The following is a 51419-nucleotide window of genomic DNA, read 5'->3' on the forward strand; positions in this document are numbered from 1 at the left end:
TTTTCTCAAAGTATTTTATTTCTGGAACTCAATCTGAACTGAAAAATTACATATACAAAACATTAAGGTACTGAGGTTTTCACAATACATAAAACATAAAAATGTTACCTTTCAAAATCTCAATAACTGGAGTGACATTTAAATCTCTAGCTTCTATAGGCTCAACAGTTGAAGCCATTTCTATCATGTTAATATAAATTTATATACATTTCACAAACATATGCTTGTATATATATATATATATATATAAACCAATAATATTTCATAATGAAAAGGCTCATTTTATAGTCATGATAGATATAGGTAATTATATATATACAAAAGATGTTACCTTGGTAATAAGAAAATTCATAGAAAATCAATAAATTGGAAGACAGGTGCGGTTTTTATAGATAATTTCACAAAAGGTTCAGCTAATGATATACGATATACAGGGTAAACTAAAATTATTGCTGTACTTTCCTGCCAGCCTATATATACAGTGTTCACTTAACCACAAGTCCTACAGCATTGGCTTATAAAATTGCTTTCAGGCTTATAAAATTGCTTTCAGGCTTGTAAAATTTTTCTCTATAAGACAACTGGACCCAACTAAAATTTTCAAAATTGAGTCTCTGGCTTATTAACTCAAAATGCTGTATACATATACATGTAGCTACATGATAGATTTAATCATATTGTACATGTGTGTGGACATTTTTACTTCTATAAGCATTGTTGAACTATAGTCCAGATATTTTTGTCTTGAAAATTTACCAACATCCATGTAGTCTTTTTTAAAATATTAAAAAAAAAATGTACCTACCTACCCTTTTTTCTATCAGGTCTTTAAGAAGACAGCTAGGAAACAATTATATATAAAAAAAAATTATATACATGTAAGTCTTTCCAACAATCAATCTTTAACTGTAGTAATTTTAATTATATATGAAGCAATATTGAAAATTTACATATATGCTTTATTTTTTTTCTTGGTTTAATTTTCTAAAAATTTCCACTTTTAATATATAATAATTTACTTGAACACAGGCCTTTATGGAATGAACCCCACCCACCCACCCCCGGCCCTTTCAAATATACAGTAATAAATCTTACAAATACATATTAAAGTAAAATAAATCAATAGTATTTCAACTGATTTTTCCTCTTTTAATGTATATATACCATTTATCTTTAATAATCTAGCAATGTAATATACATTTAATTAATTGTATATGTGTATGTCCTATATTCTTATGTTCCTTAAACAAGTTGTTCCCTTTTACTGGCATGACTGGGTAATTAATATATTGGTACATGTATATGCTTAGGTAAAATATTTTTTTGACTGACTTAAGGTGGTATGGGAGTCTAAAATAAAAATGATAGCATTTGTTCATACTTTGCCAAAACGTAGTACCTATTGATATATGTTGAAAAATAGAATAAAAATGATAGGTCATCGTGCATTTTTTCGAGCTACAGGACTTGACAAAATGATAAATTTTGTATGGATTATACAGGAAAAAAGACCATTTTGTGATTAAAAATTAAAGAAAATGATAGAATTGTTAAATACTTAAGAAAAAGATAGCTTTTAGACAATGCTTTGAGAATATCAAATGAAAAGATAGGGTCACCGTACGTTTTTTCCGGCTAAAATACAAAATAGAAAAATTCCATGTACATGTAGAATCCTTCAGAAAATGCACTGTTTTAGAGCTACCTCCCCTTAATGCCAATTTTTTTTTTTTTTTTTAAACAACCAAAAATAATCAACATTTGCAAAAATAATAATATTTATAAGTTATATTCTTATAAAATTGGTTCTGTTAAATGAAAATTCACATAAAATATCTGCATTTCTGCATCAAATTTTGCCAACTTAATAGAAAATCTGGACCTTTGGTTCTCTGTTTTTTACAATCCAAGATGGAGGAAGACACCCATACCACCTTAATAACACATATTGTTATAAGAAGATGTGGTATGAATGCTTATGAAACAGCTCTCCATCCAATTCACAGTATGAATGTCTAGAATTTCAGAGAAGAAGAAAAAACAAAAAATAAAATGTGTAAGCATGGTAAGGGTGAACATATTTGTTGGGAGATCAGCAGGAAAACAGATTTTTTTTAACTTAAACTAAACTTTATGTATGGCAGACGAAAAATAATCCTATTTGAAGATACACTGTAATAATATGAGATTAAGTGACTTACTTTTAAAAGGGCAATGATATACATTCGTACATATATGTGACAATTTTTTTACACAAAAACTCACATGGTTGATAATCATCTATTTTTGTTTTTTTCCGAGTTGAACCATCAAAATCAGCCATGTTTTTTTTTTTAAGGTAAATAGTCAATGATAGCTACATGTAGTTATAGATAAAGTAAAATTTACTATCGGTGGTGAAGCACCTTTTATTTTACAATAACTAGATCACATGAACACTTACATATTAAGGACTGTTGTTGTGTCCTATCATAGGATGTGGTCACATGAATATTAATATAGTGAAATAATAGAAGGTTATTTTGATTGATTGATTGTAGGTTGCTTAATGTCCAGTGGCAAGTATTTCATGCATATTCAGGACGAGAATGTTCTTTTGAATTTTATCACTAATACATGTATCATGAATATAATACATGTATATTTGAACATGTAATGAACAGTCAGGGTAAGTGAAATGTTATTGTTTATGTACACTTATATCCTATTTTACAATTTTTCACCATCATTAAAGAAAAAAATATACCACATCAACATGTACAGCATAATCATGGATACATGTACATGTACAATGTATGCATGTTCATCAATGACAAATCTTTGAAATGCATGTATCAGCAAAAAACATTTTGTTTTTGTAATTATTCCTTAAAAGCAACCCTATGATCAATGCTACAACCTGTTTGAACTTTCTTCTATATTTACAATTTTCCTACATGAATGTTGAAATTTAACAAGAGAAATGTAATATGTACTTTATTTCACTCTAAAAATTGTATTTTTTACTTAACATGCTAATAAATATTTTGTAATTCACCACCATAAACATGATAAATAAATTCAAGATAGTTATATATATAAAGGTATCTACATTAAATGCAAAAGTATAAGAACACCATTTTGCTTTTTTACAGATTTACAGGCATGACAAGTCTTGCAGCTACATGTATGTTGGTTGATCAGTGAGATAACCCTCAGATAAATTGCACAAAATATATATATATGGTCTGACTAAATTACTTTTTCATTCGAATTCAGGTACAAACAATGTATATGCAACGTAGATTCTACCGCTCAATGAGAGTGTTATATATTTATCCACAACTGTCAACACAGTTCCATTTTCAAACTTTTAAAGTATACATTGTGTAAATACATGTATACAAGATGATAACATTTTCTTGTTGTTCCTATTTAAAGGGAGATAACCAAAGATTTTAATCAATTCTAAATGATTTTTCTTATCTTTGTTGGTGAAAATAGAATTTTATCGATCATCTCTGTCCATGTTATTATAACTAATTGATGCACTCTCCAATTTGGAATGCAGCCCTCAATACTAAAATATGAAAAATATTTATTGCACCAACTTTGATGTAACATTTAATTTAAATATTCAGGCTGCCAATATTATATACATACATGTACATGTATGTAATTATTAACAATAATCAGCAGTCAGAGTTCCTTTGTTTTAAAACACAAGAGGCTCTCAAGAGCCTGAATCACTCACCTTAATTTTTTTGGGTTAAATCTCTCATCAATGATTATTTTGGCTTTTCAATTTATTTAAATGTTCTTTGAGGCCATAATAAATAATAGGTTTGTTTGCCCAAACGCTACCTACCCAGAAAAAAGCTGCCTACTCAAATTCTTTTATTGTCCTGATTTGAAGAAGTTTTTTTTTAATCAAATTGGCATGAGGACTTATAAACATCTGATACTTCAATTTCATTTTCTGGAGAAAAAAAAAAGAAAATGCCTACCTACCTACCCAAGTGTGGCCTGAATCGTCCTTTTTTCTTAAAAGCAAAAAAAAATCATTTTCTCCTATGTTCTATTTTAGCCATAGGAGCTATGTTTCTTGACATACAAGGAAATAAAATATAAAATGAATACTAGATACTATGAAACTCATTTAGCCTAAGTTTGGCTGAAATTGATACAGCAGTTTCAAAGGAGAAGATATTTTAAAGTAAGTCAACATGATGAACAAATTGTGAAAAAAGTCGTTATAGGGCAATAACTCCTTAAGGGGTCAATTTTACAATTTTGGTCAAATTGACTTATTTGTAGATCTTACTTTGCTTAACATTTTTGCTATTAACAGTTTATCTGTATCTATAATAATATTCAAGATAACAACCAAAAACTGCAAAATTTCTTTAAAATCATCAATTCAGGGGTATTATACCTGAAAAACCAGTTACCAAATTCAGCTGAAAATTTCAGGACAGGTAGACCTCGACCTAATAAATACTTTTAACTTCTTGTCTAATTTGCTCTAAATGCTGGAGTTTTTGAGACATAATTAAGCCAAAAACTGCATTTTACCCTGTGTTCAATTTTTAGCCATGACGGCCATGTTTTTTGACGAAATAGAAAATAAAACACAAACTTTATTTTATACACCCTACTGATCATTCAGTTGAAGTTTGGTTGAATTTGGTTGAGTAGTTGTAGAGGAGATATTTTTATCCCTCTAAAGAAGGTTTATCCCTCTATACAGGTATAATCACCATCCAGGGGGTTTGTTCCCAACCTGTTATAGGACTAGAGTCAAGTACTGGGACAGATTTCCAAAATGCAATAAAGTGTATCCTTATCTAAAAGCCAAAATAATTATGATGTCCTGAAAGACTATAATACATCTGGGAACAGTATATCTAACATATATATGTTCCTGAGTACATGTATCTTTATTTTAAGATGTGCACAGTTCACCTTCTTATGTAGTCTATGCTCTACAAATCTAGACACAAAATCCAAAACGGATTACTCATAAAGCAAGCACATATCCAGGAATTGATATTAATAGGAATGTTATTGTATGTGGGGAGAAAAGGGAAAAAAGGGGGGGCTTCTGAAAATAAAATAGACTGATAGAGGACCTTATTTTGACAAAATTGCACACGATTGTCTATATTTTTTTTAATGTTTGGTAGAAATTAGGGGTGCTAGGCATTTCATACTTAGAAAGCTCTTCTTTTAATTGTCCAATTATGTTTTCATCTCACAGGCACTTGTTTCTGTCAATATGAGGTTTACTATCCATACCAGTACAAAAAAAACACTGGTATGGATAGTAAACCCATATTGAGTAATGACAGAAACAAGTGCCTGTGTTTCATCTACTAATCTATGCTATGGTATAAAAAAATAATAAATCAAACACCAAATGTAGTCAGTAAAAGAGTAAGTCTCGCCTACAACGTTTCAAAATGTATTTTATTTTGCACCTTACCTCCTCCTTCCCCATTTGAAGTGACCAAGTTAAAATTGTCCCCTTTCGTCGACATTATCGTTGGAGAAATCCTTTTCGTAAAACCCGCACAGATTGATTTTTCGATTGTCAAAATAATATTGAGGTGATTTAATTTTCTAGATTCTCTGATTCAATTTTAAAAAACGAAACTAATAAATTATGTTTCAATAACTGCAGATCGCATTTTATTTACGTGATGAGAACAGTTATTTTGCTCTCTGATAACGTTTGAATTAATCAGTCTTCTTATCCGATTTCGGATAAAATGTGTAATTTGATAGCGGCAATTTATTCTTCTATTACAAACTAGGATAATACAATAGTTATAGACTACTGCAGTATTAAAATTAGTTTGATATTTTATGAACTTTTATATGCTAAATATCTTGGTGCGTTTTATTATATGCTATAAAGCTTCATCAGTCATAATTGTTATTTAAAAATTCCTACTTATCGTAATAATACGACACATTTTCTTAAGTACATGTATATGCATGGAAATGCTTTTAAAAATGCAACTGGAAGCTGTTTCAGCTAACTTGCGTCTAAATGCTGAATAAATGATGTCTGTTATAATAACTAGACATTTTAGCCAGCCTATTTCTAGTAAAGTTAAGAAAGCCAATAGTATTTTGGGCTTGATAAACCGCACTTTTAGTTATTTGAATCGCTTCTCTTTTACTAGCATGAGAATATCATACCGCACTTGTCTGTCCATGTTTGGACTATGGAAATACTATCTGGTATCCACATCTGTTTATCCATAAAGATACTGAATACGTTGAAAAGATAGAGATGAGAGCAGCTAACCAATTTAAGATTCTCCCTGAAACTAGACATGCATTATGAAAACAGATTAAAATGAACTTTAAAGTAAGATCTACCTATATGCACTAGCACATAGAAGACAACGTGGCGACATGATAACAAACATTTGAGATTTTAACAGAATTTGAAGATATATTACACTTTTAGGAATTTTGGTCCTCAATGCTCTTCAACTTACAAATGGAAGTTTTTAACGACCTTGACTGGCTACACAGCCCTTGCACGGTCGGGCTCTTCAACTTCGTGCTTTATTTGGCCTTTTAAACTTTTTTCGATTCGAGCTTCACTGATGGGTCTTTTGTAGTAAAACGCGCGTCTGGCGTATATACAAAATTTAGTCCTGGTACATGTATCTATTGTCACAGTGTAATTTTGGTTAAAAAGCTCTACCACAAAGAACAAACAACACACACCCAAAACCTAAGTTTGACACTATGATGAGTTTATTTACAGGAAAGTATAATCGATTGGAACAGCTTAAATTTCTCGAAAATGCTGTATCTGCAAAGTGTGTTAATGACTTTAAAAAAAAAAACTTGATCATCATTGGAAAGAAATAATGTACCATTCCTAGTATTTTTTATTACACATTTTTATTGTTTCTTGATTTGAGTGAATTGGCATTAGGAAGAAATTAAATACCAGTGATGAATTAGGATTTTATTTTTAAAATATTAAAACCATTTAGAATTTGAAGTATTCATCGATAAAGAGTGACCCAGAAAATGCAGGAATGTTATCAGTTAAGATTTTAAAAACAAATACGAATTTGGGTGGGCTAAAAGGATTGCAGTTTCTTACACATTAGCCCTCAAAAGATTCGACAGTTAACCAAGCGTCTGGTGTTTTAATATGGGGACGAAGTCCCCAATTACGGTAGAAAAATCAATAAAAAAAATCAAAAAAAATCGGGAAAATTTCCCGAATTTTTCATTGTACTAATGAACTCAAAATCGTTAACTTTTTTTTTCAGATCTAGTTCCTGTTCCGGTTTTCCCGCATTTGCGCAGAAATCTGTCTTGTTTACATCAGACTTTTTTTTTATATTTATCAGTCAAGTAAAATATAAGATTGGATTCAATACAAATTCAATTTTAATAATTGTTTAATATGAAAAAACGTTACCTGATCAAAGCGTTTCTTTTGTTTACATCGAATATGACGTCATAACTGAAAGAACGTCACAGCTAATTCCCTAACAACAGAACCAAAATCGGGAACGTCACGTACGGTATTTCGGTTTCTTTTATCAACATGATTGAATTTTTAAAAAAAATACATACAGACTTCGTCCCCATTCACAGGTAATGCCTGCCTCATATTATAATAAGACTGGCACCTTTAATAACTATGAGCATGTCGTAACTTTCTATATATGGTTTATTTGTGTATTTCTCTGTCCTGAATGTTTTTCCATTTATTTGTATTGTAGTCCTGTCATGTAATTTTGTCACCATTAAGGGTTATATTTAACATTGCCATGAAAGCAGGAGGTTCGACTAGCCACACAACCATGTTCAACCCACCATTTTCCTAAAATATCCTGTACCAAGTTAGGAAAATGGCAATTGTTATCTTTTAGTTCGTGTCTGTTTGTGTTGCAATGTCGTTTTGGTTTGTTGCTCTTAAGTGTTTTTGTTGTTTCGTTGTTTTCCTTTTATATTTGATGTGTTTTTCTCAGTTTTAGTTTTAATCCGGATTTGTTTTCTCTCGATCTATCTATGACTTTCAAACAGCGGTATACCACTGTTGCCTGTATATATTGTTACGCCCCGGTGATTTGAAATCTAATATAGTTTTTACCGTGTTCTCCGTTCCACACTTGATACACGCAGATGTCCGTTGTTGTTTTCTGATTTGTATTTTGCAGAAGAAATAGCATAATTTGACCTTATATTGTATACTGACTTCTTTAAATCTATATATCTACTTTATTTATATGTGTAATTGTTCTTTTTGTATTTGGTTATACTTAGTTTCAGTATAACGCGCCAAATGTAACGTAACGTGTTCTTGTTTACGAAGAACTTGTGTATTACGTCACACATGGTATAAAATAAGGTACGCATGTTCCTACGTGGAGCTTCTCTCCTAAAACCTCCATGCAGTTAGCAGTTTCTCTTAAGCTATAGTTTGCTGCACCAAGTAAAAGAACTTGGTGATAATGCAGTGCACCAAGTAGATTTGCTGCACCAAGTAAAGTTGCTTGGTGAAAGTATATAAATGCAGTGCACCAAGTAGATTTTCCTGCACCAAGTAATGCAGTGCACCAAGTAGGAGTACTTGGTGATCATATTTATTAATGCACCGAGTATGCAGTGCACCAAGTGAATTTCCTGCACCAAGTAGATTTGCTGCACCGAGTACGCTGAGTGTTTAAATGCCGTGCACCAAGTAAATCTTTTTGCACCGAGCAATTGTTTTATTAATCTTAGTGCAAGTAATGCACCTTGCCGTATTACTTATTGTATATAATTATTAACGCATTTTGTTTTATGAACCACTGTATCTGTTGTGATCATGATTTACTTATGCTGAATTTATATTGATAATAATAATACAATTTATGAACTTCCATTATGATCTGTATTATTACTTCCTTCACCGGAGGCCCACAAAGGTAAATACGGGTGTATCATCCTGACAAGAGAACCCCGGAACGTTACAATATACTAGTCTTTTCCGTATAGTGTTGCTTAATTACTGTGGTATTAATTATTAGGAGATAACTGTATTATATTTTAAGCCACGACGGCATCAATTGGGGATTTGATGGTTGCAAATTAAATTTACTGGCGACGCGTTAGCGGAGACAGTAAACGGGTATTTGCAACCATCATGATCAAATCCCCAATTGATGCCGTCGGAGCTTAAAATACAATATTGTTATCTCCATTCCAATGAAACTGATAGAAAACAACGTTAAAACATGTATTTAAAATCTGCCATATGCCGTCTGCGCTTGCGCGTACGTCCCATAGCATCATGTAAATAAGTGACGTTATCCAATCAAAATGAACGTTACAAACGTTGTTGCATTAGAATGAAAGTTTATGGTGGTAGGTACTGTTGATTATCAGTTTAGGGTATTGTAACCCACGCTTGTTGTAGCTAACAATTATGACTTCATTTCTGTTCATAAAAAGTAAAATAACAGAACAAAGTAAAAAGATTCGCTGAGCGCAGCCTGATACGACCACAGAGGTTGAAACTTGAACAGTTGTGGCAAATTTGGATTGTGATCAAATCTTTTACATAGTATGGCTTTCTGACACGAAAAAATGTCAAGATCTTGCAAATATATTGCACAATACTGTGCAATTAAAGATTCTGACGGAAAATTTGAAAAAAATAATTAAATTTGAAAAACTTCTTGAATCCCCATTTTAGCACTTACCCCAACACTCAAACCCAGCCTTTCCTTTGTAGTATGGAACCCTGTAGTACGATTTCAGTGAGATCCATATTCTTTTAAACACGATTTATTGTCTGGAAACTAGAAAAATGCTTGCTTTTGGCACCTAATTCCCGAATGAATTAAGCAATTACCCCCAAACTCAATCCTAGCGTTCCTTTTGTGGTATTGAACCTAGTGGTACAATATAAGAGAGATCCATACACCAAAACAAAGGTTAATGTAAAGAAACTACAAATATGCTAGTTGTTGGCCCTCAATACCTAAACTGATGGCACCCTAACCCCCAAAATGAATCCAAACCTTCTACTTGTGGTATTAAACATTGTGGTACAATTTCAGAACAATTGAAATACTTATACACAATAGTTATCAAAGAAACCAGGATTGAGGATCCGAAATTCCAAAAAGTTGTGCCAAATACGGTTAAGGTAATCTATGCCTGGGATAAGAAAATCCTTAGTTTTTCGAAAAATTCAAAGTTTGGTAAACAGGAAATTTATAAAAATGACCACATTCTTGATATTCATGTCAACACGGAAGTGTTGACTACTTGGCTGGTGATACCCACGAGGACGAAACGTTCAACAGCAGTGGCATCGAGCCAGTGGTGTAAACAGTTATCAAAGGTACCAGGATTATAATTTAGTACACCAGACGCGCGTTTGGTCTACAAAAGACTCATCTGTTTCAGTGACGCTCATATCAAAATATTTATAAAGCCAAACAGTACAAAGTTGAAGAGCATTGATGATCCAAAATTCCAAATAGTTGTGCCAAATACGGCTTAGGTAATCTATGCCTGGGATAAAAAAAATAATCAAAGCTTGGTAAACAGGAAATTTATAAAAATGACCACATTATTGATATTCATGTCAACACCGAATACACAAGTTCATACCCTAAAAGTAGAAAAATGCTTGTTTTGGGCCCCTTATTCAAAAACGATAAGGACCATCATCCCCAAAATCAATTACAACCTTCCTTTTGTGGTATTGAACCTTCTTATTAAATTCCATAGAGATGCCTTCACTTAAACTAAAGTTATTGTCCGGACATCAAATGTGTCGACGACGACGCAGACCACGACATCATACCATTATACGATCCCCCCAAAAAAATATGCGGTCGTATAAAAACGATCTACAAAGAAAATTCGATACAGAAAGTCTATAATCAAATGGCAAATATAAACGCGCAAACCCATCAAACGAACGAATAACGACTTTCATATTCCTGACTTGGTATAAAATTATTAAGGATTCTCAACATACTGTCATACACCAAAAAATGAAACTTTGAGTAACCTGTTCAAAATTCAGTTCATTTGAATGTTCTTTTTATTAAATATATAATATGATCAGAAAAGTGATCACGGATTCTAAGTGGTGATCAAGTGTTAACTTTAATTAATTATCGTTCCATCAACAAAACAAAACTCATAGCAAGTAAATTAAAACACATTTTACCCTTTGTCTAAACAGAGGCACTTTAACATGAAGTCTAAGATCTTAATTATAAAGAATGTATATATATATCACAGACAAAAGACACACCAGGTGCCATAAAAGCGGGAGGTTTGGCTAGCCACAAAACCATGTTCAACCCACCATTTTTCATCAAAATTTCCGGCACTTAGTCAGGAAAATGGCAATTGTTTTCTTATTGTTCGTTTATGTGTGTGTTGCATTGTCGTATTGTTTTTGTTGCACTTAAGTGTTTCTGTTGTTCCGTTGTTTTCTTCTTATACTTATATTTGTGTTTCCCTCAATGTTAGTTTTTAACCCGGATTTTGTTCTATCGAACGATTTATGACTTTCGACCATCTGTATACTACTGTTGCCTGTATATAATAATCTTTTCCGTATAGTGTTGCTTACCGTGGTATTAATGACAGTTTGTGGTGGTAGTTACTGTAGATTATCAGTTTAGCGTAGTGTAACCCACGTTTATTGTAGCTAACAATAATGAATTTATTTCTGTTAAAAAAAAATAATAACAAAACAAAAAAAAACGAGCTGCAAAGAAAATTCAAAACGAAAAGTCCATAATCAAATGTCAAATACAAAAGCGGCAACATCCCTTACGGGAAGGATTGTGCCTGATATTCATATGACGAAGACATAATCTTTCAATCAGTTGAATTGAAGTCTGGAGCTGGCATGTCAGTTAACTGGTAGTAGTCTGTTGTTATTTATGTATTATTGTCATTTTGTTTATTTTCTTTGATTATATCATCTGACATCAGACTCGGACTTCTCTTGAATGAATTTTAATGTGCGTTTACTTTTCTAGGGGGGGGGGTTCAGATCTCATAAACATGTTTAATCCCGCCACAGTTTTGCGCCTGTCCCAAGTCAGGAGCCTCTGGCCTTTGTTAGTCTTGTATTATTTTTAATTCTGGTTTCTTGTGTACAAATTGGAGTTCAATATGCCGTTCATTATCACTGAACTTGTATATATATTTGTTTAGGGGCCAGCTGAAGGACGCTTCCGGGTGCGGGATTTCTCGCTGCAGTGAAGACCTGTCGGTGACCTTCTACTGTTGTCTGTTCTATGGTCGGGTTGTTGTCTCTTTGACTCATTCCCCATTTCCATTCTTAATTTAACATCAAACGAATGAATAACGACTGTCATATTCCTGACTTGGTATATAAAGGATCCCCAACCTACTGTCATACACCAGAAAATGCAACTTTGAGTAACCTGTTCAAATATCAGTTTATTTGAATGTTTTAATTAAATAATATGATCTGAAAAGTGATCACGGATTCTAAGTGTTGATCGAGTGTAAACTCTGTTTTATCTAACTATTAGTTAGAGTTTACAAAACACAATTCATATAAAGTAAATTAAAACAAGTTAACCATTTGTCTAAACAGAGGCAATATATAACATGAACTATCAGATCCTAACAATTAAGAAAGTATATCGCAGACAAAATGCACACCAATGCAAGTATGGCTCATCATCAGTCTGATTAAAATCAAACCTCTCAGCACTCCCGTTTCTGATGTGTCGAAAAAAGGTTCCAAATAAAGGCAATAGTAGTATACCGCTGTTCAATAGTCATACATCGATTTAACTAAAACAAATCCAGGTAACAAATCAAAACTGCGGAAAACACATCAACTATTAGAGGAAAAACAACCAAATAATCGATATATAAACACACACATTTTGGCATAAGTGAACATAAGGAGGGGCATAGATTATACTATTTTTTGCGAATATGTAGCGATAAGTAGTTATCAGAGGTTGTTGATTCGCCAATTGTCTTCAGTTGTAGAATAAGGAATACTCGTTAAAAATATAGCCACTGGACATGAAGACCTGCTATTGTTCACATTTTCTGCTGTGGCTTTATGGATTGTTGTGAACTTGTCTCACTAACAATCATACTACATTTGTTTTCATGAAGGTTCATGTGCACCCTTTGGCTTACAGTAAAGAAAAGCTGTATAATAGAAAAAGTGTTTAGGCATAGCATGCACTAGAAATAATTTCAAATGCATGTTATGTTTTAGAAAATTAAAAACTTCACTTGATGTTGCAGTCCACTTTTTTCATTCCTTGAAACTAAAACAAAGTTAGGAAAGAAGTTTGAGACCTACCAGACATTTAATAAATGAAGTGAAATGTTTTAATTGTTTTAATTGACAAAGTTAATAGAAGGACAATCGATACCTGACAATAGTTTTAAATTTAAACTGTGTGGCTGAGTGGCCTATACCAAATGCAACTCAACTGTTTGTTAATTTTATATCCTTCTGCAAGGGCGAAAAAGTGTGCAACACAACTTTATTTTCTTATTTTCTTATATATAAAATGCATTTGAATTTTCTTTACCTAGAGCATGATATGCCCTAAAACCTTCCCAGATGACCAGGTTCTTCTGTCCTCAAGAGAAGTTCGTTTCCTAGAATCAGCTAAGCCAATTTTCGATTACAGATAGAACAAATAATTATACTTTAGAAAAAAAACATTTCGTAGGCAATTGGACATTTATAGTGCTTTCGGGTCGATCCGGCCCCACGTCGATCCGGCCCCAATGAAAAATATTTTTATAAGGAACAAAAATATAGATATATTAATTGTAATTCATAAATGTGTATGATTTTATTATAATGTAAATAATATACGGTAAAAAAAAAAAAAAAAAAAAGACCTTTGATTTTGTTTTCTTTAGATGAGTATAAAACAACTAGGTTGATAATGTTTTTATTACAAGTTTTCCAGATTATTGGGAAGAAACGCATATAAAATAGTTCATACAGCAATATTAATCAGCAGTAATTAGCATTATCTTTCAATAATGACTGTGATCCTAACAAGTCTTTTATCTTGTGTAATAACGAATACCGAGTTACATACTCAACGGTACAAGCCGATCCCCAAGCTGATACATACACACTTTATTTTTCTTTTATGCTCTTTTAAAAAATTTCTCCAATTGAGAAATATTGTTCGATTTGCCGAAATCCTTTCTATAAAAGAGAAGACTGAATGCGTGTGATTTTTAATATCACAATGGCTTTTTCTTGTTTAATATGTGACCAAAATGTTAGACCTCGACAACTATAAAGACCTTGTTGATTGCGTAACTTTAATTAATCAAATCAGGATTTGATTGAATTAAGTGATTACAAGAGGCATTACCTTAGTTCACAATCATCAGACAATTGTTGAATAAACAAATGATAGACTATAATGATTTGATTAAACAAGTCATTATAAAGAGTTAAATTTTATAGGTTCCATTGGACTGTAAATATTAATTTAGCTATTCTGTTTGTGAACTAAATAAAATAAAAATCGCAATGACATTTAAAGTTATCATCGAAAAAAACCTTCATATTTTAAAATATGTTGAAGCTGAAATGAAAGAAATTGTATTTTTTTGTGATTTAGGAGTAATAGAGGATGAATTTCATTGTATTCTTCAATGAAGAAAATATACTGATTTGCGAAAAAAATATAAAAAAAAATATTAGTGGTCTAGGCCATCAACTTTTAATTTAATAGAATTATTATCAGGTGAAAACACAAAACAGCTTTGTAACTTGGGAAAGTATATACATTTCTCTTTTAAATTAAGAAACAGTTTATTGTAATAAAAGATTTTTTGTATTGATGAAACTTCTGACGTCACCTATTGTTTATTATGCATATTGTTTATATTGTTTGTTATATGCCATATGTATACACTGTATATGTACTTGATTATACTGATGAGCCGTAACTGGTAAGGCTCAAAGTTAATAAAGAATTTGAACTGGTACTGCAATTCTTCGCTTAACTATTCTCATCCGACACTTTTTGCAATTTCCATTTATACTGTCACCAAATTCCTCCAAAATCAATATATAGTTTATTCATCTCTTACCAACGTAGATACAAGTATCTTGTCTTAGGGAGGCATCGATAAATCCTACTTTGTAAAGAATCATTCTGATTCAAACAAAAAATTCTCTGAAACCGATATTATCAAGATGCTTGATTTCTTGATTGACAACATATTTGTTACGTTCGGAGGACTTGTTTTTCAACAGACTGTCGGCATCCCAATGGGAACTAACTGTGCCCCTCTACTTGCTGACTTGTTTCTTTATTATTATGAGGCTGACTTCATGCAGGAACTTCTTAGGAAGAAAGATAAGGAGTTAGCAATATCCTTTAACTCTACTTTCTGCTATATAGATGACGTTCTTTCACTAAACAATTCAAAATTTGGTGACTATGTGAATCGCATCTATCCCATCATCTTCGCTAGCCAAGGGTTACGATCCACTCCCGCTTTCTTCACCCTTGGCGGATTGAGCCAACATTTGTGAAAACAATGTTGCGCCATCTATCGGAAGATAAAAACCACGCCAATTCCGAATACATTAGTCTTGACCAATGGTAGCACTTGAACTCTTCAGCTTGGAGGTAAAAACACAGTAGCGTCTGGATGCTACACACTTGGTAAAGCCGGAAATGAAAGCATACGTCAACATTCATGCATTTGTGCATGAAACATACACAGGAACTTCCATTTGTTGATTAAAAACATTCAAGTTTTCACTAAATATAGTCGTATGTTTAGGGATGTAAAGGCTTGTTGCACAAAAAACACGTGGCAATTGTTTACAAACACTTTCTACATTAACACGTGATCATGTTACAGGCGCATTTTGATTGGATGCAGCGAGTTTTGACTGCAACCAATAAAAATCCTTACCTTGTGTCTCCGAAATTTTATCTCAATCCGCCAAGGGTGAAGAGAGCGGGAGTGGATCGTTACCCTTGGCTAGCGAAGATGCTATCCCATCGAATTGGCGATAAAGGATACTACAGATACAGTGAAGTCGGCTTCATATCTTGACTTACATCTAGAAATTGACAATGAGGGTCGGTTGAAGACAAAACTTTACGACAAAAGAGATGATTTCAGCTTCCAAATTGTGAACTTTCCATGTCTAAGTAGCAACATTCCAGCAGCACCTGCATACGGGATATATATATCCCAATTGATACGATAGTCTCGTGCTTGCATTTCCTATCATGATTTTCTTGATAGAGGGTTACTGCTCACAAGGAAGCTATTAAACCAAGAGTTCCAAATGGTGAAGTTGAAATCATCCCTTCGTAAATTTTACGGACGCCATCACGAGTTGGTTGACTGTTATGGAATAACCGTTTCACAAATGATATCGGATATGTTCCTTACGTCGTAACTACAATCCCCTTCCCTTTCATGAATTTGACCTACCGAATTAGACTATTTACCGGATTTGTAATCACATAAGCAACACGACGGGTGCCGCATGTGGAGCAGGATCTGCTTACCCTTCCGGAGCACCTGAGATCACCCCTAGTTTTTGGTGGGGTTCGTGTTGTTTATTCTTTAGTTTTCTATGTTGTGTCATGTGTACTATTGTTTTTTCTGTTTGTCTTTTTCATTTTTAGCCATGGCGTTGTCAGTTTGTTTTAGATTTACGAGTTTGACTGTCCCTTTGGTATCTTTCGTCCCTCTTTTATTATGGGGCCGGTTCGACGTGGGACGGATCGACTTGGGCCGGATCGACTTGAGGCGGGATTGACTTAGGTAGCAATACACAGTTAGAAGTTTAGTTTCGCATTATGGCCCCTGTGAATTTTTTAAATATGAAAGTTTTTGTACAATAAAATTGATTTTTAGGTAATTGAAGAATAATATAGCCTTCTTAGTGGGTTTATATGAACATTTAGATTGATTTTAACATGTTTTATAGGCCATTTCAATGATTGACAGTGCGTATTTTCCTACCCGTACCGTTCATAGGTCCATAAATTATTGTAATGTTTATCAACAAAGATTTTGCGCTCGATCTTTTCAATTCAATTTTATGGAAAAACGAGCAGGAAGACATATGATTTTTTTTGGACCACTTGATAGATATAAACCTATGGATTCAGGAAAGGTATCACTGTAATTCATTGAAATTTTCCTTTAGACCAAATTTTGGAGACTTTTGTGACATGTTCACCCCCCTCTTTTGCTATATTTTGTATCTAAGAAATGCAGATTGTTGCCATGGTTACACCCAAAAGGGATTATATTTCACCCTTATGACCATTAGAAATCAAATCTATGGAAGATTCTCTTTCTACAAGTATATACATGCATAACACACATATAAAGCCTTCTTTGTTAGACAGGAGGGGAAAGGGGGTGTTTAAAAATTATGAGTGTCAATTTTAAGTTTTTTTCCTAACTGTGTATTGCTACCTTAGGTAGCAATAAACAGTTAGGGAAAAATACTAAAATTTGTCCTTATGAATTTTACCATTCCCTTTTCATTGCTTTCATGCAATGTCAAGCTTACTGTTTGTGTCATATATGGGCATATGTATGTAATCAGAATCTTCCATAGATTTTATTTCCAGTATATATAATGGTGAAATATAATTTCTTTTTGGTGTATCCATGGCAACAATCTGCATTTATTTGTTATAAAATATTGCAAAAAGGGGGGGAAAGATGTCACATATTTCCCTAAAATTTGGCTAAAAGTAGAATTTCAATCGCTTGAAGTCATACCTTTTCTGAAACTGTGTACATATATCATTCAGCAAATCCAGTGAAAATCATATGTCTTTCGTCTCATTTTTTTGTAAAATTGCGTCAAAAACTTCGTGTAGAAAAAGAGTGTTTGTAAACAGTACACTAATTTCTGGACCGATAGCCGGTCTAGCTATGAAAATACGGACTGTCAAACAGAAAACAGCCCGTAAAACATGTAAAAAATAATCTTAATGCTCTTATAAACCACCTTTGAAGGCTAAATTAGCACTCATCTGTCTAAAAATGATATTTATTACACAATAACTTTCCTATTTCAAAAATCCACAGGGGCCATAATGCGAAACTAAACTCCTAACTGTGTATTGCTACCTTAGGGCCGGATCGGTTTGGGGCCGGAACGACCGGATACCTATATAGTGATATAACTTAAAGACACTTATGTTATTTAGAAGACAGTAGATTTTTTCTAGATTAGTTGCCATTGTCAATAGCAATTACCTTTATCAAGTGATAAATGTGTTATTTACACACACTACAATTTGCTTAATATATACTTTGCCTGTACTACCATATAAATATAGAAACTGTCCCATCTAGGGCATATAAAAACAGATGCTCCGCAGGGTGCAGCTTTATACGACCGCAGAGTTCAAACCCTGAACATTGGGGCAAGTATGGACACAACATTCAAGCTTGATACAGCTCTGAATTTGGATTGTGATTAAATAGTTAATTTAGTGTGTACTTTATTTTCAATATTTATTATGTATTATTATCTATAAAATACAATTTGAAAATATTATTTTTCATACTCTTCACTCGTTCTACACGAAATCCCCATATTATCGATAATTTCTATATTTCTCTTTTCATTCCCAATTGGATGGCACTTATAAATAAAACCAGATGTGGGTAGGCGTAGCCTACGAATGGCAATTTGGCTATTCGTACCCGCATGTGGGTACTAGCAGTCACTGCCCAAGTAATATGCCATATATAAAGAAAAAGACACATTTTGAAGAATGTATTTCTGCTGAAAGTTTTTTGATAACATCAACCTGCATGCATGTGTATACTGTATGTTTGTTTGTTCTGTATTGGCAAGAGGTATAGTGGGGTGGATTGAGTTATAACAATACATATAAAAGCTCTGCCGTAATTTTGCGCCTGTCACAAGTCAGGAACCTCTGGTCTTTATTAGTCTTGTGTGTTTTTTTTTATTTTAGTTCATTTCTATGTTTTTTGAGTTTAGTATGAATTCCATTTTCACTGAACTAGTACACATTTTTATTTAGGGGCCATCAGAGGCCCACCTCAGAGGGCAAGATTTTCTTGCTGCATTGAAGACCCATTGGTGGCCTTCGTCTGTTATCTTCTCTTTGATCAGATTGTTGTCTCTTTGACATATTCCACATTTCCATTTTCAATTTTATTCAATTTAAGATTATAAATTAACAGTTTACAAAATTTTAATTTTTTTGAAATAGTAAGGCTTTTCTACCTTAGGAATATATTACCTCCGCTGTATTTGGCAAAACTTTTAGTAATTTTTGTCATAAATGCTCTTTAACTTCGTACTTGATTGGGTCTATTTAACATTTTTTGGTTTGCAAAGTCACTGATGAGTCTGTTGTAAATATATAATTTCAATCCTGTAATGAGTTTATTTGATGCCAACTTTAAATTACACGGATCAACTAAAAAAGAAAAATGCCAGACATGGACTTGCAGAGGCAGCAAACAAAACTAAACATGAGTCTTACAGATATGATTTTATCTTCATTTCATAGTTATATATGATATAATGTATCAATTTGATATTGCAATTCATTCTTGATTATTTTCTTTTATATAAAATTACATTAAAATAATTGAAATGTACATAATTTAACAATATATAAAGAAACATAAACTCCTCAAAATCATTTTGCATAATGCAGTAAAATATCAAATACAGGTTGCATGACTTGCATATATCAATATCACATTTTCATGTTTGTCATATTTCCCTGGTGTTTTTCTTACAATATCGTATCAGTTTTGGCACTCATAGAATCATATGAAATCATTTGGAATTATTTCTATAGAACTAGAAGTATTATTGAGGAACCAACCTGATTCTATTTAAACAAATTACAACATATTGCAATTTACTGTTTAAATATCTAATGCATTCTGGGTATTTCTTAAAAACATCAATGGATATTCATCAAATGACCTTTTGTACACACAAAAAAATTATCAAAAAATGCCTATCATAATGGCAGAGAAAAAAAGATAATTAGTAGGTTTCAGATTATATTTTTCTGTAAGTATGGCAATTATGTGTTATGGATTTATTTTAGGGATAAGCATCTCTAGCTGAAATGCCCTAGTATTTTCAAATTAGATTTTTTTAAAAGATCATTGTAGTTGCTACATACAAAAGAGGCCAAGTCATGGACAATATGAGCTGAAAACTAGTCCAGGTATACACAATGTTATATAATATTATAATTAAATGAGCATGATTTTGCACACAGCATCAAACAAAATCAATCAAAAAAGAATAAGTGAGCAATATTTGTATAAATCAGTATACAAAAATATAATGGAATAAACGAAGAACAAAGACTGTGCATATATATATATATTTCCCCGTTTAAAGACCTGGTTGCTGCAGGACACACCTGAGAATTAAAAGTTTAGCCTACCAAACTGTTATACCAATTCCAGGTCATTTGATATGCTGGATTCACTTATTTCTTATGGGTATCAATTTTCACGAATTGAGGAAAACTTGCATTAGATTTTTGTGGTTTTGTAAATCTTTGAATACAAAACCTAGAGAACATTTATTATTTGTTGAACAATTGAATTCATGGTTCACATGTATTAACAAAACTGACGAAAATGAGTATCCAACAAATAATAATGAATCCACAGTAAGTTACATACACTGTGATTGCATAAATCATTTTTTTTTAATTGAACTTTTCAAAACTTTATAAATTCCAGGGCTTATTAACAGAAACATTTTGTTAAATCATTAACACATGCCTATACATGAGTAACACAATCAGAAAAAAAAGTTACAAAATACATAATGTTTGAGATCAAAATTAATAACAAAAATCAACACATATAAATGAATGAAAATGACAATGTTCAGTATTAAACAAACCTCAACAAACATGGAAATCACAATGATCATTATCATGATTGTAATTCTTATTAGTACATGTAGAATGGCTGTCATTTTTTTTTTACATATATAGGGAGATACTATTCTACTAAGTATAACCCTCTTTTGACTCTTGGCATTTACAAGTCCTCAGTTTTTCATCCTATACTAATTACTGGAAGACATATTAAACTGGCCTTGTGTTTTGTTTCTATCATGAAACTTTTAAACAAATCATGAAAATATAACAATTTTTTAACAGTTTACAACTGACCACTGACAAATATGCTTAATTTATACATTACTGCATTTGAATCTATATACAATTATAATGGTAAGTTTCAGTTAGTTTTGCTTTAATATGCAACAGAATGATAAAACCTTCAAGCTTGTATATATGTTCATGATGTTTTTAAATAAATATGTTTAAAAGTAACAATGTTTCATTGATCAATAAATCATTATATGCAATGCAATAAGGTATATTAATTACAGATAATATTCAATTCCTACAAATGCTGATATTTTATTTGATGTAAGACAGGTCATTTGATTCTGTCATAATTTTTTCAATTCCCAAAACATAGATTTATCAGCTCTGCCCAATTCATTAATGAACACCTTTTTTTTTTTTTTTTTTTTTTTTTACATATTATCACTGTTACTCAGGCAAAGGACTACATGTGTAATAAATTTTATATAATTTTTATAAATTTTATAAAAGGGAAATTATATTTTACAAGTTACATGTATCTTTTTTTAAATTAACATCCTCATTATGGAAATTTCAACTGTTATCACAAATAACCTTTTTTTACATGGAATGATACAGCCTTACTGGTCAATTAAGACAAAGATTTGTGTATATAGATTAACTTTCAGATTTGACATGTTAATCATGTTTAGAAGATATATATTAATATATAAATAAGCAAATTTATATGAAATTAAGTGCTCTGGGTTTTTTTTTTAACATTTATATGAAATGAAAGCAATTGATGATCACAAATTAAGCAAAACGGCAGTTCCACATGTCATGAAAATGTGATGGTCACTTGCCTTCATTTCCTATAAATTTTCTAAACACAAGCATTCAATTCTAAACAAAATAATTTTCATAAGTAATACAATAAATACATTTTTTAAAAACAAATCAAAATTAAATATAACTATAATGACACTAAATAAACCACCAGGAATAGTATCCACAACAGACAGAGAGAATTTTTTTTTCAAAAACAGAAACGTCCTCATCTTATGCCATAAGTCTATGACAAGTCTATCATCAAAAACTAGACAAAATCATAAAAAAAACAGAAGTAGTTTGAGAGCAGATGGGACAACTATACACCAGAGATCAAATGGATGTGGATATGTAGGTTCCGCCTTCAACAATGAACAAATTCAAACCAAAATAGTATAAATAACCTATAAAAGGCACTGGCATCACATATATGTGAAACAAGAAACAAGAAATTTATAAACAAAATATGTAACCAGAATATAAATGTGAGAGAAAGCAAACAATAACAATCACTGAATAAAATGCAAAGGACATACACATATAGAATGTGGCTTGGTTAAAAATGTTTGTTACGACTATCTACTCATCTTGGATTACATTGAAATAGCACTATTTAAGAACAAACTGTACAATTCTATGAGAAAGGACTGTAAGCACATTTGAAACACAACTTTACACACCTATTAACATAAAGATTGGTTAAAAAACTACATTCATTTATAACATAAATATCCATAAAAATGTTCAAAACTTTGCACAAACATGTCTAGAATTTGTATACTGATGACCATCAAAATGTTTTTCCTTAGAATATAAGGGATAGTGTAAATTCATATAAATATAAATAAATACCCTTTATGAACCTACTCCCTCTGCCTTAATTTACAGCATAATATTTGATCACAGTAATGCTAAATTGTCTTAAGGAAGAGACATTTAAAAGATAATTGAACATAATTAACAAATACACAAGTCTTTGGTTAGGTTGTTATGTACTTTGGATTTTGTCCTGATATTTTAATTTCATATGTTCATCTTCAAAAGCCAAATTGTGAAAAAAACAGGACTGTGCTTTAATTGTTACAGCTCCAATAAACTCTTCCACTCTATCTCTTATCACTTTAATTTCATCATCTAACATGTATATTTCTTGCTCTACATCAACTTTCAAACGTAGCATCTTAAGATCTTCATTTACTTTCAAAAGTTTCAGACCTTCCGTTATTTTTAAAAGCTCAAAATCTCCTGTCGTAGGGTTTTCTTTTACTTTCAAAAGTTTAAGATCTTCCAACTCAATTACTTCTTTAACTTTCAAAAGCTCAATATTTTCATTGCCTTCGAAAAGCTCAATATCTCCCTGCTTGAAATATTCCTTTACTTTCAAAAGTAATTGCTGACTTGTTTCTTCCTGCTTTAATTTTTGGTCTACATTTGTAATTAGAACACTTAAATATGAACTATAGGTCATTCGCCGTATATTTTCATTCGTGTGATTGCTCTTAAGTTTAAGCATATTTTCTTTCCTACTAATTTCCCTATTGATTCCAGTAAGTATATCTGGTATGTAAACAATATCTCCTGGTTTCTGTTGTTTAATCATTGTGGAATGCAATGCTCTAATCATCCAACCTCCACCATCTGTGCTATCATACAATCTACTGTAGGCATATTTCCCTAAAATTAAGCAATAAATAAATGATATAACTCATTCAAAATTTAAAAGATGTGGTATGATTGCCAATGGGACAAACCTCCACCTAAACAAAAACCAAGTGACACGGAAATAAACAACTAAAGGGCAACAATGAGAACAAGCATTCTGTGAGTATTGCATGGCAATAACTAGTTCCCTACCAGTTAAAAAAAACATTGTATTAGAAACCAGGTGCTCCGCAGGGCTCAGCTTTATATGACCTCAAAGGTTGAACCCTGAACAGTTGGGGCAAGTATGGAAACAACATTCAAGCTTGATACTGTTCTGAATTTGGATTGTGATCAAATTTTTGACATAATCTGACACAAACAAATGTCAAGATCTTACAAATCTATTGTGCAATATTGTATAATTAAAGATTTCAAACTTTTCAAAAATTTGGAATTTGAGAATTGGGAAAAAAAATGAAAACTGCTACCACCAACCAGCCCCCATCCCCCCTTTTTTTTTGCAATTAGTCCAAAACCTGACATTTCTTTACACATAATTTAAAAGTAGTGTAAGGAAGGTAAATCAGGAAGCTCCCTTACACTGCTTTTTAATTGTCTGAATTGTCCATTGACCAGAAAAACCTAGTTTTCCCCCTTTTTGGCCATGTTGGCCCTTTTGCCCCTAATTCCAAAAAAAACCAAAGTCAATACAAACCAAACTACTTTTATGGTATGGAAACTTGTGGTATAATTTCAAAGAGATTCATACACTTAAACACAAGTTATTGTTTGAAAACAACAAAAATGCTTACTTTGGGATCTCTTTTTGGCCCCTAATTCCTACATTTTGGGGATTTTTGGGACCATAACCCCCAAAATCAATCCCAACTTTCCTTTAATGCTATTGAACATTCTGGTAAACATTTTCAGAGATTCCTTCCCTTAAACAAAAGTTATTGTTGGAAAACTAAATGCGTCTTCGGACAACGACGCAAACGACATTATGTCATTATACAATGCAAAAAATTCTAACTTGATCTACAAATTGTAGCGATAACTATATAACTTATATCAATTAAATATATTCAAACATTACACAAAACAAGTGTTGAAAACTGATTATTAAAGTGATTTTTCTAAGTCTAAGGACCCTAAGTCTGAACATAACTATCAGACCTGTACGAGAACTTTACCCATTCATGTGATTGACGGACAAGATTGTTGTTTGTTCATAAATCAAGCATCAAAAACTAAAGACTTATTCAGCATGATAGTAAACTAAACAATAAATTATTTTGGTACATTACCTAGGTGGTCAGGGATCATTGACAGGAAATTTTGCCAGCTAGTGAGAAAAGAAGGACTTTGGATTAACGTCCTGTTCTTACTGCATATTTACACAGGCAAAAGTGCCACCCATGATATACACAAGAAGGCTATTACATGTGAAAGTCATGTGTGAATCATGCATAATCATGGGTAAATCGCATTATCTTCATGTGTAGTTTTCGCACATTTTAAACATGCATGCATTGCATAATTTTTTAAACACATGATTTACACATGAAGGCTATTACATGCGTAAATCATGTATGAATTGTGCGAAAATTATGTGTAATCTGAAGTAACACATGATCGACACAAGAGCTTTTGCTCATAATAAATACATGCCTGTATCGAATATATTGTAAACACATGATTCACGCACGAAAATCATGCGTGGCACATTTACTAGTATATAAATTGCTAATAACAAAATAAATATAAGATTCTTGTAGAAGAAAAGGAGAAGTCCATAAGCATATTTCCTTAACTCCTAACCATCCCAATATCTACTTCTAATATTGAAATGCTTACCTGTCATAGAAGCAAAAACTACCACACAATCATCACAATGGGGAATGGCTACTGTTGTAGGAATCTCAACAATCTCTTCAACTTCTGTTTTTACAGCATTAGGTACAGGTATAGTTGTGGAAGTAAGCACTTCACCCGTCCTTTTTTCCCTTATAGTTGACATTGTTTTGATTTCAGATTTTTGAGATGTTGAATCATCTTCTTTCTCTGGAGGAGGCATATAACCTCTAGCATCTTCAACATCTATGCTCTTAGTTTTAGAAAAAGATTGTGCTATTTTACTATCTTCCATAGACATATGGCCTACAGCATCTGGCTGATCATGTCCGGTGTGTTTTTCTTCATCTGTACTGGATAACACTGTCATTGTATGACCAATATCTTGATTCTCAATTTCAGCATTCATGAATCTACTTCTACAAGCCTATGTAAAATACATAAATAAGAAGAATCGTTAATTATATGTCTGTCTCCATGCTCATGTGTTTGAGGCTCATTAGTTTTTGGATGTGAAATCGTGTGAAATAATTTCCCTTATACAAGTTATACATGCTATATATGTCAACTAATCAATAAAGATGAGAAAGTGGTCTTAACGCTCTCCTGATCACAATTGAATTTTCTTGTACATATACATTTCAGCAGTTGCTTCTGGTGGATTTTTTTTAAATATTGTCCAATATATGCCTAGTGTAAATTTTACAAAGAAAAAAACATACTTAGAAAGAAAGTGCTTTATTTATATATAAAGAAAGTGTCGTTTGTTTATGTAATATATATGTGTTTCTCATTTCTCGTTTTGTTTATATAGATTAGACCGTTGGTTTTCCCGTTTGAATGGTTTTACACTAGTAATTTTGGGGCACTTTATAGCTTGTTGTTCGGTGTGAGCCAAGGCTCCGTGTTGAAGGCCGTACTTTAACCTATAATGGTTTACTTTTTAAATTGTTATTTGGATGGAGAGTTGTCTCATTGGCACTCACACCACATCTTCCTATATCTATTTATTGATTGGTTTTCATTGCCTCTATATACTGTAAATTTAGAAATTATTGCATGCATTTATTATTGCCAATTTTGAAGAGCAGACATGATGCGAGATTGATTAATGTAATTCAAGAATATCTGCATAAAGACATATGTACAAGACATCAAAATGCGAGTTCTTATTTTTGTCATACTCACACAGTCGCTAAAATAAAAATCTTGCAATAATTTCTGAATTTACAGTAGTTAATTGTATAGCAAGGACACTTGTCAATCATTGAAGACTGTAGTTGACCTCTGGTTGTCTTTTTTTGTTTTATTGTGTTGCTGAGTTGCTGTCTAATTGTTTAACATCTAGCATATTTCATTAACATGATTAATGTTCATTTACTTTTATGAACTCTTATGCTGATGTTTCTAAATAATTTTTACCAACCTGTATAAAGAACATCTTAAGTTTTCCAACTAATTCTGGTATTTCACCTATGGCATCAATGACATCCTGGGTTCTATAACGGCCATCTCTTGTATAAAAGTAATGGTGATACTGTGGCTTACCTTCCTTAAGGTTGACGTCACGACTTTCATCTCCATGGGTGCTCAAAACGAAAACAAAGTAATCGATTGTGCCCATTTTGTTCAATTTACCTTCAACTAAAAGGAGATAAATATCTTCATTAAACCTCTACCAGCATTGATACTTGAATTAATTTTTATTCTGATTATTCAACATGGAAACTAGTAGTCCAGTCAATCTAGTATAAATTTGACCCTAACCCAAAAGTAATTGCAACAGAAGATTTTTAAGTTCTAATTTTTAGCATTTTAACCCAAATAAACACAGAAAAAAGTCCCATAAAATTTAAATTGAGGAAGACTACAAAAATCACCATTTAAAATCCCTATGGAGATTTGCATTGAAAAGGGAGATAACTCTTGCAAAAAAGGAAGAAATATCAATAAAAATTGATACAAAATTATAACTTTACCGCTTCTATTGATCAGAATGTATTGATTCTTGATTTTTTCACAATCTTTAGAGTATAGCAAACAACTCTATATATCTTTTATCAAGCTATAATTTAGATTTCATAATTCATTAGTTGACTATTTATTGAATTGTTCAACATGTCAAGGTAAAGAATCTCAAATTTAATAAAAATAATTAAGCTTGTATTCTTCTTTTTGTGGTTTAAAGTTTCTTTAGATAAGTAAGTTGTTGAAAAAATATAATATACAGATCTAAACAATACCAAATTTTCACATTATTTTTTCAAAATGGTCAAAAGCTTCAAATTTGCAATTTCTTTAATGAAAAATGAATGAAAAAAATAAAACTATTCATAACACTTAAGTTTTGTACATTTCATGAGCAGAAGATTATATAATTTAGTCAAATACAAACTTATAACCCCATCAAAGTATCAAACTTTACATAAATTTCAAGAAAAAACAACAATATCTGACCAAAAAAGACTCATTTTTGCAAATGTTATCTCCCCTTCCAATGTAAATTTCCATAGGAAATTAAAAATGCTGATTTTGAGTTTTCCTCCAATTAGATTTTATAGGACTTTTTTCTGTGTATATAAAGGGCATAATGCTATAGATTAGAACTTAAACATTTTCTGTTGCAATTAGTATGAGGTTAAATCTTAGTTTGACTGGACTATAGAGGCTCTAAAGAGCCTGTGTCGCTCACCTTGGTCTACATGGTTGATGTGCATATTAAACAAAGGACACAGATGGATTCATGATAAAATCTTGTTTTGATGATGGTGATGTCTTTGTAGATATTACTTTACAGAACATTTTTGATGCTTACAATTATCCCTATCTATAATGAACTTGGCCCAGTAGTTACAGTGGAAAATGCTAGTAAAATTAAATTTTATGAAAATTGTTAAAAATTGACTATAAAGGGCAATAACTCCTTATAGGAGGTCAATTGACCATTTTGGTCATGTGACTTATTGGTCTTACTTTGCTGTACATTTTTGCTGTTTACAGTTTACCTCCATCTATAATAATATTCAAGATAATAATCCAAAACTACAAAATTTCCATAAAATTACCATTTAAGGAGCAGCAACCTAACAACAGGTTGTCCAATTCATCTGAAAATTTAAGAGCAGATAGATCTTCACCTGATAAACAATTTCCATCTATCAGATTTGCTCTAAATGCTTTTGCCTTTGAGATATAAGGTGAGCTAAAAAAGGGAATGTAATGTATGAATTCATGATGAAAGAGTATTCTTACACACATAAATTCAATAGTAAAGAACAGAACTTTATGAATTATCTTTATCTCAAAGTCCAAAATAAATAATTAATAATGCAGGCCTTAGAAACCTGACAACAGCCTTTAAAAACACATAATAAATGCTCCACTTGATACAGCTTATTAAGACCACAGAGGGTGAACCCTGAACAGTTTGAACAAAAATTCAAGTATGGTATGGCTCTGAATTTGAATTGTGGTTGAATAGTTGACCCAGAATATATGTTGTCAAAGAATTGAAAAATTTGAAATTGGGTTTTCAGCTAGTATGGTCCAATATCAAAATTCTAAATACAAGGTTTGATTCAAAATTAAATTAATTTATTCAGCAATGAACAATATTGGCTTAGTTTTTTTTTATATTGTCTAGGTTTCTGAACCAGAATGAAAGTGGTCTAAATGGTCTATAATCTTAAAAATTTGAGTCGCATATTAACATATTATGGTCAAATATCTAAAATCTAAATACATTGCATATATCAAAGGACCAAAAGAAAAAAAAAATTGATCAAGTTTAATTTTGGACCTTCTGCACCTCTATTTTGATTAAATTGATAATGGGGCTGAGAATCCAAAATCTTTGTTGCAGGGCCATAAAAATGGAATTTTTAAATAAGGGAAAAGGGTAAAACTATATCACTACTTTGTTTCAGGGCCATAAAAAGAAGTAACCTTGTGACATAATTAAATAGCACTCCATAGACTTATACTCAAGCTATTGTCCAGAAACCAGATATCTGAGGGTTTTTCTGCCCCTCAATATCAAACATTTGGGCCATGACCCCTAAAATCAATCCAAACCTTTTTTTTGAAGTATGGCCTCTTTTGACCGTAATGAGAACGATTTTGAAAACTATCATCAAAGGTAAATCTGTTTAAAATATTTCATTGCTTACTTTCAGTTACTAACTCCTTCTGATAAAATTCACTCTTTTTCTCCTCAAAGGAGAGAATTTCACATCCATACTGTTCCCATGATTCAGACATTAGATCTTTATCATCTCCAGCATTTTCTCTATTTGACAGGTTGAATTTTTTCTTGTTAAAAGTATAATGAGTACAGATAACTGCTAGTCCTCGAGTTGCACTTTCTTTTGGATGTGCCCCTTCTGTAGGTACCCTGTTAATGAAAAAATAAACAAGTGAAACTGCAAGCTACAGCTCACTGATGATACCTTGCCAAAAAACCTTAGTGTAAATATATGCAAGTGTTGGGAAAACAGGAAGTTGTTGCCAGTGATAAATCTGAAAACACATCACACAGTATACATGACTTTCTTATATGAGTGATTTTCTAAATCACTGATTCAAGTAACATTATGTCCACAAAGGTTGGAAGTAAGACTTGTCTTTCTTAAATGATCACCTTTTTAAGTAGTTCATATAATCACTAGACTAAGTGATTTAATTTTAATTAAGCTTTACATATACTAATGATCCAGAGACAGCTTATGTTGCTAAAATTATCAGAACCAACATCTGTATTGATAGGTTGACGGGTCATGTCAGGTGGTGACACTGTACTAAATTTTAAAATAATGACGTTAAAATAACTTTTTAAGTATCATACATGTACATGTACATACATTACAACTACAAAATCACTATTTGTGACAAAACTTCAATTTTGCTACTAAAATAAAAAATTAAAAAATTACTTGTCCCCGTACTGCTTATATAAATCCTGAAATAAAAATTCAGAAATCCTTTTGATGAAAATCCTAAGAAAGATGAGACGAAAACTACAGTAAAGCGGGTTATTTTTAGGGATGTAAAATTTTGCTATTTTCATTGAATAAAATATACTAAATAATTTTAGGAATTCAAAACTTTATCAATACCTTTGCATGTTCACTTTAAATTTGGCGGAATTTATTTTGTCAATTTTTTCTGTTAGCAAAAATTTACAACCTACTGAAAATAAACTGCTATGTACGGTATTCATTGGGCAGATGAACAGACAGGCAGACGAATTAAAACAGATTACCCAAACTTTTAAAAGTGGAGATATAAATAAATATCCATCTGAGTTTAAACCATTAAAATCAAACAAGAGGCTCTCAAGAGCCAGAATTGCTCACCTGATAATTTTGCTTAAAATCTTTCCACAATGATGATTTTGCTTTCCAATATATATTAGGCCTAAATTAAAATATTGTTTGTTTGCCCTTTTCCGACCCTATGTTTTGAAACAAGGTAGGTAGGTAGGTAAAATATTTTATTTTTTTCCCAAAAAAAATAATTTGGCTCCGTATATTATTTGTCATGGGTAGGCAGGTAGGTATATTTTATTTTATACAATGTAGATACAAAACCTGCATAATGTCATTCTTTTCCGTTTTGTTTTAGCAAATAAGTATTCTGGGACTATTAGTTTAAAAAAAAAATATCATGTAGAATGTGAAGATAATGTATATGGCAGATTTTACAATAAGAAGGAATTATTGTTATTTTGTATCCATCAAAAAAGCAATTGCTGAAACTGTGAAACAGACTGTGTAATGGAGTAATGCATAATGTTATTGAATAAAATGTGTCTTTCTGAGTAAATAAAAATAAAAATTACTCTGTGCTTGTGTTTTTTGTTAGAATTAGAGGGTTTTCAATTTCAAAATATTGGACATGGAATAGACATCATGACCTACTTTACTGACATCCAGCTTATTTGGAGTGGAATTTTGAAGTATTATTTATAAGTTGAGCCTTATCACATGGACTTATATTTTAATAAAAAGTCTTCTTTTGTGTTTTAATCATAACTTTAAGGCAGATTTTTATTGGTAAAGGCTAAAAAAGGTAATTTAATAATATTGTTGCTAACGTCACGTCTTTTCCGTCCATTGTGGTATGTCACGATCGCAATTTTCTTGTTGGTTCTCAGACAGGCAATTGTAGTTATTTTTATCCCGGTTTTATAAATAATTGAAAATAGCAATCATATTAAATTTGGATGACGTAAGGGGGTCAAAGGACTTGAGGAATCAATATCATTGGCTGTTTTATTTTTTGCGAACGTTACTACTTGAGGTTTCCGTCCAAATCAGTGTCACGTGAGCAACATATATTTAGATCTGTAACTCTCCTGTATAGGAGTTACGATATCGCCCTTTGCAGAATTAGATTCGGAGTCAGTTCCTTCACATGATGGGGTAGCAAAGAAGGTTAGTTGTATGTAATATCGTTACAAGAGGACCTTAAATGTATTCCGTCCATCAAAAAGACGTTCGCAACAAAACGTAATGTCATGATAGTAGATGTTGCTAATGTTACTATTACGAATTGGTTTCATGTGTATTCATTTGATATAAAGTACACCTGCAAATGACATTCTGTATATTTAGAAATTCTAAACCAGACTGTACAATTTTATTACTTCAGGCATATATTAAACATCACTGTGTGCATACATTTGAACTTTTAAAGATGTTGTTGCTCATGTTACATGTCCAAATGTCGCTAACGTTACTTATTTTTGTCTCCGTCACGTTAGCAACATGAAAGTAGGAGACAGAACACAATACTGTAAAATCTGCCACATGCACTACTAGTTTGTTTTCAAATATCAAAATATAGAGCTGTGCCGCATATCTTCAACGTTTTATATGCCTGGAACTTTGAAGAGTTTGAACTTGCACTGATATTCTGTACTACGTACCTTGTACGCTTTACTAAAGGTTTTCTGTAAGAGATAGCTTTGTACTGGTAAGATATGTCCAGGCAGACATACATTACTTGTAGAAAAAGTCCCTACAGTTAAAAATTCCTTGTTTGCCTTTCTTTCCAATAAAAATGCTACAAGACTTAAAACTCAATTGTCACGTATTTTACATCGCATTTATTAATGATCTGTATGGAAAACTTGGCGATTTTACTGCCAGATATTCTCCATTTTACCTTTGGTTCATGTCAGATATAAATAATAAAGCGGCATCGTTAACATAATCATCTGGGGATCACAAAAGGCCATCCCTACATAGAATACAACATCCGTTTACAAATTAGTTTGAACACACGTAAATAATTTTGTATTAAACAAACTTTTTGTAACTGAACCCTGCTCTTTTAAGTCTTTAAGTATAAAGGTACAGAGTAACGTACATCATAACATTATTTCAGGAAGCGTTTCAACATCGATTTCAAAAAAAAGCTTTGAAACTTCAAATGCAAGTTCATGTCAAAAGCTCAGGTGATACCAAACGGACTGGACCTATTAATAAATTAAAGATAAAACCTGAGGATTCCGGTAAAAAAGTTTTTGAGTGGGAAATATGAGATTTTTGGTAGGAAAGAAAAAATAAAATAAAATAGAATCTTGCTGGTAAATACAAATAAAAGATTTTCAGGCGGAACGAATTGATAGGGTCGGTCGGTAAAGGGCAAACAGACAATATTTTAATTTAAGCCTTAATGAGTGTCTTAAAAATTCCATTTAAATGTTCTTTGTATCTGTCATATTTTCTTCAAAATCCTATGCGAATCAAGTATGTGAGAAAAAACAATCCATGGAGGAAAGGGTTAAGTACCCCTGACTAAAGTATAAATGGTAATACTGTAAACATTATAAATGTCTGGTCTTCCCACTAAAGAAAGATTTGATCAATTCCACCATCCAAAGAGAGACATGCATCATATTAAGAAGGACAAGCCAGCGCGTAGGGCTGTCTTAAACCTGCAGTGAGGTAAGAGTTTTTATGCTCTGTGCTGAAGGTCTCACTGACACTGTAACTTTGAGATGAAGAACAGCGAAAAGAATTATTCCTTTGCTTTTTTTGTGTGTTTTTTGTTGTTGTGCATAAACTGATTTTATGTTATTGATATCATTCATATGAGGGGGGGGGGGGGCTTGTAAATGAGCAGTGTTCTGAAGATAACAAACAATCAGATACCCCATATTCTTTGTTTTTCTATCATTGTCTATAGCTATCATTTACACAGTACACTTACACATTCTCAATTCTGATAATCAATGGCTCCTTGGTTACTTCATTCTTCTTACTAGTATCCCCTGGAATGATCACAGCATCATCTTCTCTTTTAAAATCATAATGATCATCATTTTCTTTTGGAGGAATTTGTATTACTATAGCTATAGGCTGTGGTTGTTTGCTACTATCAAATTCTACAAAATTTTAAATGAAGTTAGTTTAAAGTTTTCTGAAATTGTCAAAAATCATAATTAAAAATTTGTAAGGGTTCCGCAGAACCCAGTGTCTCGCCTACTTTTGCTGAAAATCACAGGCTCAACAAAATGAGGAAAAAAATCAATAAAAATATTCCTCTTGATACTATACTTTGATTGTAAGAAGCTTCTGTCCAAGTTTAGTAAAAATCCAGGATAGTTTATGAATCTAATAAATGTTTAAAAACTTGAACTGCAGACTGTATGTTATAAGTTAACTGGAAGAAAAAAAGTCCATTTATAAGTAAAATACAGATACACAGGTACAAAATTTCCTTCTAAATACTAGCTCATGATCATAAACAAGCTTCTGTCTAAGTTTGGTACAAATTAAAAGTAGCATAAGAAAGTTATTATTTTTTTTTTTAAATTTAACCACAGAGTGAATGTGTTGTTTCCTGGCAGAAAATCTAAGTCCATTTAAAAGTAAAATAAGGAAAAAATGGATTTATTTTTTTACAATATTTACTTCTGTATATTATCTTTAGATCATAAACAAGGAGTCTGTCCAAGTTTGGTTCAAACCCAGGATAGTTTAAGAAAGCTATCAAAATTTAAAAAACATGAACCATAGAGTGAATGTAATGTTTCCCCGCAGAAAAGCTAAGTCCATTCATAAGTAAAATACAGAAAAAATGGAATTTTATTTTTACAAAATTTACTTCTGGATATAATCTTATGATCATGAACAAGCTTCTGTTCACGTTTGGAAGTAATCCAGTATAGTTTAAGAAAGTTATTAAAATTTCAAAAACTTTAACCACAGAGTGAATATTTGTGGACGCCGCGGCCGGACTGTAGGATCGCTTAGTTTCGCTTTTTCGACAAAAGTCGAAGGCTCGACAAAAAAAGACATGTTTGAGCATCATTACATTTAGCATCATGCACAGTGATCTGAGATATAAATGAAAACACCACATTATAAATTTCTTGTGTCTAAAGCACTTCTCTAAATCTACATTTTTTTGTACCTTCATCAGAAACGCTCAAACATTAACATTTTCAAGCTAGGGTTGTTACCAGATATGTGACCAAAAGAGCAAATTTGCCTGAGGGCATTGGAACAGTAATTTCTTAAATATTTCTTAACTATCAACTGGAAATTTAGAAATATTTTAGGTTACATGTATATCAATACTGATGCACTGAGTGACTGACTACTGAGCTGATGATATATTTTTTTCATAATAAATTAATTTTTACATTTTTGAAAAAACAACCTTTGGTTATACTTATTATAGTCAACAAAATGCATCAATGGTCAAGATTGATATTTCAAAATATTTGAAATAATATTCCATCAAATAAAATTGAGAATTGAAATGGAGAATGTGTCAAAGAGACAACAACCAAAACAAAGAACAGAAAATTGCCAAAGGCCACCAAAATCCAGCACATAGACACCCCACTTTTTTTTTTGGACAATCAATGCATTTGAATGGGGACACTTGATTGGATCCCCCTTTATCTTGGGTCGGAAACCCCCTTTTGAAAATGGCAGGATCTGCACCAGGGTTTCGGTTGTCATCAATATATAGTTTACAGCAGGTGTTAACACTGATAGCATAGGCAATATTCCTGAAAATGTGTATACAAAAAAAATCTATACATGTTACTACAAGTACTAAGATTACTCAATTAATTCAATATTACCATCACTCCCTGTACTCTTCTTCACAGGATTTCCACATGCATCACAAAACTTTGAGTCTGATGCCAAAATATTTTTACATCGGCCATTGGGTGTCTCAGCAAGGCATATATTTTGGCTGTCTATCTCACATCCACATTCTGTGCAAAACTTTTGTGATAGTTTCTGAAGTGAATCACAACTAGGACATCTTTTTATCTTGTCTTCATGATCATCTATTTCAACCTTCCGACCACACGCTCCACAGAACTTATCACTAGGAGCCACATCAGCACCACATTCTGTACATTTCATTTTAAAAACTCAAGACCTGCAAAAGATATTCATAGATGTATAATGCATCATGTACATGTAGAAATGCAAAAACATGCACTGGTATGCAATTTTGATGTACCAACAAAATTAACTAGAGCCTCTTAAGAGCCTGTGTCACTCACTTGACTCTTCTTCGGTTTTTGAAATCATATAAAAAAAGATTAAAATCATAACAGATACTTTTAAATAATGATTACCATGATTATGAGGTCAAATTTGGTTTAATATTGGCCCCATAATTTAGTAATAAATCCTGGTGGTCATCTTAAACAGTAAATCAGCAACAAAGTAGCAACACTTCATCAGCATCTCATAAGGCACATTCATACTATGTGTTATTTCATTCCAATCAGTGGTCCTCTAAATTTTAAAGATTAAGACATTTGTATTTATTTACCATAGGGTCCTATGTTAAACTAAGTCCTCTACTGGCATCCATCTTGGATGCTGGATGGGCTCAAAAGTAACAAAACATGGTCAGCACCTCATAAGAACAGTTATGCTATGTTTGGTTTCATTCCATTCAGTGGTTCTCTAAAAGAAGACATTTGTATGTATTTCCCTTAGGGTCCTATGTCAGACTAAGTCCCCCGCTGGCCTCCATCTTGAATGCTGGATCGGCAACAAAGTAACAATACTTAGTAGGCATCTCATAATAAACATTCATGATATGTTTGGTTTCATTCCAATCAGTTGTTCTCTAAAAGAAAATATTTGCATGTATTTCCCATCTACATGATCTACATGTAGGGTTCTATGTTAAACTACATTTTTGCAAGTCCCCCCACTGGTGGCCATCTTGGATGATGAATTGGCTTCAAAGTAACAACACTTGGTCAGCACCTCATAAGGAACATTCACGCTATGTTTGATTTTATTCAATTCAGTGGTTCTCTAAAAGAAGACATTTGTATGTAATTCCCATAGGATCCTACAAAATGTATGTTAAACTAACTCCCCTGCTGGATGCCATATTGGATGATGGATCGGCTACAAAGTAACAACACTTTGTCAGCACCCCATAAGAAACATTCATGCTATGTTTGGTTTCAATCCATTCATTTTCTCTAGCATGTCTAGAAGAAATTCAAAATGTAAAAAGTTAACGACGCTGATGACGGACGGCCAGGTGAGCTAATAAGGATAGAAGATTAGTTCATGTACCACCATACACTGTATCGCTATTTGTCTATCATTACCATAATTACTTGACATCACAGAGGTTCTCCTATAATTTTGACGACATAATAGAAAATATCTGATGCCAGATTGGAAAAGTGATTGTTACATGAGTTGTATAATGTCAATAGTTCAAGAGGAGCAGATTCTCTGGTCAAGCAGCTCAGATTTCCAAATAACAATGAGGTCTTTTGTGGTAGTTTCACTCAAAATAGGCAATTATTTGAACTTAAAATTATTTTCAATTATGGAATTTTCTTGTGCTTGAAATTTTAATAAATGCCATGTTTGTTCTAGACCTGTACTTGAATGTTCTGTCCTGTACACAGCACTTTTTATTTAATACAAAGATGATAGTACATTTTCAATAGAATGTACTACTGTGCCAGGCACAACACACTCTATACAAAATACATTTTATGGAAAGTGTTATGAACTGCTCAAAACATTATCATATCAAATAAACATGGAATTTATCAAAAATTTCAAGCACAAGAAATTATGCAAATTCCACACATTGTACAATGTTGTAATCAAAAATATTCCAAGTTCAAATAATAGCATATGTTTCTGGAAAAAATTACTATATATACATGTATATACATTATTTATTCATGCAGGTATTATATTACAGAGTTATAAATTGACATGTCATTGCTAGTAATTCAGGTGGAGTAAGTATTCCGTTTGAAAACCAGTATATTAGCAACCAGGTGCTACGCAGGGCCAAGCTTCATACGATCGCAGAAGTCAAACCCTGAACAGTTGGGGCAAGTATGGACAAATGATGGACACAACATTCAAGCTTGATACAGCTTTAAATTTGGATTGAGATCAAATTTTTGACATAAAATGAGTTTCTGAAATACCTACCTTACACTGCTTTTAAATTGTCTAAATTGTCCATTGACCAGAAAAACCTAGTTGTCCCCCTTTTATGGCCATTTTGCCCGTAATTCTAAACTAAAGGCTCTCAAAAGCCGGTATCACTCACCTGACTCTATTTGTGTTTTTGAAATCATATAAAAAAGATCAAATTTGGCTACAAAGTAACTGCACTTGGCCAGCACGTCATAAAGGAAAGGAACATTCATGCTATGTTTGTTTTCATTCCATTCAGTTGTTCTCTAGAAGAAGTCATTTGTATGCATTTCCAATAGGGTCTTATGTTAAACTAAGTCCCTTGGCGGCCATCTTGGATGATGGATCAGCTACAATGTAACAACACTTGGTCAGACCCTCATAAGCAACATTCATGCTATGTTTGGCTGTATTCCATTCAGTGGTTCTCTAAAAGAAGTCATTTGTATGCATTTCCCATAGGGTCCTATGTTAAACTAGGTTCCCCCGCTAGCCGCCATCTTGGATGATAGATCGGCTACAAAGTAACAACACTTGGCCAGCATCTCATAAGGAACATTCATGCTATGTTTGGTTTCGTTCCATTCAGTGGTTCTCAAAAAGAAGTCATTTGTATGCATTTCCCATAGGTCCTATCTTTAACTAAGTCCCCCGCTAGCCTCCATCTTGGATGATGGATCAGCTACAAAGTAACAATACTTGGTCAGCACTTTATATGGAACATTCATGCTATGTTTTGTTTCATTCCATTCAGTTGTTCTCTAAAAGAAGTCATTTGTATGCATTTCCCATAGGGTCCTATCTTTAACTAAGTCCCCCCTAGCCTCCATCTTGGATGATGGATCAGCTACAAAATAACAACATTTGGTCAGCAGCTTATATGGAACATTCATGCTATGTTTTGTTTCATTCCATTGAGTTGTTCTCTAAAAGAATTCATTTGTATGCATTTCCCATAGGGTCCTATCTTTAACTAAGTTACCCGCTGGCGGCCATCTTGAATGATGGATCGGCTACAAAGTAATAACACTTGGTCAGCACCTCATGAAATAAGGAACATTCATGTCATGTTTTGTTTCATTCCATTCAGTGGTTTGTAGAAGAAGTTCAAAATGTAAAATGTTAACGACGACTGACGTCAAGTGATAATAAAAGCTCAATTGGCCCTTCGGGCCAGGTGAGCTAAAAATGTTGAGCAATTACCCAATAAGTCAAAACTAACCATCCCTTCCTGATATGGAAACTTATGGTTTAATTCCAAAGAGATTCATACACTTAAACACTAGTTATTGTTTGAAAACTTCAAAAATGCTTATTTTGGGTTCCCTTTTAGGCCCCTAATTCCTAAACTACAGTCTTCACGACAAACTTTTAAATCTACAGGCCCGGAGCTCAATTTTTGAAAATTTTAAGTTAGATTCTGTTGGCCTGTAGATATGATTTTTACAGGCCCGAGAACAATTTTACTAGCCTGGGCTGCCACTCAGCGTGAAGACTGAAACTATTGGGACCATAGCCCCCAAAATCAATCCCAACCTTCCTTTAGTGGTATTTAACCGTCCGGTAAACAATTATAGAGATCCATTCACTATAACAAAAGTAATTGTCCAGAAAAAAAGTATGTCTTCGGATGATGATGACGCAGACGACATTATACCATTATATGACGCAAAAAAAAATTCTCAGCCATATATGATCTGATGATTTGTATTTGTTATTTTTATTTGAATCGTCTTGTACATGTTGTATAAATCAAAGTGCCTGTTAGCACTGAAGGGTAAAGATTGCTTTCATTTTGCAATTTGTTTAATAAAATATTAAATTTTACTAGGCTAGGCCATCAAAATATTTGAGTTGGAATAGAAACAATTTTTATAAGAGCATGAAGAGATTCATTAATTACATGTATGTTACTTCTAACAAAAAAAATGTCTTTCCCATTATTGTAGTTCACATAATATTACATGTACACAGGCGTATGACATTTGCGCTGATTTCAAAAAGTTTCGATCTTTTGCCAATTTGATTCTTTCATTTGCGCTGATTGTGCACAGGTAAATAACAGGTGAATGATTTTTTTTGAAATTATCAACAAACATTGAAAACCTCATCCGTTAGACAGTTTTCCTTAACATGTTACGAATTGTCAATAGATCAGGGGTTTAAATTAACATTTGGTGCAGGTCCAGGAAGTTTGACACTAAAAACTGAATTTAAAGGTCCACAACCCAAATGTAAGGTCCTACTTTTACTTGAAATATTTCATAACTCAGTAAGATACAAAATTAATGTGCTTTTGGTGTTAGGTTAGCTTGTTTCATGTCAGTGTCGCTGTTGTAAAACATGTTCAATAATCCATGTAATCGATGTAATTGTCTTGAATATCATGTATATTATGAATTCAAATAATATTTTTTATGTATTTAGGAGGGTATCACTGTGGGTAGGTGTGTTGTCTAAATGATTGGTAATTAATTACTACATATACTAATTAAACCATTATCTCCCTACAATGGTTTGGTTTTTACTATAATATAATGGTATCTCTTTTTTTTTAACATTGTTAGATTCTAACCTGACAATGCCTGAGTATACAATTAAAGTTACATTTTGATTTCAAAGCTGTTAAACACTTTTTTAGTGTATCCTATCTAGCTGCACTATTTGCGAAAATAAAGTAAGAAGCCTCCAGCTTTTAAATCAGCCCTTCAAAATTGAGCAGAAATTTCCCCTTGGAATTGAAGTAATATGTTTACAGTTAAAAACATCTACATGTTATATCAACATTTATTAAATCTGAGACTACTTTTCTTTCTTTTCCATATATATTTTAGTTTTCATTTCTAGTGTTTCTATTTCATTAACATATAATAGATGTATTTTGTCACCTGCCTGGATTTTTTTTTATATTGCATTTGATCGGCAAACCCAGAATTACCCTTGTCCATCCTGGATTCTGATCCAGTATACTTCATGTACTATACATGTAGCTAATTGCCTTCATTTCCAGTTTTAGTCCAGCAGACATGGCAGATAGGTGCAATATAATGAAGGAATTGTGCACTTCGTGTTAAAAGCACCAAATTTTGCTCAAACATACTTCTACCTATACTCTTTTAGTTCAGATATGGAGGCAAGCTGGAAATATAGTTAACTTCCGGTAAATTCCAAAATGGCCGATGCATGTTAAAATTTCAACTTTTATTAATTATCTCTCAATTTTTTTGGTTTAAACTACAAAATCTGATGTTTGAATTGATTTGAATCACATCAAATGGTTTTCAGTCTTGTTGAAGCAGCAATTTGGTGACGTTTGGTCAACTTCTGGTCGAAATTTCATGTTAAAATTGAAGAAAAATGTTGACTTTTAATTTTCAAAATGTGAGGAAAAAGATGTAATAGAACCATGTGTTTATTTATTTAGAGACCATTAATATTCAATTAACATGGTGCACAATATTGTTTCATGATTATATTTTAATGGAGATAGACATCTACTTTAAAGATAAAGAGTCTCCATAACAATTCAAAGATGATCTCCTAAAGATTTAAATTTATTGAGACATCAGATGATCAAACCCCAGTGAGTTCTTCCACAAATGTTGAAGATTTTGTGGACTTTATATTAAGTTAATTTATATGTGTTGGAGTCAAGTGTGACGTCAATTTTCATTTGACTAGTACACAATTTATAGGGACCAGCTGAAGACCACCCCCTGGTGCCGGAATTTCTCGCTGCGTTAAACACCCATTGGTGGCATTCAGCTGTTGTCTATTCTTTTGTCAGTTTGTCGTCTCTTTGACATATGCACCATTTCCATTCTCAATGTTAAATGTATATTTTTTTTTAAATATGACAAACGAACAGCGTCAATGCGCTACAACCCCAAAGTTTATCAATACTGATGCCGGATATGATACTTTAGCGGAAAATCTCGTCAAATACAATGAACTTCCATGTTAACTGCTACGACCAATCTGTATACACAATATGATGGCAGTGGTATGCCTTGAAATATGCAAAAACTAAATACAATGCAATATGGCATAAGGCCTGCCGTCTTGACACCGAACTAAAGAGAGCTTAAATGAGATATCAAAAGGATACAGATGATATGAAAAAAAGAAAACAGGCAATCGCAGCCAGAAACAAGCTTACCATGTAAATTAGCAGTGAACACATGTGTATGTTACTTTTGTTGTTTGTATAAACCAGATGAAAACCTCCAAGGAGAAACAACAAGTAGTGTTGATATCCCTTTTCGTCGATGTGTAATAAAGCTTCAGAACACAAATGTATTAGAGAAGATCAGTGCCGTGGACCTCATTGTACAAGAAACGAAATATCATGTCCAATGACTTGCTAATCTTTAACGGCAGGCATCAAAAGTCTCTAGTGAAGATGAGACTGAATAAAGAAGAAACACATGAATAAGCCATGGAATCGCATTAGCTGAATTCATCAGCTACATTGAAGATTCCATAACCGAAGAATATTTAGCACAATTATTCAAGATGCCAAGGCGAATAAGGAATCTAGGTGTTAACATGGAAGACAGAGTTCAAAGTTCAATATAAAAGAATATACTTATACATTTTACAATTATGGGTTGTTTGCCTGTGAGAGAGCTTTTAACATGTTTGACTTGGGTAGAGAGTTGTCTCAATGGTACTCATACAACAACTTCTTATATCTAATGATTGCTTATTTACCTGATAATTAGAAATAAAACCAGGGAGAGAGAATTAACTTGCTTTTACAGATGATATAGGACCCTCGTTTCATAAAGGAGGTGACGATGACTTTGACTCAAACTAAATACAAATTCATAAAGCAGTAGCAATAATTCGCAGCGACATGTTTATTGTTACATTTAGGTTTGATGGTAGTTTTCCAGTGCACTGTGAGGAGAATTCTGTTCCAAGATCTCTTGTAACTCTTATTAATATATTGTTGTATGGACAAGATATAACAACCAATTCGTATTAGCAGGAAACACTAACGATTGCTTAGATGTCAATATTCAACAGCTAACGTTAACTCTCCAAAGATCTGTCATCATGCATTGAAAGAAACCTCTTTCATATTCACCTAGGAATAATGGTTGACTATCAGACAACCAACATGAAATAAACATGTTGTTTATAGGTCAGATGGAGGTACTGTAAACAGAAAACCAGCTAGCCCTGCGAAGATGGATGATAGCAGGACCAGACTTGCTAAAGAGTTTGAGAAGATGGGCAAAAGATACTAAAGGGACGGTCATATACTGATTTCTTGATGAAGAGGACCACAACTGACCATGAAAAGAACCTAAGTGCTCAAAGTTTATCCATGATGTAGCTTCTGTGATAGAAGAGTTAGGAAATCAATTTATTGAAGACAGCAACGTACTGCCTGTGCTGTATACCAATTAAAGATAACGCTCTCTCAGCAGTTGTTGATACTATTCGTTGTTTGTTGAATAGACGTAGATGGACAGTACCAGTGTGAAAAGATTATCTGAAAGGACACTTGGACGAGTCCTTTAATCACAACCATCCACCAGCATTTACTCTCATTTACTTTAATATGAAGTCTTTCGAACCTTTGACAAGATGTAACTATTGTAGACAATATAAAGATTGACAATACAATGTAAAAGGCAAACATGCTAACCACGAAACTGATAGATTTTCTCAGGTGTAGATAAAAACAAAACAGAGTTCATTCTATTTCTGTCAAATAAACTGATTGATGAACACATTTTCGGGAAGAGAATTATAGCTTTAGTTCATACCGATGTAGAAGTACTTGCTTTGCCATGCTTTCATGTCACAAATACAGCTGATATTTATGGGTTGCTTAAGGACCGAAAAACACATCGGATACGTTTTAATTCATGAGCTTGCTAACTTTTTAGGACAAGAAATCGCATATGCATTGCCTGTTTTCCTTGCCTTCGATCGCTGGTTAAGGGAAAAACAGCATGGGATACATGGATGGCATGTTATGGTGCCACATGAACATTCATCGTTATGAGACACCAGGGTTGCGTTCAATTTCATAGCAGATAACCTACGTAGTAATATGTAGGTGTTTGTCTACAGAACTAGTAGAAAACCTAGCTGCTATCAATATATATGTAGAAGCTAGGATAGCTACACGTTCAATAGTCATAAATCTACGTAGCCCTATGTAGCTGCTACAATATTAATCGCAACCCAGGCGAGTACTATGAATGTCGAAACCATTATTAAACAATTAATCAAACGATTTATTATTCTGATGTATGATCAAACAAATATTTCGGAGAAGGTCATTTATTTAGGGACTAAACTTGGGAATTTCAAGCTAGGAGCCCAGACCAGATATTTCATAATTAGTTTCTATATGTTAAACTGAAATTTAACTGAAAGTTTAGGGGCCCAGCTCAAAATCTAGGAGCCATGGGCGACTGGGCCCCCTTATAAGTTTTGTCCTGGCGGGGCAGACGGGCGGTCAATGATATTCAAATTTATTTTGGACAAACTTGCTAATTTTTATTAAACAGATGTATTTCGTCTCTAAATTACGTTTTCCTGTGATATTTTTTACCGGAAGTGACAAAATTCTGAATAAAATACTCCGAGGGTTTCAAAGCAATGATAATTTTTTTCAAAACATGATAAAACAATACTATTATAGTCTACAAATCAAACCAATAGAAAGCTTTGTTTCATACTGCACATGCATTGTTGTTCAAGATGGAGTAATGTTAGTTGACAAAGTTAGTGAGAAAGACAATTTGTCTAGAAAGTAAAGAAATGATATGATATTATTGATAAATGACATGATTTTTACACTTCCGGTTATGAAGCCCATTTATCCGGAGACTTACGCAAAATAATATATATCGCAATTGCAAACAACTTAACGTAAACAAAAGTTCATGTTGGATAAAAATTACCACAACAGCTGACATGGTGCGCATTTTCACAGTTTATGTGTAAACTATGAACGAAGTTTTTTACCCCCGTTTTGTGGGGTTTTTCGACCCCAGGAAAACGTGTTCATCCCACAAACCTGGGACCACCCCATGTTTCATGACTTGAGCCCAACCTGTTTATGTTTTATAAATTATGAGGGGCTGATATTGCCTAATTAGAAAGTTTACCTTGAAGCCAAGTTGTGCCATAATGACCTAAAGAAGTGTCAACCACTTAAACGGGCTTAATTATCTGTAAAAACTCAAATTAAGACTCTCCTGTCCTCCTGTTTGTTGTGTATATAAGAAATATACGTACACAACAATGACGAAGTTACTGTTAGTTCAATTTGCGGAGCTTCCAGGAACACTTTAAATAGCCGCTTACATCATTGTGGAAAATACCACGGCTAAGCTTGTTTCTCAACACAAACGGACTTCACAGGTCATGTGACCGGCGAGACCAGCGCTAATATTGTTTCGCTTAGCGAAATAAACACAACTTGCTCATGTTTAATTACCACTACAATAAAATGGAATCAAATACTTCACAAAACTTTTATAGTAATTATTCTTATCATTGATATGGTCATAACAAAGACATTGTATTATAGGTCTCTGGTCATAATATAACTAGTTAGATGTCCTATGTTCGGTGCAAAATATAGTAAGCATGCATTTTGTGTCCGGGGATATATGGACACGTATGTATGTAACTATATAAACAGATACACAATCAATGTCTATTATAGTGGTTACAGAAGCCCCGGCAGTGTTATATAAAACTTGTGATTTAGGCGGACACAGCTGGACACAAGGTTACTTCTATATAAAAAAATTTAAAAAAAAACTACTGACTATGTAAATGCTCTTTTGTTCCGACGTTGGAAAGTTCCGGGTGCAAAGCACTAACTAGCCGAAAAGTTCCAACGGAACATATCATCTAGTTGGAAAGTTCCTTTTTGCCAAATTAGTCAAAACCGGAACTAACAAGCTAGCCCCAAAGTTCCAACGGAACTTATCAACCAGTCACAAAGTTCCATTTTGAGAATTGATGCAAAGTAAAAGCGCAGCATATTATATTTGAACCTTTCAAAGGGGAACCAAGATACTGATTGCAAAAGTCAAAAGGAACTTATCAACTGGGTAGTCTCAAAGTTCCTCTTTGGCAAATTAGTCAAAACCAGAACTAACAAACTAGCCAAAAGTTCCAACGGAACTTATCAACCAGTCGGCACAAAGTTCCATTTGGAGAATTTATGCAAAGTACAATAACGGAATAAGTTCTTATGTATTGTCACGGCGTTATACATTAATCTGAAATTGACTATATTTTAAAAAGTACCCACATGAGGAGGGGTATTCTTCCCTCTCTTGAGGGTACTTAATTTGCAAGATAATGCAACTTATTCCGTTTTATGTGAGCTATGAAATACAACTTAAATCAGTTTGCAAACTAGTTGTTTTGTTCAGCCAGAACTATTCAACTAGCTACATTGTTCCGGGACTTTTCAACTGGCTACTTTTTTTCAGAAACTTTGCGACTGCACTCGGAATAAAATAACTAGTTGGAAAGTTCAATCGGAACGAAATAACTAGTTGAAAAATTCCACCGGAACAAAGTAACTGACGGAACATAGTGGCTGTTACAACTACAGACGGACACAAGTGGACACAGCGTTATTTCTATATAAAACTTCTTGATATGGGGGGCTACAGGCGGACACAACTGGACACAACGCAATTTCTATATAAAACTTCTGGCTACACTGAGGTAGACACAGCTGGACACAGTGCTATTTCAATATAAAACTTCCTCAAATGAGGGGACACAAGCGGACACAAGTGGACACAACGTATTTCTATATCAAACTTATAAAATCTACTGGCTACAGGGGGACACAGCTGGACACAGTGCACTATTTCAATATAAAAATTCTAGAAATGAGGGGACACAGGCGGACACAAGTGGACACAACGCAATTTCTATATAAAACTTATAAAATTTGCTGGCTACAGGTGGACACAGTGCTATTTCAATATAAAACTTCTCGAAATGAGGGGATACAGGCGGACACAACGTATTTCTATAAAAAAAAACTTTATGAAATCTGCTGGCTACAGGTGGACACAGCTGGACACAGTGCTATTTCAATATAAAACTTCCTCAAATGAGGGGACACAGGCGGACACAAGTGGACACAACGCAATTTCTATATAAAACTTATAAAATCTGCTGGACACAGTGATATTTCAATATAAAACTTCTCGAAATGAGGGGATACAGGCGGACACAACGTATTTCTATAAAAAAAAAAAAAAAAACTTTATGAAATCTGCTGGCTACAGGTGGACACTGCTGGACACAGTGCTATTTCAATATAAAACTTCCTCAAATGAGGGGACACAGACGGACATTTCTTTTCTCGTTTGTATATATTGTTTTGAATTGTCATTTCGGGGCCTTTTATAGCTGACTATGCGGTATGGGCTTTACTCATTGTTAAAGACAGTACGGTAACATTTTTATTTTAGATTAGATTCTTAACATATTTTATACTGTCCTTTTCATTTTGTCTTCTATACTTATTCAGTGGTTGTTTGTTTATGTGTTACATATTTGTGTTTCGTTCATTTTTTGTACATAAATAAGCCGTTAGTTTTTCGTTGTTATTTCAAGTCCTTTTATGGCCGACTATGCAGTATGGGTTTTGCTCATTGTTGACGGCCGTACGATGAACTATTATTGTTGGTAATTTCTGTGTCATTTTGGTCTCTTGATGATAGTTGTTTTTTTGGCAAACCACATCTTCTTTTTTATATCTACTGTACACATTTTGTTTTTGTCTCTGATATAGTCACCTTAAAAAGATTCCTTGATAAAATCTTAATTGTCAAAATGACTGGTTTTGTGCTTTTTTTCATTTCAAATACCATAGATGAATATAATAGGACAGCAAGAAACAACCAATACAATGCATATGCAATGTATTCAATACATTTGGCCAAGCAATTCTACAAGAAAGCTCCAAGTGATTGTACAGTAAACTTGCAAGCGATTGTACAGTCAATAAAAATATCCGACATGGAGAAAATTAATATATTTGGATTTCTACTGGGAAAATGGCTTTGAAACTTTCAGACAGGTAAGACTGTGGGAGTGAAAATTCAGGTAGCAAACATTGATGGTTTTTCGATGTTTATTTGACATTTTTAATCGCTGTTGTGTGATAATTTTGATCGTTTTACACGGAGCTCCACCATTCTAAGGAACACGTTTGGATGCATACATCTTTCTTATCATTTTATTGGTTCATATTTACACAAAGAATGTTTTAGCTACAAAAACCTGATGCAGAAACGTTATATAGTAACATAAGACGTTCGTCAAAGTTTCCATAAAGCAATTTGTTATTTTTCAAATGTCGGAGCCCCGCTTGACAGTCTCCCGAATGACTAAATTATTAGAAAACCGCACAGTTCCGTTCCCACACTGTGGACATGCACACCTTATATTTATTACATACACCAGTTGAGATATTGCTTAAAGTATCTGAGATAAGGACTTGACCGCATAAACTTAACATTGGTCTCTGATTAAAAAAAGTCAGCCAGGTCAGATGAACCATCTCTGATGGACATGTAAATCTCTAAAGATAACCATATACCAAATATAGTTATCCTAATACTCATAAGTGAAAAATTCACATAATAAATGTTTTTCGAGCAGTCGTTAAACCATGAAAATGAAGTAAAGGACAATAGACAAATGAAAGAACGAAACTTTATAACACATGGACGAAGCCTCAAACTGCTGATATATAAAGATTTAAAAAAAATCACCGTTGATGAAGTCGCAGAGATGTATTCCCTAATATGTCTTAATTTTTGATAAAAATTGCCATTAAAGAGCAAAAGTCTGCTGATGATTTCAGACATTTATGTACAATACCCCTCAGTGAACGGGCACAGGCACTTGTCTCAGAATTTTTTTTCCTATACTAGTATACCTTATTATTTTTATAATAAGGTATATAGGAAATTAGAGAACCACGGGGCTTCACGGCGAAAACAGACAAACGGAAGAGATATCTATCTATTGATCTCCAGGTCAAAGTCGGGGACCACTTTAGCCAACCGAGGCCCCCATGTTGATTTTTATTGGCACTGGCTACGGTTACATGGAAATGTAACAATAATAAAAATATTATTGTTACATTGAGGACTAATTGCCGAAATGCATTGTTGGGTAAGGAACAGATTAATTACGAATGTAACAATAATTATTGAGGCTACGGTTACATGGCGTTATTGTTACATGAAAAAACAGCAATGTACGATGGGGTTAGTAATATGTACTAATGATAATAAAAGTTAAAGACATTTATTTTATATACAATATATACAATAATAACATACAATTTCTTGATTTTTTTTTTATTTTCAATGACAGTTTCTACATTGAAGTGGTTTTTGGAGCATGTTCAAGTCCGACAAATTTTTGATGAAACAACACCAAGCAATATTCTTATATAGATATATTGGTTAAAAAAGGGGGGGAAATACCTTTGGTTTGGGTGAGCTCCATCTGATTTTGAAACGAAATTACGTCCTCCATGGACGAGATTGAGGATGGATACATCATCGTAACATGTATACAGAAGTTCATAGTATTTAAGTTCACAGTTAGCAAACTTTGCTTTTGATGTATATATGAAGTTGTAGGTTTGTGTCTTGATATTGTTTCAGTTTCGTTTCAAACGCATCCCAAGTTTAAATGTTTTCACCCAATACAAAATTGGTAATAGGAATCTCTTCGTCCATTGTTCAAAGTAAAATGACAGTTACAAAAGTAGCTGTGCAGTTAAATACTTAAAAGGGCACACTTTTCTCAGCCCGAGTTCTCAACAACAAACCATCATGAACTATATTTTTCAGACGCCTTTGGCACTACTTATCTGAAGTCAGAACATCAAAACCATTAATACGTAAAACTATTTAAACACCATTTGTTGAATAATGATATTTATTATTTATCATTATAACAAGTACTAGTATTATTAAGTACATATGAAAGAATTAAGCAACAAAACTATAGAAGATTTAAGTTTCATAAATCTAGCGTACATTGCTGTTTTTCATGGAACCGGTAACGCCATGTAACTGTAGCCTCAATAATTATTGTTACATTCGTTATTAATCAGTATCTTACCCAACTTTAATTCCGGCAATTAGTCTCCAATGTAACAATAATGATTTTATTTTTGTTACATTTCCATGTAGCCGTAGCCAGTGCCATTTTTATTTGGGGGTTCTTATTTACTGATCAATTTTGCTATTTAAAGTGTCCGTCTCTCAATCAGTATAGTTTTCAAAATAATAGGCATACTCTAAAAATCGTAATTTTAAAATAGCAATAAGTCTAATAAGGAGTTGACATGATTTCGGCTATTTAATTTTTTTTTTGTAGAAATAGGAGTCATTGGACGATATCAGCTATCTGACTAATATTTGTCGAAGATGTCCTTTTGATAGTTTCCCCTATTAATTAATTACAGTTGTCTTGTCATAAATCTATAATAAAATATTTTTAATAATTTTCAAAACTTCAATAAGGTGTTAACTGAAGATTTTCGCTTTTTTCTGAAACTGTAGATCTTTTTTGCTTAGCATTTTCGCATTTAAGATTCTTCTATTAGAGTTTATAAAGCCGCAATGCATAAAATCGTCATTAAAGGCCAATAACTCCAATATTAAAGAAGTCTTCAGGTTACATAAATAGGCTAGTAAATTGACTTATTTGTAGATCTGTTCTTGCTGATCATTTTTGTTGTTTAAATAATTTGGATCTTTTTTTTTATATAATTTTCCAATACAATTTAAAGCTGTCATTCATAACAAGGCCAAAAACACATATAAGATATGACCTGACAGTTTGAGGCAAATGAACAATATCATTAGGTAGACCTAAACATTCTGAACATTTTTGTCCCTGTCAATTTTTCTCTATTCATAGTGGTTTTCAAGATACTAGAGAAAAGATTTTACACCTGTATGTTTTATGTTAATCTGTGTCAGCCAAATATGATGATTGTTATGTGGCATCACCAGACCCATCTTTTTAACTAAATATCCCCTATGAAGTGTGTGGACAAGTTTGGTCAAATTTGGCAAGAATAATTTTAGAGAAGATTTTTGCGAAAGTTGACACACATTTTCAGAACAACAAGTTAATTCCCATGGTCCATTTTGTGAAAATAAATACGGTTTTCAGAAACCTTCAGATATTAATAAATTGCCTCCTTTTAATAACCATACGAATTTGGTGAAATATCAATTAGTATTTTTTGGGAATTGTCATGAATATCATTAATTTATTTCTCCTTAGGTTACATTCTACTGCCTGAAGACAGATAAAAGCCAGGAATAAACTTCAAGAGGCAACACCTCAAAATAACAGAAGCCTTCATGTTATGAAAAATAATGCATTTATTAATTGTAAAATATGAAGTATAAAAATATTTTTTCATTATGTGATAAATACATTTATA

General features: G+C 32.7%; 1 protein-coding gene across 2 annotated transcripts; it reads right to left on the reverse strand.

The window, feature by feature from the left end:
• Positions 1-19652: 19652 nt before the first annotated feature.
• On the reverse strand, positions 19653-45245 carry LOC134707740 (uncharacterized). 2 transcript variants are annotated; one of them, XM_063567763.1, is made up of 7 exons: positions 45085-45245; positions 35569-35876; positions 33681-33855; positions 29633-29856; positions 26890-27107; positions 25467-25890; positions 19653-23639 (listed from the first exon to the last, which is right to left on the reverse strand). In XM_063567763.1, exons 2-7 carry the CDS (start codon positions 35858-35860, stop codon positions 22954-22956), a joined length of 2019 nt encoding a protein of 672 aa, XP_063423833.1. In that variant the 5' UTR covers positions 35861-35876; positions 45085-45245; the 3' UTR covers positions 19653-22953. The 2 variants fall into 2 exon arrangements, with proteins under 2 accessions (XP_063423833.1, XP_063423832.1); XM_063567762.1 differs by having other exon boundaries at positions 45058-45245.
• Between the last annotated feature and the right edge of the window lie 6174 nt (positions 45246-51419).

Source organism: Mytilus trossulus, chromosome 2 (assembly GCF_036588685.1).
Source record: "Mytilus trossulus isolate FHL-02 chromosome 2, PNRI_Mtr1.1.1.hap1, whole genome shotgun sequence".
NCBI lineage: Eukaryota > Metazoa > Mollusca > Bivalvia > Mytilida > Mytilidae > Mytilus > Mytilus trossulus.

Coding starts and splice junctions, on each gene's coding strand:
- LOC134707740 (XM_063567763.1), bottom strand. CDS start 35,860: ATGAAATGTACAGAATGTGGTGCTGATGTGGCTCCTAGTGATAAGTTC. Junction 27,108..29,632: donor GAAGGAGTTAGTAACTGAAA/GTAAGCAATGAA, acceptor ATCTCCTTTTAG/TTGAAGGTAAATTGAACAAA. Junction 23,640..25,466: donor AGTTTTTGCTTCTATGACAG/GTAAGCATTTCA, acceptor GCTTAATTTTAG/GGAAATATGCCTACAGTAGA.